General features: G+C 38.1%; 1 protein-coding gene across 1 annotated transcript; it reads right to left on the reverse strand.

Moving 5' to 3' along the window:
- Positions 1 to 39,014: 39,014 nt before the first annotated feature.
- On the reverse strand, positions 39,015 to 46,525 carry LOC125997575 (trichohyalin-like). The gene is made up of 3 exons (XM_049766002.1): positions 46,481 to 46,525; positions 46,174 to 46,338; positions 39,015 to 44,054 (listed from the first exon to the last, which is right to left on the reverse strand). The coding sequence occupies exons 1-3, from the start codon at positions 46,523 to 46,525 to the stop codon at positions 39,015 to 39,017; spliced, it is 5,250 nt and encodes a 1,749-aa protein (XP_049621959.1).
- Between the last annotated feature and the right edge of the window lie 25,564 nt (positions 46,526 to 72,089).

A 72,089-nucleotide genomic window follows, 5' to 3' on the forward strand; every position in this document is an offset into this window, starting at 1 on the left:
TCCTTCCTTCCTTCCTTCCTTCCTTCCTTCCTTCTTTCTTTTCCCTCTTTTTTTTTTGGGGGGGGGGCGCACCCAACAGCACTCAGGGTTTATTCCTGGCTCTGCACACAATATGACAGACTGGGGACTGAACCCAGGTCAGTGTGTGCAAGGCAAAGGCCCTATCAGCTGTGTTCTTGCTCTGGCCCTTGCCAGGAGTAATTTCTGAGTGCAGAGACAGGAGTGATCCAGAGCATTGTCAGTTGTGATCCCACAAGACAAAACAACAACAACAACAAAAACAAAAAGAAAGAAATAAGTAAAACAAGGACCAAGAAACCCAAATTGACACAATAAACAATAACCACCCAGCCAAGGGCATTTACCTGCGTACAGTTTGCAGTGGGGATGGGATTTGTACTAATAACCAGAACCTTGGTGTTCTGATCCTGTGAGTGTTAATTCATTGTAGTTTTAGTGCCACCCTCCCCCCCAACTCTCCAGCACTTTCCTTTGCATGACTGGTTTTTTTTTGGGGGGGAGGGGGGCACACCCGGTGGCCTCAGGGGTTACTTCTGGCTCTGTGCTCAAAAATTGCTCCTGACAGGTTCACGGAACCACAGGGGATGCTGGGAATTGAACCCAGGTTCATCTTGGGTTGGCCATGTGCAAGACAAATGCTCTACCACTGTGCTATCTCTCCTGCTCATTGTTTGATTGACTGTTAAAGTGAATACTGTTGCTTTTTTATTTTTATTTCAAAAGATTGCAATGACTCTCAAAACAACTGCTTGGAGAGTCGACTCACTCCTCCAACTAGACTGAGCGACAAGATTTTGGACTCCATGTACCTTTCCCCTCTGCTCTTGCAGCTTCAGTGAGTCTTCCAAGAAGCAAATCTTCATCCAACTACTGCAGGCCTACAGTTCAGTTGTTTGTTCTCAAATTTCCTGGAAAGGGCCACTTGCGCCTCAGACTTAATTCAATAAGTAAATTCTTCTTCTTTTTTTGTTTTGTTTGATTTATTGGGCCTCACCCGGTAATACTCATGGATTGTTCCTGGTTCTGCACTCAGAAATCGCTTCTGGCTCAGGGGACCATATAGGATGCTGGGGGATCGAACCGAGGTCCATCCTAGGTCAGCTGCATGCAAGGCAAACACCCTACTGCTGTGCCATTGCTCAGGCCCCAAATTCTTCTTTATTAATCTGTTCCTCAATTGGATTATTTCCTGCTCTGCCTTCATGGTACTGCTGTTCTTTCTTGATAACATTATACTAGGTCTGAACTAAATTCCTTTCTCATCAAATGTCCCCATGCCCAAACAAGTGTGAGTACCATCAGGGTTGGGTTTTTTGTTTGTTTGTTTTCAGAGGGTTGGGTCACACCCAGTTTCACTCAGGGGTTACTCCTAGCTTTATGCTCAGAAATCGCTCCTGTCAGGCTCAGGGGACCAAATAGGATGCTGGGATTTGAACTACCATCCTTCTGCATGCAAGGCAAATGCCTTACCTCCATGCTATCTCTCTGGCCCCATCAGTTTTATTTTTATACCATTTCCTGGACCTATATCTTGCATTTCTGTTTTCATTTCTAGTGTCCTAGTGAAGGTTTTTCTTTTATTTTCCTTCGAATTTGCTAACTGGTTCCTTGTCCACCAATTTGGTATATTGACAAAAATACATTTACCTCCAGTAAATGTGATCTTATCACTCACCTACTTTCAACAACAACAACAACAACAACAGCAGTAAGAACAAAACATGGCCTAGACATAGCTCAGGGATCAAGGTTTCATCTTGGCATCACCTGGCCCATTGAACATCATTATAAGTAACCCAGAAACACCAATGAACATTGCTGGGCATAGTCCTGGAGGACCAATGAGTGCTGCAGAGATGGCCCTGGTGGTTCCTAGCATCACAGATCCCTGATATGACCACATCTTGGGGACCCAGCAGTCTGCCATCAAGCCCAATTGATTGAGAATCTCTGGATTCCAAAATACTACTTGTTTTTTTGGGGGGTAGAGGAGGGGTCACACCAAGTGGCACTCAGGGGTCGCTCCTTGGCTCTGTGCTCAGAAATCGCACTTGACTCTTGGGACCATATGGGATACTGGAGATTGAACTTGCATCTGTCCTGCATTAGCCACATGCAAGGCAAATGCCCTATCACTGTGCTACCACTCTGGCCCCTCAAACACTTGGGAGGTCTCCCCTCGCAAAATACAAAACACCACAGCCATACAACAAAAGAACCCATTAAAATGACTCCCCAATGACTTTGATATCAAATCCTCTGTTTGTAGCCTCTACCTAGCTTTGAAAAAGCGTTTCATTCATTTCTTTCAGGGAGGGGCTTTGGGTCTACAGCTGGATATGCTCAGGGTTTACTCTTGGCTCTGCACTCAGGAATCACTTTTGGTAGTGCTTGGAAGACAATATGGGATGCTGAGGACTGAACTCAGGTAGTATGTGTGCAAAGCAAGCATCCTACCCTCTGTACTATCTTTGGCCTCATAAACTTTTTTTTTTGTCCCCCAATTCACAATACAGACCAGGCAAAGGGCCTGTGTTGAGGTGTATATGGGGTGCCTCAGAAACTTTTAATCTTTAAAAATAATATTTTAAACGGTAACACAATGATTAACAAAGTTGTTCATAACACAGTCATGCCAGGCATTAATTGTTCAAATACCATCCTGTAACCAGTGTGACCTTCATTTCAGCAGTGTCTCCAATCTTCTACCACCACCATAGTCTGAGTCCATGCAGGTTAAAAACAAATTCAGGACCAAACAGGTGCAAGACTACTACGTATTAGGCTAGATACAGAGGGAACAACATATTCTGGCAGCCCTAGGGGTGAGGGAAGAGCATATGGGAGGTAGGACAAAAACGGAGGTGTAGGGAGGACAAATTGGTGATGGAAACCCCCCATGATTTTATGTAAATGTGTACCTAAAATATTATTGTCAACAATATGTAAACCACTATGATCAAAATAAAAATTAAATAAAAAAACAAGTTTAGCTCATATTGCTTATGACAACACAAAGGTATATGGAATTATCGACACTTAGATCAACAGAGGCCAATTTAAAATGATTGTTTTATATCTCCATGGTGTTACTAAAGTCATTGTAAAAGGATTTACTGGACTGTGGTTGGTGCCTTCTGTGTCACTTTAGTCTCACTGAGCTTGGCAGATTTCTTTGTAATTTTTCCATCCTATTTCCTGTAATATGACAGGGCTGATACTACTATAAAATATGGAGGTATTTCATGGCTGTATAAAAACTTAAGCAGGGTGGGGGATAGGGAAAGCCTGGGGTCCCCTTTAAACTCTCTGCTGGCACCCACCTTACTGGCCCTCTGGGTTTGTGGCCCATGGATAGCCCTGGAGTTCAGAAGGAAGGAGAAGGAAGAGTGCTGGGGTGACCTAAGTCCCGCACCCCCCTAGGCTTGGTGGAAAGGCCTTTGGCATGGAGGCCTGCCATTTCCCATGCTGGCATGCTGGACAGTCCAGAATTTATAGATCTAAAACAAAATTGGTGATGTGAAAGTTTGATAAGTTTAAGATATGGAGGTGGGCTGCTGTAGTTCATGTAGAAAGGAGAATATTCTTCCCTCCCTGCAAATGCCACAGAGGTGTCAGCTGGGACTGGACTACATGGGAAGTTCTACTGGTCATTATTTTTTCCAACCTTTTTATTCTTAATGAAGAATAAAATAAAGAAAAATTCACTTTATACATTTTGTAAATATCAGACACCTACTATGTGTCAAAAATAGTGGCAGGTACTAGATATACAAACTTGAACCTGACTTTGAGGTTTTGGACAATGGAGGTTTTGGGGGGTAGTTTCAAGATGGTTGCCCAGGTTCACAAATAGCCTAAAATTAAATGTTGAAAGTTCTATATAAGAAAGAAGAGAGTTCTGGATAGTACAAGAGTAACAGAGTTTGCCTAGTATCCTGCAGACCCCAGGGTCAAATACAAGACATAATATCTGGTCCCTTAGTACTGCCTAAGGTCAGTCTTAAGCACAGAGTCATAAGTAAGGTCTGAGCACTACCAGGTATGACCTCAAAGCAAACAAACAAAAAATAAAGAAGGGAAAATATTCCATAGTTTTCATCTGTTTTCCTGAAAAACTGAAATATTTAGGGCCTCATATAAAGAATTCTGTAATGAGTTAAGGAACCATTAAAGAGTTCTTAGAGGCCAGATGATAGTATAGCGGGTGGAGTGCTTGCCTTGCACATGGCTGTTCTGGGTTTGATTCCTGGCATCCTATATGGTCCTCTGAGCACCAAGACTGCAGAGGCAGGAGTAAGCCTCAAACATAGCTTGGTGTGGCCCCCAAACCACCCAAAACAAGTAGATAAATTAATAAAATAAAAAGTAAAAAGGGGCCAGAGAGATAGCACAGCGGTAGGGTGTTTGCCTTGCAAGGAGCCAACCCAGAACCGATGTTGGTTCAAATCCCGGCATCCCATGTGGTCCCCCATGCATGCCAGGAGCGATTTGAGCACAGAGCCAGGAATAACACCTGAGTGCTGCTGGGTGTGACCCCCCCCAAAAAAAAACAAGTAAAAATCTTCAATATAAATGTATTCAAATCAGAACCATGGATCCTCCTAAAATCCTGATTAAAGAAAAACACCTCACTTAGAACCTCCCTCTGAGAGACCTCCCAGTTGCTTTGCATGATTTGACTCTGCCCATAGCTATAGCTGATTGGGCTGAGAATAATTCTAGATTTCAAGACTGCTTATCCACAGTATGACAATAGGGCATGTTGTAACAAGATGAACTAGGATTAGCCAACTCTTTTGTTTTTGGAACATTAAAACTAGAAACCCAAAGATTGCCTTATCTACAGAAGAGCTGCATGCTTAGAAAAAACTCATGATTATGACAAATCGAAAATACAAAGATGCAAAACCTAGAAATAAGTAGAAACTGAAATCTGAAATAGAAACGTTTTCTATTTGCTAGCTCATTTTTTAATCGCTGTTTAGGCAAGAAAAAGGCAGTTATTTGGATATAAGCTGAATGTGTAAATGGGAAACCTGCAGAGAAAAGAGCTTAAGGCCCAAATTTATTAATTCTTGTTTTTCCTAAACCTGGTCATTTTGTCTTCGGTAAGACCCTGTCATTTTTTCCTTTAACACAAGAGGTAGCTTGAGAAAATCAAAGAAAAGAGCAGAACCAAATAGCTATAAATTGTCCAGAACAAATTTGGGGATCAATCCCTCCCAGGTAGTGCTTCCCAGGGTTATATAAGATTGGGCTGGGTAGAAGATTTATAGGCAAAGAAGGGAGAGTTCAGGAAAGACATTATTTGATAAGTAAAGAAACTATTCGTCACAATAAAGCTAAAGCTGAATGGAGTTGAGGATGAAGAAGGGTTGGGAAATTCATTGTAAGTGACCAAATAAGATGAGAGAGCTATTGGGGAAAATGTGGGGACTTTTGCCAAGCAGAGGAATTCTTACATGCAGAATGACCTCTGTGCACAGTGGAGTAGAGTCAATAATGGACACAATAGAGTGGTGTTCTTCAAGTAGTTGATACCACCACTTGCCCCCAGGATCTTCCAAGATGTTCTATAGGGGTGGTAAACTCTAGTGTAGTTGGAGTTGTTTCAAGACTGTCAGATTGGGGCCCGAACAATAGCACAGTGGATAAGACACTTGCTTTGTCCTGGATCTATCCCTGATATCCTTTACAGTCTCCTATGCAGTCCCTGGCATCCTATATACCCTCTGAGCACCCGTAGGAGTGATTCCTGAGTGCAGAGGCAGAAATAATCCATGAATGCCACTGGGTGTGGTCCAAAAAAATGAAGCAAGAAACAAAAAAACAGAAGAATAATAATTTTGGGTTACCCTTCTTTAAGGTTAGGAGGGTTAGCTGAGTGTTTTGTTTTTCCTGAAAACGGGGTGGTGGTAGAGTATAAATACAACAGAGTATAACAAGCATATTATAGGTAACTAAGGACAGTGACAATATTGGGAAGGAAATGAGTAAAACTATATGTGGAAAGTAGGTGAAAGTATAATTGAGTTGAGTTGAAGAAGAACAAGAATCCACCAGGTTGGAGGAGAGGAACTAGCTTAATAAGCTGGAGCTCGGCTTTGTATGCAGAAGCGCAAGGTTTAGTACCCAGTATTTCATGTTCAACCAAGCAAGGCAAGACCTTCAGAGAACCAGCACTGCCTGACAATGAGTTCAGAATAGACTGTAACATCACAGTCTGTGATCAAAGCAAGCAAGCAAGCAAATACACAAAAAATAGAATTCCAACAGACAGAACAGCAACAAAAAAACCCTGCAATTAGATAGTATAATACCATGTCTAGGAACACCCATGCTAAAACTAAACTAGAACTCAAGTCCCATGAAACATGATTTTTTAAAAAAATATCTTTATTTAGGGGCCGGGCGGTGGCGCTGGAGGTAAGGTGCCTGCCTTACCTGCGCTAGCCTAGGAGACGGACCGCGGTTCGATCCCCCGGCGTCCCATATGGTCCCCCAAGCCAGGAGCGACTTCTGAGCGCATGGCCAGGAGTAACCCCTGAGCGTTACCGGGTGTGGCCCAAAAACAAAAAAAAAAAAAAATATATATATATCTTTATTTAAACACCATAATTACAAACATGTTTGTAGTTGGTTTCAGTCATAACAAGAACACCTCCCTTCAACAGTACAATCTTCCCACCACCAATCCCCCCATCTCCATCCTCCCTTACCTCCTACATGAATTCGAGACAGGCACTCTACTTTTCTTACTTATTAACATTGTCATGATAGTGTCAGTGTAGTTATTTCTCTAACTACACTCACTACTCTTTGTGGTGAACTTCAAATTGTGAGCCAGTCCTACCAACACTCATCTCTATTGTCTCCGGGTATGATTACAATGGTGTCTTTTATTTTGCTTAAATCTCACAGATGAGTGAGACTATTTGCTTATTTTTGCTTAAAAATAACGCTTAGTTTTCTCCCTCTCTCTTTTTTCACTCAGCATAATAGTTTCCATGTCCACCCATGTATAGGAAAATTTCATGACTTCATCTCTCCTGATGGCTGTATAATATTTCATTGTATATAAGAAAAACTTCATTTGAAAGAAAGAGCCCTAGGATATCATTTATCTGTTTTGACTTTCCTCTCCTAGAAGAAGGAGAACATGCCTACTTTTATTCCCTGTGGCCGTTACGCTGGTGAAGTTAAAGACATTATTTTTCTTGCAAAATGTTCAGGTTTAAAGGAATATTTTGACTTTATTTTATTTTATTTTTTATTTTTGTGTCACATCCAGCAGTACTAAAGATTAACTCATGGCCCTGCACTCAGAAATTAATTCTTTTTTTTTTTTTTTGTTTTTTGGGCCACACCCAGCGGTGCTCAGGGGTTACTCCTGGCTGTCTGCTCAGAAATAGCTCCCGGCAGGCACGGGGGACCATATGGGACACCAGGATTTGAACCAACCACCTTTGGTCCTGGATCGGCTGCTTGCAAGGCAAACGCCGCTGTGCTATATCTCCGGGCCCAGTAATTAATTCTAATGGGCACAGGGGACCATATCCCAGGTTAACTGCATGCAAGGCAAACACCCTACCTGCTAGACTATCTCTCCAGCCCCAAAAGCAATGTCTTGAGAGGCAATTTCCACAGTGATCTATGCCACGAGTAAGCAGAAATGAAGTGCCTGTGCTCTTAGCACATGCGGAGGCTGCTCATTACCCTGGGCTTTGGGGTTGAGGTAATGGAAAATGTGAGACTGAAGCCATGGGGTGAAACCAGATAAGTGATGGTTACGGCAAAGCTGCTCTGCTTGAATATTTGGATTGTATCTTGAGGGTGAGCTCTCAGGAACCATTGAATGTGTCTTTTAAAGCAGGAAGAATTAGATCTTTACATTTTTTTTCTTTCAGGGCTTACTCATGGCTCTACACTCAGGAATTATTGCTGGTGGACTGGTGGGATACTGGGGATTGAATCCAAGTGAATCATAGGCAAGGCAAACTCTGCTCACTGTTCTGTTGCTCTAACTCCTCCTTTTTACTTTTTATTTTTTGAAAGTATTATAGGGGAGTGACTAGAGGTAAGGATCATACTAAGATATATAAATATATATATATTTTTTGGGTCACACCCATTGCTGTTCAGGGGTTATTCCTGGGTTTGTGCTCAAAAATCACTCTTGGCAGATTTGGGGAACCATATGGGAGGCCAGGATTCTAACCACTTCCCTCCTGAATCAGCTGCATGCAAGGCAAATGCCCTACCGCTGTGCTATCTCTCCAGCCCCCATACTAGGATATTGCAAACAATCCGGTTAGATGGATGTGAACGCTTTAATCAACTGGATTTGACCTCTACTTGGGGATGTGGAGAACTTACAAGAGAGATAACTGACTCGAAGAGAATAGTATTGGGAATAGTCACATTTACTCTCTCTCTCTCTCTCTCTCTCTCTCTCTCTCTCTCTCACACACACACACATACACACACACACACACACACACACACACACACACACACACACACACACACACACACACACAGAACCTTACCTCAGAGCTCTGGCATATCCATCTCCTGCTAGTCTTCCTTATTCTTCTAAGAGTGGTCTTAGCCTGCTTGGCTGCCATAAAAAAAATTACACTACAAGTTTATATAATGGAAATTTATTCTCTGGGTTCTAGAGGAGGAGAGGTCAAAGAGCTATGCATGGACTGACTTGGTTCCTGACTCTTACTTAGGAATTATACCTGGTGGTGCTTGAGAGATCATGTGGGATGCTGGGGATTGAACCTGGGCCAGCTACATTTACAGTAAACTCCCTACTGGCTGTACTATTTTGCCAATCCACTTTGTTTTCTTATAGATCACAGTTCCATTTAATTATGATTCCATCTTAGCAGTTCATTTAACTACAATCATCTGCCACCTCTATGCTCTCTATATATGTTCACTTTAGTGGGTTGGCCTTCAACATATAAACTTGAGTGGGGAAGTTAGACAGTTCAGGATGTGACATCCTCCGTCACACAGCTTAAAACTCATCTTGCACAAGCATTTATTACCCTCCAAGAATAGCCCAGGAATCAATATAAAAACAGAAATCACATAGCAGGCCTGACACTGCTGACCCCAAAATAGCCTTTGCCTAGGTATCTGGTCTCAGATTCCAGGAAGTTACCACCATAACCCTCATTGTGTCTACACAATGAATTTATGTCATGGATTTACGATGGAATTGATGTCAAATTGCTGCTTTCCTTATAGGAACTAACAATTTGGGTACATGGTAGGTAGAATGTGCCCAAGTTTTCTATGCAAAAACTTTCTGTATTGAGTCTAATATGGTTTTCTTATAGTCAGAAGTTCAGTAGGAAACTGGTGGAAATAAGTGTTCTGCAGTGCCTGGTGTTCCCTACTATCATTTTCTGTTTGATTTTTTGTCATCTTTACTAAATTTGCATGCTTCTTGAGGGAAGGACTGTGTACGGATTGCTGCTGTATTTCTGCATTTAGTGCCTGTATCTGGCAGTTACATAGAAGGCTCTTCCCCTTAGTGGAACTGTCTGGGTTACCGCTTGGTTACTTGGTTACTTGGTTAACTTGGGTTACCGCTGACTAAAAAGATAGGTAAAGTTCTATTTTGATGTGACCAATCTTGCATTTTTGAATGTCATAAGGAAGATAGTTTAATGGAGGAGAAAGAAGGGAAATTAGTAAGAAAGAAGAAGGATATCCAGAGATTTGTCTGGTGTCATGAAACTCACGGAAGAGATGTTTCCAAAATGGAGGAAGTGAGCCAGATTCATAGTACAATGGTTAGGGTGTTTGACTTGTATGCGGCTGACTTGGGTTTACCCCCATTTCTCATTCTTGAGCAGAGAACCGAAGTAAGTCCAGAAAATTGCCAGATACAGCAAAAGAAAACAAAACAACCCAGAAAAAAAATGAGGGAGTGGTCCAAAATGAGTTTCTTCAAAGACACAGTCTGATGAATGTGGATTCATCATAGATATGACCATTGGTCTTGGCCAATGATAGCCTTTTCAGAGAAGTTTTAGTATTGTGTTTGAAAGAAAAGCAAGTGGTTGTGGATTGAAGAGTAGAGGAGAGAAGAGTTCGGCAGAGAATATGGATTATTCAGTTGAGGGAACTATCTCTGAAGGAAAGAGAAATAGAGTGGCAGCCAGAAGAACAGAGGAAGGATTTGAAAGCTTACAGGGTGGCCTATTGTAGGTTCACAGGCTGTGGAGAATAAATGTGTAAGGTTGAAAGGTAAGTGAGAATAGAGCTACAGGTGGAGCTGTGGGTGGAGGGAAAGACACCACAAAAGTTGAAAAGGGAAAAAAATCCAAAGAATTATTGATAATCTAGAGTTTGAAGAGTTTTGGCAGAACATCTTCCTTGATAGCCTGTTCACTTATTACAGGAAGCAAAAGGAAAAAAATGTGTATGACATAAGTTGAAACTTAGGAAACTTGAGAAGATAATGTAACAAGGCAGAAGGATTTGCTATGATGTAGAAGTTTAGGGTGTGAGTGAAAGGAAACACACTGTATTGCGCTTTGAACTCAGGACAAAGAGAGGAAGAAGGCCAGGGCATAACGTCTCTATGCAATCCGAAAATAAGTAATGTGGAAAAGAGGGAGTTGAGGATGTTAGGAGCTTGGGAGTTTTAGTATGTTGTTATTAGAGTCCAAATAAAGGATGGAAAAAAATCCAAGATGACTGTGGAGTTAAACTGATTCTGGTTTCTGTGGAGGGGGTCAAGAAACTAGGTGGGTTGGGGATTGGGTGGGCCAGCCCTGGGAGGGGGAGTCTTAGGGGGTTATAGTTTCAGCAGTGAAATTAGTCTGTGATGGGATTAGAGCAATGGCACAATGGTAGGGCATTTGTCTTGCACGCAGCTGATCCAGGATGGACTGTGGTTCTATCCCCGGTGTCCTATATGGTCCCCCAAGCCAGGAGCAATTTCTGATTATGGCCCAAAATCATGCTAATGGATTATTCCTGGCTTTGTGCTCAGGAATCTTCTATTGGTATTTGGGGGATCATATGGGATTCTAGGAATAGAACTTGGGTCAACCGTGTACAAGGTAAGCTGCCTACCCACTTTGCATTCTCAGGGCCCCTGTACCTTATGTTTTTACCAAATGATTTGAATTGTTGAATGCCATACATGCAGAACTCTTTTATATTTTTTTCCTCGCTCTGCCATTGCTATTGTTTCAGTTCTCTCTGTTGAAGTTCTTTGTTTTTGGTATATATTTTAGAGATTATTCCTAGCAGGCTCAGGGGACCATAGTGGGCTTCAGATATCAATCCTGAGTCAAACATGTACAAGGCAAGCACCCTACCTGCTGTACTATATCTCCAACCCTGATAAAGTTCTTTGGCTTCTTCAAAGAATTACTTCCTAATTTAGAATTGGGGGGGGGGGTCACACCCATCGGTGCTCAGTGTTTACTTCTGACTCTGTGCTCAGAAATTGCTTCTGGCAGGCTCCAGTGACCATACGGGAAACTGGGAATCAAAACAGGCTACTGTTCTGGATTGGCCACAAATAAGGCAAATGCCCTACTGCTGTGCTATCTCTCTGGCCTCTAATTTAGGATTTTTTGATTCTTTCTGTTTCCCGCATAATATTTTGATATTTTCTTTTTGGGATTAGTGTGATTTTAATATTTTAATTTTATTTGTCTTTTACTTTTGCTTTTGGGCCACACCTGGTGGTGTTCAGGGGTTACTTTTGGCTATGTGCTCAGAAATCACTCCTGACAGATTCGGGGGGGCAGGTATGAAATGCTGGGAATAGAACTAGGGTCTCTTCAGAGTCAGCCATGTGCAAGGCAAATACCTTACTACTGTGCTATCTCTCCGGCTTCTGTGCTATGTTTGAAAGATATTTATGGTATATAGAGTTTAAGTCTTTTTTTAGCTAGCAAGTAAGTTTCCTGGAATTATGTTTTATCTTGCTCATCTTTGCATTGCTGATTCATCTTTGTATCATCCATATGAGCTTGTACTTAGTAAGAGTATACAAGTGTCCTTAGAAGCAAATCATGTATGATTTTTGTTTGTTTGTTTGCTTTTGGTTTTTGGGCCACACCCGGTGACGCTCAGGGGGTTACTACTGGCTATGAGCTCAGAAATCGCTCCTGGCTTGGGGGACCAAATGGGACACCAGGGGATCAAACTACAGTTTATCCTAGGCTTGCGTGCACAAGGCAGGTGCCTTACGGCTTGAGCCACCATTCCGGTCCCATCATGTCTAATTTTTATACTCACAATTGTATTTTTATACTCAAAAATTGTATTACTCCATTTTTTGTTTTTAATTTTTGTGGGATAGAATTTCCAGATATTTTTTTTAGTAGTTTTACATTGATATTCTTAAACAAGTATTTAATGAGCACCAGATTCTGTGTTCGAGTTTGTAGATACAAAGATTAAAATGTTATACTTGAGCTAGCAATGGGTAGAGGGAGACATTTGTGGAGGCTGTGGTGTTGGCACACTGTATGCATAAAATCTTATAATTAATAGTATTGTTGGAACAATAATTCAACAGGTAAGTCACTGCCTTGCATGAGGTAAATCTGGGTTTGATCCCCAGCACCATATGATACCTGAGCCCAACACAGTTAATCCTTGAACACAGAGCCAGGAGTAAGCCCTAAGCACAGCTAATTCTGGCCCCCAAATAAAACTAAGCTAGTATTGGAAATCAGAGTGCCTAAAAAAAAAGTTATGGTTTTTAATTTTGAATAAGAATCTAATTTGATTAGATCAATTAAAGAACTGAGTTTCTTCCTGAAACAAAACACACTGCACCAGAAGGCAGTCACCCAATCTGTGTGTGTGTGTGTGTGTGTGTGTGTGTGTGTGTGTGTGTGTGTGTGTGTGTGTGTGTGTAGAGGGATGCCTTTTCTTTTCATTTGTGCTCTATCTTGTCTCTTGAAAATAACTGTAAGAAGGAGATCCTTAGTTTTCTCACGTAATCTACAGTTCTTGTCCAGGTCCTCACAATTTAAATGAAGAAATGAAATGAAAGTGTCCTTTGAAATGAAAGTGTCCTTTGAAAATTATGCTTTGAAGAATTTGGTTGTCATTATTTTTAGCTTTCCATATTTTTCTCTCTCACTTCCCTTTACCTTCGCCCTATTCTTGAGCCACCCTCCCCACCTTAGCTCTCTCACCTGTAGCATTATTTTCTGACAGACCAACTCCCTGTGCAAGCTGATTTAAGTCAACTCTTCATTTTCTGTCAGTCTGCACATCAACATTTTTCTTAATTTTATAAATAGCTTTTACACTAATGGTTGAAACATTACTCAAGTCTTCCACATATTTATTTTTAGGGAGAGTTAAGAAATTTTCTCTTTCAAAATGCTCCCTAGCAATTTGTCATTTGGACATGGAACACAATCTGGGTAGGGTCAGGGACCATGTGATAGTGGTGGAGGAATCTTGAAAGACCGGTGGAGGGATGGTTGTAGCGACATGTACTACACTATTTTTGTTTTTTAAATTTGAATCACCATGAGATACAGAGTTAAAAAGTTGTTGATGGTTGAGTTTCATAGAATATTCCAACATCCATGGGTCCAGAGACATGGCATAGTGGTAGGTGTTTGCCTTGCTATGACTGACCCAGGAGGGACCAGGTTCTATTCCCTGCATTCAATATGGTTCCCCAGCCTGCCAGGGGAAATTTCTGAGCACAGAGCTAGGAGTAACCCCTCAATACAACTGGGTGTGGCCCAGAAACCAACCAATAAATCAATAAAGTTTTTTTTTTTAAAAAGAATATTCCAACACCCATTCTTTCACCCACCACCAATGTCCATTCTGTTCTCCTCCACTTTGCCCCAGCCTGCCTCTATGGCAGATACTTTTCTTCTCTCCTCACCCCCTTTTCCTTTTAGGCATTATGGCTTGCAATTCTGTTACAGAGAAGGTATCATGCACAGCACTTTACCTCTTAGTAGTACCTAGTTTAGGTCCAGAGCGATCATTTTTAATTATCATTGTCATACTGGTCCCTTCTCCATCCTAATTGAATTCTCTCATCGTCCCTTTGTGGCAAGCTTCCTACCATAGACTAGTCCTCCTGACCTTTATTTCTAATGTCTTTGGGTATTATTCTCATATTAATTTTTAATATATCCTGCAAATGCATGAGATCATTCTGTCTCTCTCCTTCTGACTCATTCACTCCGCATGATATACTTTATGCCTATCCATATTACACCAGTCCTTTATATACACTTTTTTTTTATTTCTACTTAAAAGCCATACTATCCTAGGAGATCACATCCTATCAGATTTGTTTCTAAATGAATCTATCTATCTATCTATCTATCTATCTATCTATCTATCTATCTATCTATCTATCTATCTATCTATCTATCTAATCTGAAGAGTAATCAAGATCTATTTAAAAGAACTAAGTGTGAATTTTGGAACCCCAAATATAATACCTAAAGTGAAAAAGTTGCCATATTATCTTCTTTCTTGTGTAGTTTTTGTTTGTTTGTTTTTGAGCCAAACTCGATTGTGATTTGGGCTTACTCCTGCCTCTGCACTATGGGATTATTTGTGGAAGGCTCAGGAGACCATACGTGATGTTGGGGATTGAAACCAATTTCTGCCCTGTGCAAGGCAAAAGCCCTACCTATTGTGCTGTCATTCCAGCTCCTAATATTTTATGTTTTTAAAGTATCTTACTACTTCCAAGTGGGGTTTTTTGCTTTTTATAGAAGTCCTTTAATATTTCTCAGGAGCTGCTCTAGTGGCCATGAATACCTTCAACTATTGTATGTCTAAAAATATCTTTACTCACCCTTCAAATATAGGCTATAATATAGCTGGGCAGAATATTCTTAGTGTTTCTTTGATTGATTGATTAATTGACTGGTCTAGCACTCTGTAAATATCTTACCATTCCCTTTGAATCCAAAGCGTTTATGTTGAAAAATGTAATAATTTGATGGGTATCCCTTTCCCTTTTTAGTGATTTTTTTTCTTTTAGGATTCTTTTTATCTTTTTTTTTCCATTTTAATTATCACATGTTTTGGCTCATGTCTATTTATGTTTGTTTTGCTTGGAAATTTGAGCTTCCTCAATCTAGGATCTCTCTTAGTCCTTAGTTTGGGGATATTCTTGGCTATTTAAGTAAGAACTACTTTTTCCTCTGAATATTGTTCTTCTAGATGCTGTTTTTATGTCATGGTTATCATTTTTTAAGTCTTTGTTTTGGCTGGTATTTTTGGCTGGCTTCCAGTACTTTATCTTTAAAATTACTGATTAACTTTTTTTGTCTCCTCCATTTTGCTGTTGAGATTCACTAAAGTATTAGTTTAGTTTAGTTATAGTTTTTAGCTCCAGGAATTGTTTGGATTTTTTTAAACGTTCATACCTTTATGCTGCAGGTCAGTTATTGAACATCAATAGGACTGTTGCTAGAGGTCATCTTTAGTAGCTTGCATAGCTTTAAGTGTTAGGAGTTCTTTCTGGGCTGATCTCTTGAGCTATTAGTCTAAGTCCTATTTTCCCCCTTTATACAGTTCAGAGAAATCTGGGTGGGGGCCAACAGACACTGAGCAGACTTGGATCATAATTAGGGATTTGAGATAGTGAGTATTAGGGCCCTTGTGAAACAAGAGTGAAGGGGCAGCAAACAAGAGTTCTATATTGTTAGCAGTCAGCAATTATCATAGGTTACTATGATCGTGTAGATCTTGGTGGTGAGTTTCAAGGACATGAGGCCTCAGGCCCAGTGGTTGACAAGATCATACAACCTGAGACTGGCAAGGACACAGGGCAGGCATAAGAGTCCTTTGGTATCTGGCTCTGCTTTGGTTGTCTACAAGTACCGTAGTGGTGTGTTCAAATCTGTAATGGTGTGGCTTGCATGCTCACATTCAGAGGAAGAGCAGGGTCCTAGGAGAAAACACTTGCTTATTGTCTCTCAGCCTCCGTCCTACCACTCAAACCCCAGTCTGAGGTCATTTGCTAGTTATGGGTGGAGTTTTCTCAGGAATTTCCTTTCAGCATCTGTTTCGGAGAGAACTCATCAAGATCTCTGTATTATTCTAATTTTAGCATATATGCTCCTGAAGTGAACACTGCCGGCAACTGCAACCCAGATTTATGCCCTAAAAGGTCCTAGTCTTCCATTCCAGAGAGAGGATTATAGGATTGGGGTGCCAGATATTCAAGGAAAAAAATCCTTCCCTATATTCCCTTCCCTCTCAAATGTCCTTCATCTTAGAATTGCAGCTTTTTGCCCACTTCCTTTCTGGGTCAGGGAATCTCTCTGTACTGTTTTTTTTTTTTGTTTGTTTGTTTTTTGTTTTTTGTCCCTCAAGATATAAGTTGACTCATGAAGGCTTCAGGCCAGTTTCTGGACAGATTATCCAATTTTGGGTCTAGTTTTGGCATCTTCAACACTAAAAATGAAATGTTTTCCTTAGACATTATATATATATATATATATATATGTCTACCTATGTGCACTAAAATTTTATTCTCCTTAAATTTGTTATTATAAAAAATATAAATTTGTTAAAAATAATCACACTCTGCAGACAGTGGTAAAGTGGAAGGCAAAAGTTTTTCCTTATTTGTAGACTCACTAACCTCTGTAACCAGCTTCTTGAAAGGTTTCTAGCTCTTTTTTTTTGCTTCTTATTGACTAAAATTATTTATTGAACGTTTCATCATGTCATCATGTGACGTGTGTATCATTATGTGTATCAACTTATCTATGTAACGCATGAAGTTCATTACTGAAGGTGCATTTCTCTTTCACTCGCTTGGTCAGTGGTGTTTTCTCCTTAAGATGCCTTTAGCTTCAATGTCCTGGAGTGTTCTGCCTATGTTTACATTAGGGTTTCAGGTCTGATATTAAGGACTTTATTACATTTTGATTTGACCTTTGTGCATGGTGTCAGAAAGAGGTCTGAGTTCAGTTTTCTACATACAATTAACCAACAGTTGTTTTTGTTTTGACACTTACGGAATCATATTGTATATATTCATTTACTACTTTGTTTTAATCTGTTTTTATTATAGATCATATCCTGCCTTATAGAGGGCTATCCAGATTAGTGCTCTGGAGGTGTTTCAGGTGGTTTTTTTTTTTTTTTGTTTGTTTGTTTGGAAATCAAATACTGCTTTGGATCAAACCTAGTTCTCTATAATCAAATTATTTACTCATCCTATCAAGCTATTTCTTTAGTCCTAACCTGATTAATTTTGAATATTGTTCGTATCAGTCTATGTACTCCCACTTTATTCTTTTTAGTGGCTTTTTATTTTTATTTTATTTTTTTATTTTTGGGCCACAAGCCGTGATGCTCAGGTGTCACTCCTGGCTATGAGCTCAGAAATCGCTCCTGGCTTGGGGCACCATATGGGACGTTGGGGGACCAAACTGCAGTCCATCCTAGATCAGCCACATGCAAGGCAAACACCCTACCACTGCGCCATCAATCCGGCCCCACTTTTTAGTGGCTTTTATGAAATAGACACAATATAAAATGTCTAGTCTTGCATTTATTGAAGGACACTACATGGCTTAACTTTTTTTCCTTCTAAGAAACGCTCCAGAAATCTTGTACATTTGCAAGCATATTTTAGGAGAAATTCTTCCAACTTGAAGCAAGCCATAGTTTCCAGGATTACAACATTTAAATTTTCACAGTTGTTGCAAAATTCCCACCACAGGAATTGGCCATTTTTGGATAGAGAAAGGACATATTTTTAGGCCTGTAATCAGTTAAATCTGCTAAAATACAAAACAGCAAATGGATTAATACGTCCTTGTGTAACCACCAAAATGGGAGACAATTTTGAGCCAGTGACCTCTGGAATGCAGCTTTGATAATGGTTGACTTTCTACTTGCTTCCTCGCCTAACCCAGGCAGTTCCCTTTACTCCACTTTACTCTCTCAGCAACCATGAGTCATACAAATCAACAAGGCTTAGTCTTACCTTGATCTGGAGCCAACACACACACACACACACACACACACACACACACACACACACACACACACACACACACACACACAAAAAACCAAAACCAAAAAACCCAGCAACAAAAAAAGAACCCCAAACCCCTCAAAAATCCATCCAGCTCACACACACACACACACACACACACACACACACACACACACACACACACACACACACACACACACTAAAAACCAAAACCAAAAAACCCAGTAACAAAAAAAGAACCCCAAACCCCTCAAAAATCCATCCAGCTCTGTTGAACAGGACTGACCAGTTTTTTAGTCAGTCCCTGTTGGCCAGGAAGTTCTTCAATCTTCTGCAGTTTCTACCCAGATTCCGATCAATCTCTCTTTGTGGTTTGACAATGCTGTTAAGAGGAAGAAAGAAAACCAAAAGCCTTTCAAAGCAGTTTGAATTTTACAAACAACACAAAAGCTAATTCAAAAGACCCACAGTGCAGATATGGACAGATTATTTAGTCAGTAAATATTTATTGAGCACCAGCCCTGTTCCAAATTATCACAAGGTACAAAATAGTACATGTTGATGAAAAGGTGTTGGCCACTAATAGTCTGGCCCTATTGGCAATAGGAGAGAGAGAGAGAGAGAGAGAGAGAGAGAGAGAGAGAGAGAGAGAGAGAGAGAGAGAGAGAGAGAGAGAGAGAGAGAGAGAGAGAGAGAGAGAGATATCAAAGAGGGTGTGAGAGCTCAGAGCTAGAGAGAGCTTAAAGAGAGGAAAAGAGAGGAGAGAGTTCAGAGATAGAGAGAGCTTAAAGAGAAGAGAGAAAGAGAGAAGAGAGAGAGGAAGAGAGAGGGAGAGAGAGATCAGAGAGTGTTTGAGAGCTCAGAGATAGAGAGAGCTTAAAAAGAGGAAAGAGTTCAGAGAGAGTTCAGAGAGAGATCAGAGAGGGTGGGAGAGCTCAGAGACAGAGAGAGCTTAAAGAGAGGAGAGTGGAGAGAGTTCAGAGAGAGAGAGCTTAAAGAGAAGAGAGAGAGAGGGAGAGAGGAGAAAGTTCAGAGAGAGAGATCAGAAAGGGTATGAGAGCTCAGAGATAGAGAGCTTAAAGAGAAGAGAGAGAGAGGGAGAGAGAAGAGAAAGGGAGAGAGAGAGAGAGAGAGAGAGAGACTGAGGCCTGTCTGTGGTGGGCTCCATTTTAAAATTCTCTGTGGAGGGAGACCCACAATCTGTGAGCCTCTCTGAGAGGAAACAATGACAGTTATTTCCTTTGAATTTGGAGCCTACGGCAGGGGGAAAGTGCCGAGGTACTACCCAGGAAGTGACTCAGGCAAATAGCATGTTTGAGTTCTGAGTGTTGGTTTATCTCACTGGGGAGTTGTGGGCAGCCTCCAAGTGGAGCTGCTGAGAACCCCAGAAATGGGTGATGGGATTGCCTGACCTGCTCATCTCAGCTGCCTGCAGAACTCAGACAAAGACAGGAGGTTTTTCAGGGAGATAGGAAAGCTATAAAAATGACAGAAAGTTTTGACCAAGAAGCTGCCAGAAAGAAGTGCTGGCCTGGTAGAGGTTGTTTCCTTGCGGCCTTCCCCCTCAGAGTTCACCAGCTCCCTGACTCATGACTAGCACAGCATTGAGTTTAGTGCCACTATACACCTCATTCATTTCAGTTTATTAGCTAAGGAAGAACTCCTTGCCTTACAGGAAGCTTACGAAGGTCTGACACTTCAGTATATCAGGAAAGAGAATCATTGTCACTGATGATCTGGGTCTAAACCATTATTTGCTCTCATAATTTAAAAAGGATTTATTGAAGAATTAAGAAATAATTATTGGTATAATAAGAATGTAGAGACCATAAATTTAAATTTTTATTCATTATTTTTCTAGATTTGAAGACGCACATATGTAGGGTTATTTGTGTGTGTGTGTGTGTGTGTGTATGCTATATCATATATATCTTGTTTGTTTGTTTGTTTGTTTGTTTTTTGCAGGGGAGCCACACCCAGCAGAGATCAGGGGGTAACTCCTGGCTCAGAAATCGCTTCTGGCAGGCATGGGGGACCATATGGGATGCTGGAATTCGAACCATCTTTGGTCCTGGATTGGCTGCTTGCAAGGCAAACGCCCTACAGCTGTGCTATCTCTCAGGCCCCTATATCTTGTAAACACTATTTCTAGACTTCAAATACATTTTTTATCTTTTTTGTTCAACGTCTTCCAAACAAATAAAACCAGCCAATTACACTTCAAATAGAGTAAGAAATGATGTTTCTTTATGCTATCTCACTATTTTATTTTTTGTTTGTTTTTTGGGCCACACCCGGTGACGCTCAGATGTTACTCCTGGCTATGTGCTCAGAAATCACTTCTGGCTTGGGGAACAATATGGGACCCTGAGGATCAAACTGAGGTCCATCCTGGGTCAGCCACTGCAAGGCAAATGCCCTACGGTTGCGTTATCATTATGGCTCCATCACTATTTTATTTACAAAACAATTTTTTTTTAATTTCAACACGATGGTTACAAGGTTGTTATATGCAGTTTGTTTTTCCCCCATAGATAAAGTGGCTCATAATGAGTTATAGTCAAACAATGTAAAATAACCTTCACCAGTGAGCATTTCCCACCACCAATGTCCCCATTTTCCTTCTTACCCTCCCGGATGCCCTCTTTCCTCCCACCAACCCTCTCGTCACCTGCTTCTGAGACAGGCATTTTACTTCACTCCTTTCTGTTCTTTCTTTCTTTCTTTCTTTTTCTTTCTGTTCTTTCTTTCTTTCTTCTTTCTTTCTTTCTTTCTTTCTTTCTTTCTTTCTTTCTTTCTTTCTTTCTTTCTTTCTTTCTTTCTTTCTTTCTTTCTTTCTTTCTTTCTTTCTTTCTTTCTTTCTTCTTTCTTTCTTTCTTTCTTTCTTTTCTTTCTTTCTTTCTTTCTTTCTTTCTTTCTTTCTTTCTTTCTTTCTTTCTTTCTTTCTTTCTTTCTTTCTTTCTTTCTTTCTTTCTTTCTTTCTTTCTTTCTTTCTTTCTTTCTTTCTTTCTTTCTTTCTTTCTTTCTTTCTTTCTTTCTTTCCTTCTTTATTTCTTTCTTCTTTCTCTTTCTTTCTTTCTTTCTCTCTTTGTTTCTCTTTCTTCTTTCTTTCTTTCTTTCTTTCCTTCTTTCTTCTTTCTTTCTTTCTTTCTTTCTTTCTTCTTCTTTCTTTCTTTCTTTCTTTCTTTCTTTCTTTCTTTCTTTCTTTCTTTCTTTCTTTCTTTCTTTCTTTCTTTCTTTCTTTCTTTCTTTCTTTCTTTCTTTCTTTCTTCTCTCTGTGATTTATACTACTGTTAATGAAGGGGTGCCATGCATGTCACTTTATTTCCTTTTAGTACCCAGTTCTTATCCAGAATAATCAGTTCCAACTATCATTTTCATAGTAGACCCTTCTCTACTCTAACTGCACTTTCTACTCTTTGTGGAAAGCGTCCTACCATGAACTGGTCCTCCTAATCCTCATTTCTATTATCTCTGGATATCATCACCATACTGTTTTTTTTTATTTTCCTTGTATCCCTCAGATGAGTGAGATATTCTATGTTTATTCCTCTCCCTCTGACTCATTTCACTCAACACAATAAGCTCCATGTCCAATTCATGTATGAACACCTTTCATAACTTTATTTTTTTCCTACAGCTGCATAGTATTTCATTGTATAGATGTACCACAGTTTCTTTAGCTGTTCATCTGTTGTTGGGCATCCGGGTTGCTTCCAGATTCTGACACTACGAATAGTGCTGCAATGAATATAGGAGCGCAAAGGGCATTTTTGCATTGTGTTTTTGTGTTCCTAGGGTATAACCCTAGTAATGGTATTGCTGGATCATAAGGAAGCTCAATTTCTAGTTTTTTGAGGAATATCCATATTGTTTTCTAGAAAAGCTGGGCCAGACAGCATCTTCACCAGAAATGAATGAGAGTCCCTTTCTCCCCACATCCACACCAGCACTGGTTGTTCTTGTTCTTTGTATCATGTGCCATTCTCTGTAGCGTGAGATGGTACTTTATTGTTTTGATTTGCATCTCCCTGATTATTAGTGATGTGGAGCATTTTTTCATGTGCTTTTCAGCTATCTGTATTTCTTCTTTGATGAAATTTATGTTCATTTCTTCTCCCCATTGTTTTGATGGGATTATTTTTTTCTTGTTAAGTTCTGCCAGTATCTTATATATCTTTATTGGGTGAATAGTTTTGTATCCTAGTCACTGTTTCCTTTGAAGCTCAGAAGCTTTTCAGTTTATTGAAGTTCCATTTGTTTACCTCTGCTTCCACTTGCTTGGACAGTGGTGTTTCCTTCTTGAAGATGCCTTGATAAAAAAAAAAGATGCCTTGAGTCTCAGTGTCATGGAATATTTTGCCCATGTTTTATCTATGTATTTTATGGTTTCAGGTCTTATATCCAGGTTTTAATCCATTTTTATTTGACCTTTTTGTAAAGTGTGAGATCAGCAAGGGCAGCTGTAGGTGATGGCCAAAGTTTGGACTTAAAAATGCCATTTTTAGGGCCTGTTATACTGGCAGGCTGAGGGGCAAAGGGGGGGGTTTGGGATGCATTTGGGGAACATTGATGGGTGGAGGTCAACACTAGTGGTGAGATTGGCTCTGGTTTATTGTATGTCTAAAATCCAACAATGAAGGAATTTGTAAATAACAATGGTTTCAAGAAAATTAAAAATTAAAACAAAAACCTTAGCTTGAATCCAGCTAAGGTATGTGGATGAAGTTATAGCTGCTTGTTGGTTGTGGAAGGAGTTTGGGGGGAAAAGCTCCAGTTTGAATCAAAGTGATGTATATGAGACCAGTAAGGAGTGGCACCACAATACATAATGACAGTCACAATGGGAAAACTACACAAAACCTCACCACACCTACTTGCTAAAGATGCTATTTCTGGAGAACCTACCAACAACAGCCATCTACATAATCTCTCTGATCAGAACTTTAGAGAGGAAGCGTTAAGAATGTTCAAAGAACTTGAAGAATCCATGAAATGCACATTCCATAAGACTCAAGTAGATGTGAGACTAGAAATAAGAAAACTTCTAGCAGAAATATCAGGACTTAAAAACATGGTAAGTTAAATGAAAACCTCAGTAGGGCGTCTACCTTATACGGGGCTGATCTAGGCTGGACCTCGGTTTGATCCCCTGCATCCCATATGGTCCCCCCAAGCCAGAGCAATTTCTGAGTGCATAGCCAGGAATAACCCCTGAGCATCACTGGGTGTGCCCCCCCCAAACAAAACAAAACAAAATAAAAATGATGACGCTTATTCCCATAACAATAATCTTTATCAATATCAATGGACTAAATATACAAGTTAAGAGACACAGAGTGGCAAAATGGATCAAAATGTTGAATGTAACATTTTTTTCTGCCTGCAAGGAACACATCTGAAGAGTCAGAGTAAACTCAAAGTCAAAGTCAATCATTCAAGAAAACAACAAGACTGGAGTGGCCATACTAATATCAGACAACACAGACTGCAAGCTTAAAAAAGGTTATAAGAGACAGAGATGGACATTTCTTAATAATCAAAGGATATGTAACATAGGAAGGAATCACATTCCAAAGTAGATATGCACCAAATAAGGGGCCAGGAAATATTAAAAAAATTGCTTATAGATTTGAAGAAAGTCATCAATAACAACAAAACAATAGTAGGAGACTTCAACATCACCTTGTCACCCCTTGATAGATCAATCAGGCTATAACCCAACAAGGATATACTGGCTCTGAAGGAAGAACTGGACTAGAGTGGCTAATATATGTATATTATATATAAATAATAAATATATATGGCTTTCCATCTCCCAAAATCTGAACACACATTCATTTCCAATGCACATGAGATATTCTCCAAGATAGACCACATTCTGGGCCACAAAACATATCTCCATAAAATCAAAAGGCTATAAATTGCATAAAATATCTTCTTAGATCCCCCATGAACTAATTAGAAGTAAATTACAAATAGACATAGGAAAACATCTTTTAATTAAAAAGTTCACTACTGAATATCCAGTGGGTTAGAGTCAAAATCAAAGAGGAAATCAAAAGATTCCTAAAAACAAATGGAATGAAGATATAAATTATTAGAATTTTTGAGACACAGAAAAAGTGGTATTATGAGAAAAACTTATAGCTTTTCAAGCATTTATCAGGAAGGAAGAGTCTGCATAAATAAATGAATGGTACAGCTAAAAAATTTGGAAAATAATCAACAAAATAAAGCCAAAGTAGGCAGATGGAAAGAATATCAAATTTCAGAGCAAAAATTAATGAAGTGGAAATCCAAAGAACAATCCAAAAGATTAATGAAAGCAGGAGTTGGTTATTTAAAAAAAAATAACCAAGATGGATAAACTCTAGCAGACTCACAAAGAAAGAGACACTTAATAAATAAATTAGAAATGAAATGGGAGGAACAGAGAGGCCACAAAAAGAGAACTGCAGGCCAATATCCTTGATGAACACAGATGTAAAGATCCTAATAAAATCCTAGGAAATAAGATACAAGGCTCATCAAGAACTGCATATACCATGACCAAGTAGGATTCATACCGAAGATGCAAGAATGATTTAACATATAAAGTCAATCAGAGTAATGCACCACATCAACAAAAGAAAAATAAGCATATCAATAGATGCAGAGAAAACATTTGAAAAGTTCCAATACCATTCATGATAAAAAAAAATCTCAACAAGATGGAAATGGAAGGAACTTTTCTCAGTCTAGTCAAGGTCATATGTTACAAGCCCATGGCAAATATACTGAATGGGGGAAAAATTAAAAGCCTTTCCTCTAAGTTTGGCACAAGAGAAGGTTGCCCTTTCTTGCTACTTCTACCTAAATAATACTGGAAGTTCTTGCCATTGCAATTAGGCAAGAAAAAGAAATCAAGGGCATTCAGAAAGAAAAGGAAGAACTCAAGCTCTCACTATTTTAGATGACTTGATACTATATTTAGAAAATTCTAGACTCCACCCAAAAGCTTCTAGAGACAATAGATTTGTATAGAAGTGGCATGCTACAAAATTAACATTCTAAAATCCAGGTTTTTTATATACAAATAATGAAAGAGAAGAGACATTAAAAAACAATCCCACTCACAATTATACCTCAGAAAATCAATGACCTTGGAGCCAACTTAATTAAAGATAAAAGACCTATACAAAGAAAACTACAAAATACTGCTTTAAGAAATAAAAGAGGACAAAAGGAAATGGAAACATATACCTTGCTCCTGGATTGAGAAGATTAACATAGTTAAAAGGGCAATGCTTCCTAAAACATTGTATAGATTTAATGCAATTCCTCTAAGGACACCCACAACATTTTTCAAAGAAGTAGATCAAGCACTCCTGAAATTTATTTGGAACAATAAATGCCCATAAATAGCTAAAGCAATCCTTAGAAAAAAGAAGATGGAAGGCAACACTTTTCCCAACTTTAAATTGTACTACAAAGTTATAGACATTAAAGCAGTATGGTATTGAAATAAAGATAGATCCTCAGATTAATAGAATAGACTTAAATATTGTGAGATTAACTGCCAACTATACAATTAATTAATCTTTTAGAAAGGGGCAAATAATACAAAATGAAGCAAGGAAAGCCTCTTCAATAAGTGGTGCTGGGGAAACTGATCAAATACATGCAAAAAAGTGAACTCAGATTTTCTTTAACACCATGCTCAAATACATTTTTTTTGGGGGGCCATACCCAGTGACGCTCAGGGGTTATGCCTGGGTATGCACTCAAAAATTGCTCCTGGCTTGGGGGACTATATGGGACATTGGGGGATAGAACTGCAGTCCATCCTAGGCTAGCCCCGGCAAGGCAGATGCCTTACTGCTCCGCGCCACTACTCTGGCCCTCAAATACATTTCTAGTAAGTTTAGATTTATATTATTTTCTATTGTTAAGATGTAATAGAGACATATTTCTGTTAATAAATATATATAAGAAATATATAAATATATAAAAAAAACTCACATAGTTCTACCAAAATAAAATAACCTCAATACAAATGAGTGAAAGAGATTCAGCCAGGTCCATAGACTCACTCTGTTCTTGAAAGGTATGTACACCAAACCGTGAAAAATTACAGCTCCATTGACCACACAGCTGAAAGCTGGCACTCGCAGGAGAGGGTGGGGCAAGTCTCTGTCCCGTTGAAGTCATTACTGCTGCTCCCATTACCCAGAATTCCTGCTTTGCTATTGGCTCTGCCTCACCACTTATCTACAACTCTCTGCAGAGACACAAATCTGGCCAAAACTCTTGGTATGTTGGTATGTAGGTTAACATCAGGACTTTTGTGGAGTGAGTATGGGCAGCCTCCTTTCTCCCCACCCCTGCTTTCTCATTCTTTTAGAGGCACTGGCAGCCAAAAAATATGCCCCACTGATAGCTGCAGTATCAGAAGTAGTGTTTGGAATTCCTGGACCACGTAACTGCACTTGCAGCTGTGTGCCAACTACATTTTTGTTTAATATTGTCATCTCTGCAGGAGAATGAGCAATTTAGACTCTAATGTATAGTGGAAGCCACCTAATGTTCAGGAACAAAAGAAGTAACAGAATGATCAGCTAACAACAAGAGCTTACTAAACCTCCTTACAATGACTTAATTATCTCATTGCAAGATACAACAATTTTCACAAATTTTCTTGTTGCTATACTTTTATTTTAAAAAGTATTTTTATTCCAACTTACCTGAAAACTAATGTATTATGACTAACTATATTTTCTATATGACACCTGGCTTTAAATAAAGGAAATTAGCAGCTGGAGAGAGAGCATAGTGGGTAGTAAGTTTGCCTTGCTTAGGGCCTACTCGGGCTTAATCTCTGACATCCCATATGGTTCCCTGAGCATGCCAGGAGTGATTTTTGAGTGCAGAGCCAGAAGTAAGTAGTTCCCTGAAGAAGTAGTAATTCCCCGAGCACCACTAGGTATGACCCCAAAACAACAGCAACAAAAAAGTCAATTACATTTTAAAAATGGGTGAAGGACCAAGTAAATATGTTTCCAAAGAAGATGTTTAAATAACCAACATACCCATATAAAGGTCTTTAACATCACAAACCATTGGGGAAATGAAAAGTTAACCCAAAGGGAGATATCAACTTCCACTTGTTAAAATGTTGTTGTCAAAAAGACAAGAAAGGTAAATAAATACTAAAAAAAGAGTGAAGAGAAAACTTTTATGCATTATTGGTAGTATTCAAATTGCTGTAGATGCTATAAAAAGTAGTGTGGAAGTTCCTCAAAAAAATTGAAACTAGATCTATAGTATGATATATAGATATGTATGACATACTATATAGATATAGTATGATCCAGTATTCAACTCACTCAAAATGGCAGTTGAACTATTCTGCTCATTGCAGCAGTATTTACAGTAGATAAGACATAGAAAAAAATCTATAAAGTCATGATACTATATAAAGATAAACACACAAAAACTAACTTACTCATAAAAAAAGAAGGAAATCCTGTTCTTGGCAGCAACAAGAACAATGAGAGCATTGTACTAAATGGAATAAGTCAGACAGAGGAAGATTTGCATGGTCTCGTTGACAAATGGGGTTCAGGGAGCAAAATCAACTAGCAGACACAGACACAGAGAATAGACTGATTGTTGTCTGGGAAGGGAAAAGGTAGATGATGGGTTGAGAATGGGAAAACTGTGTGAAGGTGGTCAAATGAACAAACTTCCAGTGTAAGGAAAAGGTTCCAGTGGTATAAAGTTAGCAGTGTGAGTCTAGCTTATAATATTGTAGTACATTTGGAAATTTTAAAGAGTTCTCATCAGTGGAAACCAACACCAGGATAAATTTGTTCTTTATTTTCTTTTTTTTGGGGGGGACACAATAAAAATATTGCTCAGGGATTACTACTGGGTCAATTCCTATCAGGCTTGGGGGACTATATAGGATAATGAGGATTCATCCAAGGTTGGCTGCATGCAAGGCAAGAGCCTTATACACTATGCTATTGCACAGGTCCCAAGGATGAATTTAGTACTATAAATCTCAGTATCACACTTCTTTCAAGTTTCCATCTCCAAATATAGTCATATTTGGAGGCATGAGTCAAGTTTAAAATGACTTCTGACCCTTCCTGTTCCTCTCTGAATCACACTGGTTAGCTAATTCTCTTATTACTCCCCTATCCTGGCCAAGTGTAGGCTTGAATTGTTACTCGAATGAATGACTATTTCTTTTGCCAACAGAAAAACCTCATTAATAAATGAGAGCAGCTGACTAAACTCTGGGTATCATTGAGGTGAAGACATTTCAATGAAACTGCTTCTCATTGTCTCACACAAAGGTTAAATATAAGCATCTAGACTAGTGCCATTTGAAAACTCAGAATATGAAGTTTCACTTACAAAATGATCAGTGCCACAATTTTTAGAAAGCTGGCCATGAATCTCTTTGCATTAATCTTTTGATTAATATAGTAATGATAAAATATATTTTTGTTATTTTTTTCCTTTTCTTTGTCATCTCTTTTTCTTTTTTAATAATTATCTTTATTTAAACACCGTGATTACAAATATGATTATAGTTGTATGATTACAGTCATGTAAAGAACACCCCCTTCACCAGTGCAGCATTCCCACCACCAAGTTCCCAGATCTCCCTCCTCCCCACCCCCCACACCTGTACTCGAGACAGGCTTTCTACTTCCCTCATTCATTCACATTGTTATGATAGTTTTCAGTGTAGTTATCTCTCCAACTACACTCATCACTCTATGTGATGAGCTTCATGTCATGAACTGCACCTACCAGCCCTCATCTCTCTTGTCTCTGAGATACTGTTAAAAATGTCTCTCATTTTTCTTAAAGCCCATAGATGAGTGAAACCATTCTGTGTCTTTCTCTCTCCCTCTGACTTACTTCACTCAGCATAATAGATTCCATGTACATCCATGTATAGGAAAATTTCATGACTTCATTTCTCCTGATGGCTGCATAGTATTCCATTGTACCACAGTTTCTTTAGCCATTCATCTGTTGAAGGGCATCTTGGTTGTTTCCAGAGTCTGGCTATTGTAAATAGCACTGCAATGAATATAGGAGTAAGGAAGGGATTTTTGTATTGTATTTTTGTGTTCCTCGGGTATATTCCTAGGAGTGGTATAGCTGGATCGTATGGAAGCTCAATTTCCAGTTTGTGAGGGAATCTCCATATTGCTTTCCATAAAGATTGTACTAGACGGCATTCCCACCAGCAGTGAAAAAGAGTTCCTTTCTCTCCTGTCATCTCTTTTTCTTCTGTTTTTTTCTGATATTCAAGGAAAGATAAAATAAACAAAACTTTACATCAGACATAAAATTGGAGTTTCCAAACTTTAAAATATCTTTGGAAAATTGATATATTATTCCAAGTATTGCTACAGAAAAACTGAAGTACAGCATAGTGAGGCTATGAGATGTTTCACTTCTCTCTTGCAGCATTCACCAGGCATTTCAAGAATTCTATTTTCTTGGAAATATTTCAAATAGCCAATCACTTAGACCTCAAAATAGAGTTGAGTCATCTCCTAATTTATTTATTTATTTTTAACTTTTGAGTCATAACTGGTCATTCTCAGAGACTACTCCTGGCTCTGTGGTTGGAATCACATGTAAAAGTAGTTAAGAGACCATATTGACCAAAATTGAAACTGAGCCTTCTAAATACAAAGCATGAGCTCTGCCATGCTATACTTTACCTATTGATTCATGATTGCATTATCAGCAATGCCAGTCTAATATATATTATCTTTAGTGATATTTATAATATATATTCCTATAAATCACTACATTTTCTTAAAATTTTTCGATTTTTATGGCATTCAAATCTTAAAATTGCCAAATGATTAAAGTATCCCTGAAGAGAAATTGTACTATTTTTTTTTTTTATCATTTCTGTCTTGCACTTTCCATCCCTACAAGAACTTTCTTTAATTTTCTGCAGAATGACTGGCAAGACAGTTTTTCTGAGTAAGTGATCTTTTTGTTTTGTTTTTGATTTTGGGCTACACACAGTATTACTCAGGGCTCACTCTTAGCTCTACACCCAGGGATCACTCCTGGTTTGAGGACCATATGGGCTTCTGGAGATCAAAACCAGGTCAGCCATGTGCAAGGCAAGCACCCTACCTGCTATAATATCATCTGGTCTCCCGAGTAATGATTTTTAAAATACTGGCTTCTAAAGTAGGCTGTGATATGAACAGAATCAGAGCTGCTGAAGTGATCTTGCATTTCTGCTGCAGAAATTCACGTAAATTTCCATCCCAGGAATATGGTGCAAATAAAAACTACATTCTATGACCTGTTTTTTCACATTATAACATTTCTAAAATTCAAGGTCTTCAGTATTCTTCATCTTATACTCTAATATACGGATGAACCTCAAGAGGGGAGTATGTCTTGTCTATTTTAAATGTATAGAAGAGTCAAAAAATAATCACTGTTAGAATGAGGTCTTTCCCTCAAGACTTTGGAGTTGGACAGCCTAGTATGCCTGGAGCCTGGAGATGGTCTTATGCCAGAATACTTCATGGGTGAGGGCTCCCTGTTTTTAGGCCAAAGGTTTTTCCTTTCTATTTCTTCCATATTTTTCTGTGTCTCTGCAAACAGCAGCAATTGCTACACACACACCTTTTCTATTTGTATTTTTTTATCTCTTACATAAAAAAAGTTTACTAAATCTTCTGCTATTGTATTAATGACTTTATTGGAGATGCAATAATTATCCAAATATACTTGTTAATGAACTATTTCTTTTCTTTCTTTTACTTTCATTTTTTTTAGTTTTTCTTTCTATTTTCTTTATATTTTTTAGAGGCCGGAGATATAGCACAGCAGCAGAATGTTTGCTTTGCACACAGCCGAGCCAGGAGGGTCCCGGTTCAGTTCCCGGCATCCCATATGGTCCCCAGCCTGCCAGGGGCAATTTCTGAGTGCAGAGCCAAGAGTAACCCCTGAGCATCTTTGTGTGTGGCTCAACAACCAATCAATCAATGAACCAATCAATCAATAAAGTTTTTAAAAATATATTTTTAAATAACTTTGCTCTCTGTCATCTTAAAACAAACGTGTTCTGATCAGTTATGTCAACCATGTGATGCCTTTTCTTTATTTTTTTAACTTTATTACCTTGATTACAGACATGATTGTAGTTGGGTTTCAGACATACAAAGAACACTCACCTTCACCAGTGTGGGAATGGTGCATTTTCTTTAAATAAAAATAAAAGAATGAGGTCTTTCCCTCATTTTTCATTATCTTAAGAGGTCAGCTGAAGAAAATCAAGAGCTTTTATGCCTGAGTGCAAGTTTCGAGCCACAAGATGGCGCTCAAGCTCCAGACATGATGCTCTTAAAATCCTTAGGCCTGGTTGTGATGCTATGAGGACAAGTGCTTATGGGGCACTTGTTTTCTAGATTCTTGTACTCTAGAGAGCAGAAAGTCTCTGAAGAAAAAGCTAGAAGAGGGTTAAGGAAGCACCAATGGAAGTGAAGAACTCTTCATGAACTTAAGAACTTTAGAACCCTTCACTGAATGGAGGTCTACAATGGACTGGATAGAAGAGTTGAGAAGTCAAGTTGCCTTTAAGATTAAGTGGGACAGATAGGTCAGGAGTCCTGGTGGATTTGGTTCCCATATTGAAACTACTCAAAATACCTCCAAATCTGAGTATATTTGGAGAAGGAGTGTTTAAAGCTGGGTGGTCCTTAGATTTGTTTGCTCTCCCCCATCTCCCTCATTTTTCCCCTCACGGAGCACCTAAATAAGACACTTGGAATTCTTTATCGAATGAAAGTCATAAAGATGCTTTATGAATTTAATGAGGTAACTTTTAGATGAAATCAAAGGTTGTGCCAGGTAGCCAGGAAAACTAAGTAGGTGATTAGAGGGAGATGGTTGAATGGTCAGCGACTTATGACTCATGGCTATATAACAAAGCCTATACACCCTATCCTGCTCCAAGAAGGAGACTTGGGGTGTTTTCTTGTTGGTGAATATGTGAGAATGGTGGGAAAGAGGTACATGGGGGAGAACATGGAATGCCACATTCCCACTCAGGAGAAGAACACACCAAATAGTGTAGTGTCCTCCTGAAAAGGAATTAATTGCCAAAAAGGCCCGCTTAGAGTAGTCAAAATCACTTGACCCTTTGCGTGGAGGGTTTGGCAATAATTCTAAATATGTGGCTGTAACTATCTCTCTCTTTATTTTAAATCTTTATTAAAAATCAGGCCTTGGGCCGGGAAGGTGGCGCTAGAGGTAAGGTGTCTGCCTTGCAAGCGCTAGCACAGGACGGACAGCGGTTCGATCCCCCGGCGTCCCATATGGTCCCCCCAAGCCAGGGGCGATTTCTGAGCACATAGCCAGGAGTAACCCCTGAGCGTTACCGGGTGTGGCCCAAAAACCAAAAAAAAAAAAAAAAAAAATCAGGCCTTAGTAATTTCTTCCTACAACAAAGGACAGTGCTAATCCCGCCAAAAAATCTCCCACTTATAGCTCCCTGTAATTTTTCCTACCTTGGCGCTTAAATTCAGGTTTTTCCATTACTTAGCTCAAAATAAAGTAATTTTCACTTTTCCCCCCCAAAACTCTGATACATTCCTCACATTCCACCCGATAATTACTTTTTCCTTCTGTTTTACCCAAAGCAAAGCGAACCCAAAACTAGCTGCTTTTTTCACCTTCAGTTTCAGCTCTTTTATATGCTAGAGTCTAAGCTAGAGTCCTTCATTCTTTTCCCAGCCTCTTTGATGTCTAGAATTTGCACCCGCTCTTCCCTGCCTCTAACCTTTAAAAGTCTACCAGCTCAAAAAATAAATTTGTCTCTCGTTCCTTAAAACGCGAGTCTCCACGCATTCTGTGTGGTTTCATTTATTTCTACAATATATTTCCGTCATTAGCCATTCCGCGTGCCCACCTTTTCCCGTGGAATTTTCCCCGAACTCCACGAAGGATTGCTCACAGCAATGGAGTTTTCACATCATTTCTCATATTTTTTGTTTGCTTGCACCCCATCTTGGTTCTTTCTGAATTATATCCCTTCATAGTAAAATCTGTGAGTAAAACACATTTAGTGTTTCTTGAGTTCTGTGAACAGCTTCCTCAAATTAATTCAACCAAAGGTGATGCTTGGTTATAACCAAACATAACAAACACAATCAAATAACCAAATCTCTCTTGGTTATTCACAGGCATAGGTTATAGACAATCTGTCTCTGGGGGTGAAGGGTTGGGTAGAGAGGAGTTTAGGGGTAGCATTTTGTATATAGACTTGGTTATAATTACTAAATCAGGGGCTGGAACTATAGTAGAGTGGATTGGGTGCTTGACTTGCACATGGTCAACCCAGATTTGATCTCTGGCATCCAAAAGGGCCCCCTAAGCTCCACCAGAAGTGATCTCTGAGTGCAGAAACAGGCCCTAAGCGTAGTCCTCAAACAAAAACCCCTTAATCAGGGGGGAGTTTTGATTTGATGCTACATTCAAGTAAGAATTTTTTATTGTAGACACCTTGAAGGTGCATATGGAACACTGCGTGTCCTTGAGCAAAACCTTTCCCTTATATTTGGTGAGTAGAAGGGTCAGAAATCAAGTGCTGCTTAAAAGTATAGCTATGAAACTCAGGTAGAGGAAAGATTGACTGTTTTTTTTTCTCATACAAGAGGTAAGTAATCCAAATAGGGTGATTAGGATGGGTCTGAATCCAATATGACTGTGGTCCTGACATGAAGAGGATATCAATGGTTAAGGAGAGAATTCATGTGTCTGACATGTGTGATGCTCCACATGCCAACAGAGGAATAGTCATGTGAGGTCAGATGAGAAGATAGCCAGTTGTTCCCATGGAAGGAGGCCTCAGAAAACACATGTGCCAACACCTTGATCTTGCTTTATGGCTCTTGAAATGTAAGAACATAAATTTCGCTTTAAGCTCCTCCACCTGGGCAGTATATGGTATTTTGGTATGGCAGCCCTATCAAAAGAGTACAGAAACCAATAGATTGGATTCAAATTCTTAATTATGTTAAAGGTGAGTCTGGTTGGATTTTTGATTTTTCATCTGTCAGGGAAATCTGATTACTACTTCAGATCATTGAGTCAATTAAAATTCCAGCTGTTGACTTTTTTATTTCTTTGCATTACTTGCATTTCATTTGCATTATTTAGTTTTGTAATTAAATCATCATGAGATGCAGGAGCAAAGTTGTTTATGGTTGAGTTTCAGTCTTACAACACCCAAATTCATGTTTCCCACCACAATTGTGCCTAGTTTTCCTCTTGCCCTTTCTCCTGTGTGCCTCTACAGTTTTCTTCTCTCTCTCCTTTCAGTCTTCCTTTTTCACTCCTTGCTTTTAGACACTGTTGATTTGCAATATTTTTTTTGAAGAGATTTTATGCATATCACTTTCCTTTCTGTGCTCAGTTCTTGTCCAGAGTGATCATTTCCAATTATCATTATAATAGTCCCTTTTCTGCCCTAACTGTACTCTCCTGCTATGGTGGCAAGCTTCCTATCATGGGCTGGTCCTCTTGGCCCTCATCTCTATTGTCACCTGATATTATTGCCATACTATCTTTTTTTTAATATTCCACAAATGAGTGAGATTATTTGCTGTGAGTCAGCAGCGCAGGGAATTTCTAGGGAGATGAGTGCAGAAGTCAGAGATGGGGAAGTAGAGACCATCCACTCAGGTGGAGGATTCTGAACCTACTTTTTCTTTTTTCTTTTTTTAGTTTTTGGGTCACACCTGGCAGTGCTCAGGGTCACTCCTGGCTCCAGGCTCAGAAATCACTCCTGGCAGGCTCTGGGGACCATATGGGATGCCGGGATTCGAACCACTGACCTTCTGCACGCAAGGCAAACACCTTACCTCCATCCTATCTCTCCGATCCTTGAACCTATTTATTGAAGGCTACAGTAGATTATTTAAGCACAAAAATCTTCTGCAAGTCATGATGATTTTGTGGCAAATTTTACTTTCTTAATCCTTTCTAGAATATTGAAAACAATTGCTGGGGAGGGGGAGCTTTCCCTTCTGTAGGTAGAAAACCACCTGCTTTCAACATTTTAACTAGATTCCTAAGTGTTTTCAATAAATTGACTACGGTCCTATGCCTGACTGTGTCCTATTGTGTTTTGATAAAAAAAATTGTCTATGTCTCAGAACAGCATGCTTTCCACCAGAAGGGTTAGGAACAATGTGTGAGGCATAAAAGTACAAGGTATTTGTCCTAAAAACTAACTCAAGAACCGATATTAACTTATTTGATTATCATATTGTTTTTAAAGAACCTAAAAACTTATTAAGCAGAATTTAAAACAACAGATCTATGTGCTGCCATGATGGGTCTTGCCACAGCTCTTCCCAGTTGAAAACTTCCTTGAAGCATATGTCTCCAATGGCAGACTTTGTCATGCCTTTAGGCTGGAGTACTGTGGCAATTATTCTGTCTATCCCTCTCCCTCTGACTTATTTTGCTCAGTACAATACTCTCCATATAAATTCATATATAAAAATTTTTATGTTTCTTAATAGCTATCATTGTGTAGATGCACCACAGTTTCTTTATCTACTCATCTGTTCTAGACAACAACTTGGGTTGTTTTCAGACACTAGCTATTGTGAATAGTGCTGTGATGAACATAGGTATGCAGAGGGCTATTCTGCATTGTGTTTTTGGACTCCTAGGGGTATATTCCCAGGAGTGGTATTACTGTATTATATGGGAGTTCAATTTGTAGGGTTTTCTTTGAGGAATATCAATATTTTTTTCTAAAAAGTCTGGACCAGTAGACATTCTCACAAACAGTGAATGAGAGTCCCTTTCTCTCTGCATCCATGCTAGCACTGGTTGTTCTTATTCTTTTCAGTGTCTGCCAGTCTCTGTCACCACAGAGATGATATCTCATTGTTTTATTTGCATTTTCCTGATGTTTAATGATGTGGAGCCTTTTCTTATGTGCCTTTTGGCATCTGTATTTCTTCTTCGAAGAAGTTTCTGTTCATTTCTTCTCCCCATTTTTTGATGGTGTTAGATGACTCTTTTCTTATTACGAGTGCTTTATATCTTAGATATTAATCTCTTATCAGAGTACCAATGATTTTTCATCTTTTGGTTTATATCTCTTTTAAGTAAAGGATAACTCTATGGAGCAGGCCTGGAGCAAGCATCTTTTTAAGATGCTTTTTAAGATGCTTTAAGATGATTTTTAAGAAATTTTAAAAATTCACTAGGGCCTGAGTATTTGTTTTGAAAAAAAAATTGGCTACCATTTTCAATTTCTTTTATAGTGGTAGGTCTGCTCAGTTATTTCATATCATCTTGGTTCAACCTTGGTAGGCTATAGGAGTTCAAGAATCTATCCATTTCTTTTAGATTCTCTTTTTGCAGAATATAAGTTCTCAAAGTATTCTTTGACTATTCTTTGAATTTCTGTACTGTCTGTTATGATATCCTTTTTTATTTTTTATTATATTTATTAGGGTTCTCTGTTTTATTTTTTATTATTTTATTTATTATTTTGGGATTTACTAATAATTTATAGGTTCATTTTATTTATTTTCTTTTTGTGTCACACCCAGTGACGCTCAGTGTATCACCTGGCTATGTGCTCAGAAATCACTTCTGACTTGGAGAACCATATGGGATTACAGGGGATCAAAGTGTGGTTTGTCCTAGGTCAGCTGCATGCAAGGCAAATGTCCTACCAGTTGCATCACCGCTTAGGCTCCTATACTTTCCTCTTAATACCACTTTTATTGTGTTCCACAAATTCTGATACTTCGTGTCCTCATTTGTTTCAGGATTATTTTTATTTCCTTTCTGAACCATTAATTATTGAGTAGTGAACTGTTTAATTTTCAGGTATTAAAGTTATTTCACCATTTCTGTTTGTAATTCACTTTTATTTTTAGTGCACCAGGTCTGAGAAAATAGTTGATACCCCAATATGCTTCTCACACTTTGGTTTTTCATTCACAGTTTTAAGTTTACAATTCCCCAAAGTCTTGGAATTTTCTAGGTGTTGAGGGTGTTAAAGGAGTCTCTTGTTATGTTAGTGAAGGTAACTTTTGGAAAACTGAGGAAAAGGGCATGGGAACTGGTTGCTAGGGATACCAATTTGCATAGAGGTATTGAGAAGAGAAGTTAGAGAAGGTGTCCCAAATTAGCACCTGATGGTGACTTAATTGTGTGTAAATTATGAATCCTTCATAAAACTCCAAAAGGAGGAGTTTGAAAGAGCTTTTGTGTTGATGAATGTGTGGAGAGTTAGAAGATGTAAAAGTTGGAGAATGAATGCCACACATTTCCCCACACTTTTACTGCTTGCTTTTCAATCTGGCCATTCCTGTGTTGTATCCTTTGTAAATAAAAATTGGTGATACCAAGAGTAAGTGGGTTTCCTGAGTTTTGTGATCTGCTCTAGAGAGTTAATTGAATCCAAGTGGGGGGGGGGGGTTATGAGAGCCTATCATATGTGGCCAGTTGGCCAAAAGCAAAACAAACAAACCAACAAAAAACCCAACTTATTTGTACCAAGCACCTGAAGTATAGGTTGGTTTTAAGAAACTGAGACCTTAATTTATAAAATCTGATATTTTCTGGATTGCTTGTATTAGAATTGAGTTTAATTCTTGAATATTCTGGTGGCGTCTGAGAATTGCTTGGTGGTGTGGGGAATCCTCCATATGCTAAGGCTCATCTGTGTGTCTGATTTCTACACAGATGCTTTATCTTGTTTGTAGCTTATCCTCAACGCCAGGAGAGTGCTCAGCACAGATTAGCTTTTCAATATTTGGAAGATAGTAATATACATTTTTAGCTTTAAAAATAGATTCATTTGGGGCCAGAGAGATAGCATGGAGTTAAGGCATTTGTCTTGCATGCATAAAGATGGTGGTTCGAATCCCAGCATTTCATATGGTCCCCTGAGCCTGCCAGGAGCGATTTCTGAGCTCTGCTGGATGTGACCCAAAAACGAAAACAAAAAAAGATTCATTTATTGCATTCTTAACACAATGACATTTGCTTTCTTTGCTTGTATTTACACAATCTATTTGATTTTTTCTTTAATTAAAAATAAACTATTTGGGACTGGAACAAAATATAGCAGATAGGGCACTTGCCTTATACACAAATTTACCTGAGTTCAATTCCTAACATTCCATATAGTTCCCTAAGTCCTGAAAGGAGTGGTTCATGAGCAAAACATTGTGTGGCTCATAAAAATAAAAAAATTAATTAAATGAATAATTTTATTTTACAGGGCTCTCATCAGCATATTGTAGGACTTTATGTTGTAGCTTTTTGTATTTTTATAGTTGAATATAAACATCCATTACTATGAACACTATTGAATGAATTGGTGAACGATTGTTTCTTGAGTGAAAAATAAATTTTGTTCTAGAGACTGTGGTTATATTTTATCTGTTCTTAATTTTTTTTTGGGTCAATCTGGCAGTGTTCAGGTGTGCCTCCTGGCTTTGTACTTAGAAATAAACTCCTGGCAGCCTCAGAGGACTATTTGGGATGCTTGGGGGATTGAACTCTGGTCAGCTGCATACAAGACAAATACCCTACTAACTTTGTTGTCACTCCAGCCCCTATCTGTTCTTAATTTGAGATCAGTAGATTTCAAAAGAATAGAATAAATCAGATAAATACTTGCTAATTTTTTATTGTTAATTTTTGTAGGGTTAATAGTTTGAAGATGTGGCCACTCTAGATATTCCTTAACAATTCAATATGTTAGAATAATAAAGTTGTTAGCATTGAAGTATTGTTCTTAAAACCCAGTCCATAAAAAGTATCCCATAAATCAAAAGGTGAAGAATTCTACCTATTTTAGATTAAAGGAGAAAGAAAGTTAGAATGCCTAAAAAATTTGTTCAACTACTGTGGGAGATGGAATATCTTTGAGTGTCTGGAAGGGACTTCAAAATTCATCATCAGAGGAACTGGTCTCCTCTAGGGTCCCACAGCTCTGCTTATTCTTGTTACCAGGTTTGTGAATATCATTGAATTTGTTCTGCTGATTGTCATCGTCAACACAGTCTTCACATCTTTCTTCCTTGCCATGGTACAAATATTCTTCTGCATCCAAAATTGGGTAGTAGTGGTAACTTCCTCCACTTCCATAATCTTCAGCTACCCCCAAATCTGGATAAGTAAGCCTATTTGCTTTATTTTCCATTTTAGGTGGGTTGTGTAGGCAATAGCATAACCAATTACCTTTCTGTTTAGGAATAAAGAATACCTCACACGTAATTGGACCAATTTTCTCAGAGAGTGCTGATCTCTGAGCATCTAGGCCTTGAGGTTCACTTAGTTTTTGCTTGGAAAACCATCTTTTATCCTGTACTTCTCTTAGTGGTTCTTTCGCTTCATAATCAGATCTTCTTCGAGATGAATCTCTTCTAGAGCTAATTTCTCTTTCATCATCATTACTAAGTTTTGGTCTCATGTTTCTTTCTTGGGGTTCTCCATACTTTTTAAGGTCTAGACCAAGGCCTGTCTCCTCGGTGCTTACATCAGTTCTTGATTGTAGGCTGAGGCCACTATGTTGGCATCTTGTATCATCATCTGGTTCTGGGCTTTGACTTCTAGATTGGAATCTTTCATATTGTCTTTGAGCTGATTTATACTCTCTAACCTCTCTTCTCTTATTATTCCTGAATTCTGGTATCTGTTCTCTAACATAATATCTATCATCATTCGTAGGTTCAGGGCTCAGGGCTCTTACCTGTCTTCTGTCATCATTCCTGGGTTCAGAAATTTTGTCTCTGTGTTGGAAAGTTTCATATTGTTTTGGAACTGGCCTCTGATCCTTTCTGCCATCATTCCTGGTTTGTGGGCCTAGTTCTCTCACTTGGTATTTTACATTTTCTCTTGGCGGTAGGGTTTGGTCTCTAGATTGCAATGCTTGCCATTCTTTTGGAGGCAGTCTCTGTCTCTGCTCTCTAAATTTGTCTCTGCTCTCATCAGGGTTGAGTTCACGACTTAGGTCTCTCACTTGATCTCTCTCATTCTCCATTAGTGCTGAGCTTTGTTCTCTTTCTTGGGATTGCTCATATTCTCTTGGAGTTAAAATCTGTTCTCTTACTTGTTGTCTCTCTTCATTCCTAAATTTTGGCTGAAATTCCTCATAACTCCCAAATTTAGGACTCCAATTTCTTACCAGATACCCTTCATTGTCCCTTGAGGAAGGGATCTGGCTTCTCTGCTGGACTCTTTCATACTGTTTTGGAGCTGATCTCTGATTCCTACCTTGTCCTCTCCAATCACTCCAGTTTTCTGAAACTAAGTCTCTCTCTAGGTATCTCCCATCATCCCCTGATACGAGGATATTATCTTGCTTTTGGAATCTTTCATATTCCCTGGAAACTGATCTTTGCTCTCTGATTTGAGTTGTCACATCATTCCTAAATTCTGGTCTACTGTCTCTATCTTGGTTTCTCCTAACATTCCTTAGTGCTGGAGTTTGGTTTCTGACTTGATGCCTCTCATCTTCTGATGAAGTTTGTCTCTGTTCCCTAAGTTTGAGTTTTTCATAATAACTGAGCTCTGGGCTTTGTTCTCTCACTTGGAATTTCTCATCATCTCTTGGTTCTGAGATTTGGTCTCTGAGTTGGAATCTTTCATACTGTCTCAGAACTGGTCCCAGCTTCCTAACTTGATTTCTCTCATCATGAAGAGATTCTGGGCTTGGGTCTCTCTCTTGGTATCTTCTTTCATAATCCCTTGATATGGGTACCTGGGGACTATGTTGGAATATGTCATATGTACTTGGTGTTGTTCCAATAACCTGGTTTTCAGTATCATAAAGTTTTTGTTTCATATCTCTCACTTGGTGTCTCTTATCACACCTTTGTGCTTGGTGTCTCACTTGGTATCTTTTATCTTCTGTTGGAATTAATATCTGCTCTGTAACATGGTATTTCTCATTATCTATTGGTCTTGAGAGTTTTTCTCTCATTTGATAATTTTCAGATTCTAGTAAAGTCAATCTATGCTCCTTAACTTGTCTTCCTTCATCACTCATGAATTCTGGTCTCTGCTCCTTAATATACTTATTATCATCTTTGGGTTCAGGACTTAGGGCTCTTACCTGTCTTTTAGAATCATCCCTGGGTTCAGAGATTTGGTCTCTGTGTTGGAAAGTTTCATACTGCCTTACAACTGGTTTCTGTTCTTTATCTTGACTTCTCCCATCATTCCTGGGTTGTGGGCTCACTTCTCTTACATGGTGTCTTTCACCTTTTCTTGATAGAGGAATATGATCCCTATATGGAAATATTTCATATTGTTCCAGAGCTTGTCTCTGATCCCTAACTCTTTGCCTCTCATTATTACTGGTTTCTGGTCTCTTCTCCCTAAATTGGTGCCTTCCAGCATTCCTAGACTCAAGACTTAGATTTATCATTTGACTTATATCATCATCCATGGGTACATAAATTTGGTCTCTGTGTTGAATTCTTTTATATTTTCTCAGAGCTGGTTCCTGCTCTGTAAGAGAATATTTTCTATCATGAGTTGGTACTAAGGTGTTTCCTCTTACTTGGTCCTTTGTATATTCTGGTAGAATTGATATCTGCTTCATATCTAGCTGTTTTCCATCATTAAAGAGTCCTGGTGTCACATTTCTCTCTTGATTCTCATTTTCTCTTGGACTTGATCTCTGCTCCCTAACTTGGTGTCTCTCTTCATTTCTCAGTTCTGCTTGTTGCTCCCTTTTTTGTTTTTCCCTGAAATTATTGGGTTCAGTGTTCAGGTCTCTTACTAGGTATACACCATTGCTGCTGGGGTCTGGATTTGGGTCTCTCAATTTACTGCTCTCATTTCCCCACTGATATCTATACTGGAATCTTTCATGTTTCTCTTGAGCTGGTCTCTGCTCCTCAACTTGACTTGTCCCAATATAACTTGATGCTGGAGCTTCATATCTCAATTGGCATTTCTCTTCCTCTGATGGAGTTAATGTTTGCTCCCTTACATGGTTAATCCAATTATTGATGTTATCTGGACCTAGATATCTGACTTGATTCCTATCATTTCTAGATTCTAAGTTATATTTTTCAACTTTGTATTTTTCATTATAATTCACTTCTGAGATTAGGTCTCTCATCTGGCACTTTTCATCTTCTGTTGCTGATGTATTCTCTTCCTTAGATTGATTTTTCCCATCATTCCTGAACTCTGGACTTGAGTCTCTCATTTGATATTTCTCCTCATTTTCTGTCTCTGACAGTTGAATCCTTAGCTTGTATTTCCCATTTTCACATATTACTGGAATCTTGTCACTAACTCTCAATAATTCATTCTCTCTTGGAGATGGTCTCTGTGTTTGAATGTTCTGTTTTCCACCATTTTGAATATCTAAGTTTATTCCTCTTACTGGATGCCTCTCTTCATCATTTAGTGAAGATTGAGCACTCATTTTCTTCCCCCTATCATCTCCCGACTCTTGCTTTTGTTCTCTAATATTTTGTTCTTCACTATATTTGGGTTGTGAATTTAGATCTCTTGCTTGGTATTGTCTCTCAAAGATTGTTGCTGCGATAGCTTGGTCTCCACTTTTTTGTATCTCATTCTTTCTTGGTGAAGGTATCTGTTCTCCAATCTTCATCTCACTGCTGATTTGTCCTGAGCTTTTGTTTCTTTCTTTGTGATATTCATCAGCTGTATACATTGCAATTTGCTCCCTGTTTTGTTGTCTTGCATTGAGTTGGAATTCTGGACTCTGGGCTCTAGCTTGAAAACTCTTATAATTACTTTGTGTTGGAATCTGGTCTCTCCCATAGAAACTTCCAGATTCGTGGGATGCTAGGCTTGGGTCTTTTATTTGTTGTTGCACATTATCATTTGTTGTTGTGATTTGGTTTCTCACTTCGTGTTGCTGAACATCCTGCAAAATTGGCTCCTGATTTCTTACTTGAAGACTGTCTTCATTTCTTGGTGTTGATATTTGGCTTCTTATTTGTTTTTGTAGAATTTCCCAGGTCACAGGGCTTAGGTCTTTGTTAGGTCTCTTGTGCTGCTCATGACTCTGAGATTTAGGCACATCTCTTAAGTGGTTTCTACCAATATCCTGGGGTTCTACAGTGTGATCTCTGACTTGGTGACTCATATCATGCCATATTTGGATCAAGTCTCCTCTTTGGTGTCTTTCATCATTTTGAAGTTCAAGGTTCAGGCATCTTGCTTCATCTTGGGGAACATTATGTGACTCTAGTCTATGATTTATAATTTGATGACTCTCATCATGTCTTAGTGCTGTGATCTCATCTCTTACCTGATGTGTCTCAACGTCCCAAGAGTCTGGGTTCTTATTTATCACTTGATGATTCTCATTATCTCTTGGTGTTGGGATATACTCTCTCATGTGGTCTTTCTGAACATCTTGGGAATTTGTGTTCCAGATTTTCATTTGGTGCTTTTCATTATGCTGTGGTGTTGGTATCTGATCTTTCATTGAATTTCTGTCAACACCCTGGTATCTTAGCTCCTCCTTTCTTACTTGGTACTTCTTATCATCCCCTGGAATGACTTGTTCTCTCACTTGATGACTTCCAGAATCTTGTGGCTCAGGACTTTTTAGGACTCTATCTTGGTGTCTTTTAATGTGTTGTGATTCTAGGCTCTGGTCTCTTATTCCATGACATTCATCACCACTGGGTGTTTGGATCTGTTCTCTCATTTCATCTCTCTGGACAGCTTGGAACTCTTGGCTCTGATCTCGCCCTTGGAATTTTTCTTTCTGCAAATGTTTGGCTTCTAGTACTATTGCTTGTTCTTGAATTTCAGGTTTTCTTTCTCTATCATTTAATTCTGGATATAGAAGGGTTTTCATGCATGTATAATAGGTTTTTGTCAGTCCAAACAAAAGCAAAATAAATTTTCTGAAATCAACTGTTTTGTCACCATCTTGATCCAGTTGTTGGAGGATATCATCTATTGTCTCAAAATTATTTGTGTCCTATGAGAAGAGAATCAAGAAAGAAAGTATTTTCCCTTTGTAATTTCTCTAGTACTTTTTTGATTTTTACTTAGGGCACTTCTTATGGAATTTTTAACAATGTTAATTGTACAATAATATTTCTATATAAATAATAAGTAAAATTTTATATTTTGAGATTGCAGTGAAGAATGCATTTATTTCCAAAAAGCATAATTAGAATATAACATATAACATTGTATTAAATATTTAAGTAATAACACATCCTCTTTCTCCCATTCTCATTGGTGATCTTCTATTTCAAAGCGAAAATATAAGTTACCAACATGGAATTCTCATATATTCAAACAGAGGAACAAATCTTTATTGTGTGCTCTATTCCCTAAGATAACTAGGAGATTTATAAGTTTTAATCAAAGGCCAATATATCTATTTGTGTTCTTGAGTTCATTTTTCTCTGCTTTTTGTCTGGTTGGTTGCTTTTGGTCCATACCGAGTGCCCCTCAGGACTTATTCCTATCTCTATTCTCAGGGATCACTCCTGATAGGCTCAGGGGACCATGTGTGGTGCTGAAGATTGAACTCAGGTTGGCTGTATGCAAAGCAAATGCACTACCTTGTACTATTTCTTGGGGTCCCTGTTTTTTTTCTAAATTTGAATTGTTTTACAAATACACTTTTGCTATTTTATACCATATACTTTAATAGTTTGCTTTATATATAGTATGCTTACTATATAAAAGTAGAAGCATTTAATAGTATGCTTACCTATCATAGTCTAAAATGTCTTACTGTGCAATCTAAATCTTTCTTTTTATACACCACCTATATTTCTTCTTCTTTTTTCTTTTTTTATTGATTTTTTTATTTTTAATTATGAGAACAAAGATGCAAAGAAAGAGGACAAGGTAAAGTTACAGTGGAAGGACAATGACCCATAAACAGAATTCTGAGTTGTCCTATTGCTGATATCTTAACTTTGAACTTTCAGCCAAAGAACATTAAGAAAAATAAAACAGAACCTATGTACAATTGCTTTGTCCCTCACGTCCCCAGATTGTGGTATTTCTTAGCAGCACACAAAGTAATATAAAGACATAACACTTATGTAACTCCTTAAACATTGAAGGCAAAATATTTTTTTTACATTTCCATGCACACATTTCTTCTAATTATTTACCTCCAATTTTCTAAAAAGAATTATCTGTACTTAACTAATAACAAATAAATATTAACAGAATGTTTGAATACATGAATATGCATCAAGAATAGTTCCAGAGGATAAAACCAGAAAGGAAAGCATTACATATATAGTCACTCTATTCACAAATAAAAGAGTAATTATTACATATTTTAATATCTTCTTGGATGAAATTAGAGTCTAAAAGATAAATACATTACTAACATTACTTCGGCTTTTGTGAGGTAATAGATTGTATGTGGTAGCAATTTGGAAGAACAGGAGTAAAGGTGAGGGCACCAATTATTAGAAGCATCTTGCAATATTCTAGAAAGAGATCTTAGTGGCTTATAATAACACAGAGAAGAGGAGAGAAATTGAGAGAAGTTGTCCAGATCTGGGCGCTTTTGGTTTAGAAGTTGGAATAGTGGAATTTGATGAGAATATTTGATATGCTGAATTAAAAAATAAGGATGTGCTATGGCTGATCACCAGGTCCTTGTATTAGATACATGAGTGGGTGATGCTATTGGGTTTGCTGAAATACAGAATGTAGAAGGTTTGAGAAGATTATTTTTCAAAGGAAGCCATTGAGATCCTTATGTACTATCCAAAGGCAACAGATGTTTTATGTCTCTAAAGTTCAAGAGAGAGAGAGAGAGAGAGAGAGAGAGAGAGAGAGAGAGAGAGAATGATGGAATGATGAGGTGACTCTGGGAGGTATAATACAGAAAGAAGTAGAAGCAAGAATGTGAGTGACATTGCATGGATAAATGTAGAATAGACCAGATTTCCAGTAAATATCAATTCTTAAGGGACGATCAGAGAAAGAGGACCTTGCAATAATGCCCACAAAAAATAGCTAGAGACCTCAGAGAAAAATCAAAGAGGGCAGGGCAACAAGAGTCAAGAAAATGGGCAGACCCCCTTATCAGTTAATGGAGAAGTATGACTTCTTACCTCCAGAGCCTTTTCCAGCTCTTGTTGGAGAAGTTTCTTAAGTTCTGTTATATTAAGTTTGTGAGGGTCTTCATCATTCTTTGCATGCTTGTGGAAAATATCAATAATATTGATAATGCTCTTCAGGAGACTTGGAAGCATCTCGATGTTCCAAAGACAGTGTATCTGAAATATGAAAAATATTCAATATGTTTGAATTTTCTTAACTGTTCCTTTCCTTTCCCCTCCCCCTCTAGTGTCTAGCTAGCTGGTTTTGGAAATCTGTGAAATTAGGCCTTTTGAGTTCAAACTTCATTTCTTCAGTTACCAGAGATCTATGAATCTCTGAAACGAACAGTTCCAATCCCACCATCCCAAATCCTCAGCCTTCATTTGTAAGCATATTGCTTTTACTGCAATATGCACACAGAAGTAAGCAGAAACTGGGTATTTTCTCTTGGCTCTGCGACCATGAATGTACCACATAAATGTTCCCTGGAATAAAAACTACATGGTCTCTATTTTTATAACCTAAGTGGTCCATACAGATAGTGCTGTTGGATAGATTCCATAGTATACATCGGATTATCTTTTTTCTTTATACTTATTCCTCTTATGTTACATGCTACATTGTGCACTAAACAGCACACTAAACAGCATGTATCTTACCTGACCCTTGAGAAATTCTTCTGAAAAGCTTAAGATTAAGTTTTAATTATTTTATATTTTAGTGCCTAGAATATAGTAGAATTTCATTATGCTTTTGCTGAATGGGGATATGATCAAATGAAAGTTTTCTAGTTTTAATAGAATACTTGATTAAGTATGTGGTTCCCAATTTTGCCTTTCTTTAGAATCACCAGGGACATTGAGATAAATAGACGCATGAACCCACCTCTAGACAAACTGATTCAGATTATTTGTGGTGAGACTTTGAATTTTGTATTTGAAATATTCTTGATCGCATGCTACTTTTACAACTATTAGCCATCTGTCTGTTAGGCCTTTGGACAGCTGGAAGAATAATTGATAATGGCCATAGTAATGAATTAAGTGGATTGATTAAGCATTTGTTTTAGTTATTTCCTTTGTGTCAGCATGGCTCTGTGGTTTTTGAATATGTTATAAAGAAGGAATAATTCATTTTTCCCACATACTCAAAGTTTTGCAGAGGAGATTCTGAGGTTTCTGAGTGCACTAAGGGACACAACAATGGTTGTAAAGATAGGAACTACGTTATTCAAAATAAGATAGTTACCTTCTTGAAGATATCAGAGTAGTATTTTAAAACTATTAGCCACTCTCCTTCTACTAGGCCAAGTCAAGGTGATAGCATGAATAATTTAGAAAGGCAAAGTTACAGCCTGCACAGTCTAGTTATCTATGTATAAGAACTAAGAAAGAGAAACATTTAAAATCAAAACAGGTATTTTTTCTCGAAGGACTTACCTATGTTGCCAAGAGAAACAGAGATGTCAAATGAGAGCTTGTGGCTACAGGGTTTGGGAAACCAGGGGTTTATAAAGGGCTTGTAATTGCACCTTTGGGCCAGATATTTTACAGGCAACGCCCTGATGCATAATAGACTGAATCATTCCCAACCCAGCCCTACCAAATCCAGTTTTTTCTTTAGTGATCTTTTAATCTTAAAATTTTCTTGAATTCCCACCTTAATGTGCATTCTCTCAGTCTTCAGCCTGACATCTGAGAACATAGCACCACCAGGGCAGGTAGATAGCCCAAGGAAGAACTCTCAAGAAAATCTCTGTGAACCAGGAATGATGCATGTCCTAAAAATAGTGTGTGTGTGTGTGTGTGTGTGTGTGTGTGTGTGTGTATGTGTGTGTGTATGTGATGTCAGACTTTGAACCCAGGCAATACATAGATGGCACTTGTTTACCTCAGTTTAGTACTATTTCTTCATCAAATAAGGTCTCTTACATTTTTGTAACAGCACATTTGACTTGTATCGTTTAGGGCAAAATGTTCAGTGATGTTGGTTGTATTTTGCTGTTATGAGATGATTAGCACAAATGTGGGAATCTTTTCATTTCCCTCTGACTACTCTTTATGCTGGAGGCTCTGTGTTTCCTGACCCCTGTTCCTGTCTTCAACAGCTCTATTCTAGGTCAGAATAAGTGCATTGTACTTTCCCCCCCGAGAAATGCCAAAAGTTTTTTCTTTATGAAAATGAAACAAATAAAAAAGCTTGAGATTAAGCGTCTATCATAACCACTCAGCAGAAAAGCTAGGCTTCAATCTGACTTCTTTTCTATCAGGTCCATACTTTTTTCTAAAATTGTGTTCACATTGCCTGTAGGATGAGGACATGTTTTGACCTAAGTATCTGTTCTCTGACCCGTGGTTACTTTGAATAACTTGTGGTAGTTTTCTGGTGATATACCCATTGCATCTTCCTTCCAGATGTGTCTGTGGGACTCCTTGAGAGTGTCCATAGTCATGGAGCAGAAGACAAGAAGAGTCATTTCAAGACATCGAGTCCTTGTGGAGAAGTCTGATAATTGGCATCACTGTTGGTGGTGGCTATCCCAATGCCCATTCCAACTGCTTGCTTTGGAAGTTTAGAAAATGGGTGGATTCTCTGAAAGCCTCAGCGACAAGCTCATCTGAATACCATGTGTTGGGTGTGTCTCTAGAGCACTGTAATACTCAAGGAAACACCTAAATTTAAGCTCATCTGAGGAAAAGCTCTGTACAAATCCCAATTATTATATATATTAAGGAGTTCAGCATGATTAAGCCTGAAACATTTGTTCTATTTGAATGAAACATTGAATTCAATAATATGGGCTGGACCTCCCAAACATGCTCTCCATTAGGAAGGGGTGTAGCGGAAGGAACTAGTGCATGAGGTGTACGCAAATCTCTGATTTGAAAGGTTTAGCTCAATATTTCCTTGATTAGAAAATGGAGGAACTCAGAAAAAATTGTGTCTTTTGTGTTCTTCTTAGATAAAGAGAGACTTTTTTTTTTTGGATTTTGGGCCACACCTGGCTGTGTTCAGGGGTTCCTCCTGGCTGTCTGCTCAGAAATAGCTCCTGGCAGGCACGGGGACCATATGGGACACTGGGATTCGAACCAACCACCTTTGGTCCTGGATCGGCTGCTTGCAAGGCAAACACTGCTGTGCTATCTCTCCGGGCCCAATACTTGTGACTTTTAACCAACTTTTCTTATCAAAAACCTATCAGCAAAACTACAACTGTAAGGATTTTAAAGAAGGTTCAAATCAGTAAGGGTCATAATTTTCTTTTTTGTGATTCAAACATATTGCTATTGTGGATCACAAAAACATTCCTATTGACTCACAAAATAATATATTAAGATTTGATTCTAAAAAAAATAAAAATATGGTTGATAAAATTGAAGACCTTTTTGGGCCAGATATATAGTACACAGGTAAGGTGCTTGCCTTGTATGTAACTGGTCCAGGTTCAATCTCTGAGCCCTTCAGGAGTGATCCCTGAGCTCAGAGCCAGAATGTGAGTCTCAAGTACAGATGAGTGTGGCCCCAAACAAAAAATTAGAATAAAAATTCATGATATTTTGAAACATGGCTCAAAAGAATTTGTATTAGGAATTCTAGGTTAAATCTCTGGCACTGAACCTCTCAGTATTGAGCACAAAATTAGAAATAGCCCTAAATCTTTACTATCTATGGGTTCAAAAATAATCAAGTAAGCTATCAAACAGAAATACATTAAAAAAGACTTGTACTTTTCCATATGGTTTCTTTTCTTTTATTTTTTATAAATTACTTTACTTACTAACCATGTATTACATAGCTGCTTATAATACATTTGTTTCATCACCAATCCTACAACCAAAGTAAAATTCCCCCTGTAATTGTCCCCAAATTCCCACCTAATCTCAAGCCTACCTCCTTGTCAGACAATCAATAATTTATTTTATATTGCCTTTTTTTACAAGTAAATGGATGAAATTATTTTTTAAGTAAAGTAATAAGTTTGTAAAATTACTGTATTTAACAATGAGGTCATTAAGTCATTGTCAGAAGTTTTGCTAAGCGATTAGTTGCTAGCTGATTTTCTGTTCTTTTGTTTCTAAGCATTAGGTGGTTTGAATCCATGTTAATCTCTACATTAGTGTGTTCCTACTGTGTTGACAGCATTGAAAAATATTTAAAGTTGTTGGCTTTGTGGTCCAGGAATTCCAAGCTCTGTGGCTGATGTTATGGCTTTTGTAGGGCCCAATTTTGGCTGCCAGGACTTTCAGAAGTAGGAGAATACCCACACTCATTCCCAAACAGTTTTGGTGATGCCAGCCCAAATACCAGCATACCCAGAGTTTTGGTCAGCTTGGCATCCCTGTAGAGTTCTGTGGTTTAATGGTGAAGCTGGGCCATTGCCAAGGCAGTGGTGTGGGTGTTGAGTGTTGGGTTTATCTGGTGTCACTTTAGCAGAGCTGGGACTTGGTTTGCTCTCTCCTCACAAGATTGCTGTTTTTAGCTGCATAGCTGGTATACCCTTGACTTTTAACTACCTGGTATATATGTCTTTTGATAATAGAGTGAATCCATGGAGCTGGTTAAATGCACATGGTGACTGCATTTGCAGCGCCTCCAGGTTTCTTTTCTCACAGAGACTTCTATTGCTGGTGGTCTGGTGGTTTGTTTTTGTTTTTTGTTCTTGAGGTTATTTTCTTTGCCTTTTAATTTCTAGAGGTAGGACAAACCAAGAAGAATGTCCATACTAGTCTCATATATTCCCTATGGTTTGACCTTGTCTCCTTAGCCAGCTTGTATGTTTCTTGGACCAGAGCTAATTTTACCTCATTGATATGACCCCATACTTTTAGCCCACTCCCAACATTGTTATGAATTGGGTGAGTATGTGTGTATGATGACTGTTTTATTCTTGTGAGAACTTGACATATTCTTATTATATTCAATATTTTCTTGACAATAAAATAGAAAAATAAACCAAAAAATATTCTGGAATCAAGATAATAGTAACCAAAGAAGGCCACAGACATTGGTCTGGGAGAGTGGAGATAAGTAGTTAATTAAAATTTTGTTCTTCAAGTGGAAGAATTATAGAATATTGATTTATTCAAGTAGAGTTAGTGACCAGGCAAAGGAGACCTCTAGGTTCTGTGTTCAAAACTATCAGGCCTCATGTTGTAGAAATCATATTTGCAGTGACAGTTCTCCCTTCCCTTCCTTTGCTATGATGACTATGTTAGGTAAGGTATAAATACTTAATTAGATTGTTCCCACACTTAGTTGTGGTGCTTTCCTGGGATCTCACACTTTTGTGGTGTTGCTTTGATAGTGGAGATTCTAATATGCCAAATGGTAGTGCCACTGAGATCACAATTTCAGCATGTGGGGTGGTGCTAGAGATGAAATTTGTGGTCTCATGTAGATGCTCTCCCACTGAGTTCTCTTGTAGAGCAGAGTGATGTTGGTGCATGTAGATCTTTTAAATATCCAAAACTCTTTTGGGGGCTCTTTCAAGCAATATTCAGGGTGTCTGAAGGTCATTGAGTCAACCTGACTTGAAGATTCAATGCTCAGGCCCTGAGATGCAAAGCCTTTTGGGTATAGTGATGCTTGGCATCTCCAAGGCTATATTCAGCAGTGCTGGGGAATGCTATATGGTACCAAGGGTCCAAACAATCAAGGCGTGTGCTCCTACTTTGTTCTTATTTCATAAAACTATCTGGAACTTAAAACAAACTCAAAGAGATTATCATTTGTTTAGAATTTTTTTTTTTTTAGAATCTTTTGTTGTTTGTTTTTGGGCCACACCCAGCACTCTGGGCTTATTCTTGGCTCTGTATTCAGAGACCACTACTAATTTGGCTAAGGATTATAAGTAATAGTAGGGTTCAAATCCGGTTTCAGCTGTGTACAGGGCAAGAACCCTGCCTGCAGTTGTATTGATCCAGTATGTTAGACTCTTTTAAAAAAAAATTAGAGCATTGCTGATGGAAGATTTTTTGTATTGCCTCCTTCCTCACTCTCCCTCCCCTTGGTGTTCCCCTTATACTCTGCCTTCTCAGGAGCAAACATAAAAGAAGATCTTCCTTCTTCATTTTAGTGTAAGTTAGATAAAGCCAGACAATCTCTGCCTTGGCTCTGAAAGATCCCTTACTTTCTTTTTCAATAATTTCTATCAACCAGGAGAAAAATGTTGAAAATATTTACTGTGTGTTTTTTTTTTTTAACAATTGCTTCTTCAAATAAATTGCATAGCCAAATATACATAGAAGAATTTTATTTTTTATTAAATAATTTTCTTTAAAATAATTTCCCTTCTTTTCTTCAAGTGGTATCTATGGTGGACTCATGCTAAGTTTTGGTAGAAAAGCCAATATTGGGATTGCTAGTGTTGCCTGGTATTTCAAGGAAAGTTCTTTCTCTCACAAATGACAATAATCTCACTTCCCTCTCATCCTACCCTTCCTTCACCACTTCTTTACATTTTTAACATCCATCTCTTTATATATAGAATGTGAGATCCACAGAGGCAGTAATTTGATCTGTTTTATTCATTACTCAATTACTGACACTGAGAAAAGTATACCCACCAAAAAGTAGGCATTCCTCTTCTTAGCCACATAATACAAGAAATGGTGTTGGGTTTCATTAGTAATTCCTTACTTGTTTGGAACTTGCACACAATCATTGTCCAGAAAAGGATTCAAGATCATTCACTGAGGAACAACACAGTGTGGTTAGGTCTTGGTTAACTGACTGGCTGATCAGTGATGGTAGCTTCTGGTGGGGTCAGATAGGCCGTAAGAATAGAGTAGTTTAGTCTTTTGGAGGCTCTGTTTTGTCTTTTTATGAAACACAGGACTCTGTTTGTAGGGGTGTGATATTGCTGACTAAGTCTCAAGCATCCTTGACTCTTTCTTCCTCCATCCTAATCTAGATGCTGATAAGCAAAGTCCTGTCATTAAGAGTGGTTGTGAAATTGAAAATATCTGTCATGCATTATCACTGTATCTAAGCCTAAGTACTCTTCATTCATTCTTTTACATACCCCAAGAGAAACTTTTATTTTTTCCATATTATATAGTTTTTCTTTTTAGCCTCTTCATAATAGATTCAAAGCTGCTCACAATAAAAAGATGCATAAGAAAGGACGGAAGCAATAGCACAGAGTGCAAGGCACTTGCCTTGCATGCATCCAAACTGGGCTCAATCTCTGGTACCCTATATGGTTGCCCGAGTACCACCAGGAGTAATTCCTAAGTATAGAGTCAGGAACATTACTGACTGCATATATCACACATACCCAGGTGATACAAAAATAAAAATACTCATGAGAAATAAAGTAGTCACATTGGGAGACAATGAGGAAAAGTTCTTCAAATATCCATACTATGTAGTTCAATTTGGGCAGGGGTCCTCAAACTTTTGAAACAGGGGTCCAGTTCACTGTCCCTCAAACCATTGGAGGGTCTGACTCTAGTAAAAACAAAACGTATGAACGAATTCTTATGCACACTGCATAGATCTTATTTTGCAATGAAGAAACAAAACAGATACAAATAGAATATGAGGCCCAAGGGCCATAGTTTGAGGACCACTGAATGGCTGTAATTATACTTCAAGCTTTCTGAGGCATTTCCCATAGTACCATCAGTTATGTAGGCCTCAAGATCAAAAAACCATTCTTTTGATGACAAAGGTAGCATATCTTGGAACTAAACTCTAAAAAGAATGTCACAAGGGCACTTTATGAACTGAGCCTTTATGATGAAAGCGCAAAATTCTCAATTGTGTTTGATAATCAACCCAGAATAGTACGAATACATTTATATATCATTATCCATTTCTATAGTGCTTATAAAATTGAGGATGTGAGTGAATGATTGTTATTTAATGAGTGGAAATTACCTCAATATGTCACTTGAAGATGTAGCTCAGTGGAGGTGATTTTTAAGTGTCTATAGATGTGGTCAAATGAAGCTTACTGAAGATTGGGGTCACATAATGGTCTAGCATACCTATTTCATTTTTGATATTTTTGGACTCCCATACTGCTATAGTTAGTCAAGGGTGGATCTTCACTGCACAGAACAGAGGATCAGGTGTCAATAGAGAGATATGATGAAAATCAAGACACTGAAACAGTTATCAGCTGAATAAAATACTGCATGTCTCTGTATGGACATGGGGGGATGGCTTTCTCTTAATTAGCAGAACACATGTTTTTACCAAGTTCTATATATAATCTGCATCAGGAGTAGCTGAAAGTGGCATAATTTTTTTTTGGTGGGGGGAGACTCTAGGTGACACTCAGGGGTTACTCCTGGCTATGTGCTCAGAAATTGCTCCTGGCTTGGGGAGCATATGGAATGCCGGGGGATTGAATCTCGATGTAGGTCAAGGCATGCACGGCAAACACCCTACCACTTGCACCACTGCTTCGGCCCCTAAGTGGCCTAAGTTTTTCTATGGGTCTTTGGACAAGTAGAATGGGTGTCAGATTTAATTATAAGGTGATTTTGACTTGGGAAAATTGGTCTCCACCTGCACTCTTTGAAGGCTTTGATCAAAGTCACTATTCAATGACATTCAATGAATCTGTCAAAATTGCTGGCAGTGCTCCGTGCCCTCACTGACTCAGCATGTGTTTTCTGAGAGTGAACTGAAGTAGAAAGAATAAAAGAAGTTTGTGTTGTCATTTTCTTGATATTCCCTTTTCTTTTGGTTTATGCCCCAACTAGATTTGTGGTTCCAGAACCCAAAAGCTCGTCTGTGGATTTAATGGTGAAATAGGCTGATAGAACCTGTGCCATGCATTCTAAATCAGAGTTCTGCAGGGAATGGAAATTGCTAACTTGGGAGGTCTATTGGTTCATTTTGCCTCTAAGCCTTGGAAGCTGTCAAACAAGTGGTGTCTGTTGCCTGTTTGAGTGGGTGTCCCAAAATTTCTGTCTACTGCATCTTGGCACTGGGGGTGACAAGAAAAGCATAAGGTGTTCAAATATGGATGGAGCAACTCATGTGGGGAAGTGGCAGGACTTTCAAACTGGGTTGGGCTTTCATGGCCAATGGGCCTCTTTTGGTAGCTGACATAAGGCTATTGACTTGAATTGCACATCTGTGCTCAGAAAGAAGAAACTTCTATTTTACTCCCCTTTCCTTCCCGTCCCTTCCCTCCCTTCCCTCCACTCCCTTCTATTCCCCTCTCCTCCCTTCTGTTCTGCTCTCCTCCCCTTCCCTTTCCTCCTTCACCTCTTCTTTCCTCACCTCTCCTCTCCTTCCCTCTTCCCCTCTCCTCTTTTATTCTATTCCCTCCTCTCTCCTCTCCTCTCCTATCCTTTCTTTTTTCTCTGGAAGATATAAGCAATTGACCTGGTATCACATGATATATATGATTAAGAAGAAATAAAGGGCATACTAAGCTTGGAACAGGGACAAATATTCTCATGTAAGTTAATAAGAGCAGCAGTTGAACTATGTGAATTTTATCTCTTAGAAAGGGAATATTCTAGTCCCATATCCTTTCCTATGTGGGCAAGTGTCATTGGAAAGAATGCCTGAAGGAAATTACTATGGGATAAGAGATCCTGGACAAGACATTATTTTTCCTTTGGATCTCACTTAAAGAGTTCTACAGACTTTGAATCGACCTTCTTTTGGAAGTTAAGGAATTTTTAGAAAAGAGATTCTCACCTAAGTCCAAGACTAGTTAGTAAACTTCTGAGATTGTATGCGATGCTTTAAATAGAAGCATAAACAGAAACATAGAAGCCCAAAGATACACTCTATATGATGGAACTAGGATTTGCTGTAACAAGAGCATAGTCGGTCTCCTGGGTCCATGTTTTGTTTTTTATTTTAATATTTTTATATATAATTACTTTATTTAAGCATCATGCTTACAAAATTGTTCATGGTTGATTTTCAGTCATAAAATGCACATCCATCATCAGTGCACATTTCCTGCCATCAATGTCCCCAGTTTCTCTCCCACTCACCCTCCCCAACCTGCTTCTGGGTCAGACATTTTACCTCTCTCTCTCTCTCTCTCTCTCTCTCTCTCTCTCTCTCTCTCTTTCCTTTTTTTGATACGGTTGTTTGCACTATTGCCAAAGAAGGGCATCATGCATATCACTCTACCCTCTTTCATCACCCAGTTCTTACCTAGAGTGATCATTTCCAGTTATCATTGTCACAGTGTTGAGTCCACATTCTTGAGAGCTTGTTTGGAGGTACAGGCAAGGGAAAACAACTACTTTAGACCTTCAAATGAAGACAGTCTACCTCTATTGGGTAAGGTTGTCATCTCTGACAGTGTGAAGTTTCAGGGGGAACACACATGAAATGGCGAGGGAGGAAGGGGACACCAGCTCAGTCAGTCAAATCAACTGAAACATCACTGGGGCAACCCATATAGCAGTCAGATCACCTTCATATCCTGATTTTACATTTGTTTGTCCTTTACTACTTTTGTGTATTATTTTTTAACTGATTTGAAACTCTGTAATTTACAATACTGTTAATCAGCTCACATTCTTTTTATGGGGGGCCACATCTGGCAGTGTTTAGGGCTTACTCCTGGCTCTGTGCTGTTCAGGGATCACTTCCGGTGATACTCAGAAAATCAAACCAGCAATGCAAGCACTCTACACACTATATTAATAATCTGGCCCAAAGCTAACCTTTTTTTTTTTTTTTTTTTTTTTTTTTTTTTTTTTGGTTTTTGGGTCCCACTTGGCAGCGCTCAGGGGTCACTCCTGACTCTACGCTCAGAAGCTCTTGGCAGGCTCGGGGGACCATACGGGATGCCGAGATTCGAACCACCATCCTTCTGCATGCAAGACAAACTCCTTATCTCCATGCTATCTCTCCGGCCCCAAAGCTAACTCCTTTATTTTTTTAAATAATATCTTTATTTGAGCACCATGATTGTAGTTGGATTTCAGTCATTAAAAGAGCATTCCCCTTCATCAGTTGCAACATTCCCAGCACCAATGCACTCAATCTCCCTTTCCACCTGACTGTATTCAAGATAGGCATTCTACTTCTTACTTCTACTTTTATCTCTCATTTCCTTAGTTCTTATTCACCAAATAGGATTCAATAAATAACCATGAAGAAATCCTACCTTCTCCAAGAGGTCTTAGACCTCTCAATTTAAAATAGGTTCCTTCATGTTTTCCTTATATAACATTCAAATTTCAATTAATACGCTACTCTGATCATTTAAAATTAAGAAATTGTATGCACCCGTATTTTAATAGGTCAGGGATTCATTTTAGGACCTCCCACATGCATGTGTGACTCTACTCCTGAGTCACAACCTAAGTGTACTATTTTCTTTTAATGACTGTTCCTTCATCAGATTGTACTTTCTATGAAGTCAAGAATTATGTGTCACTAGTGCATATACCTTTTAACAAAGTTTGATGGGTGATAAATGATTAAAAGATGAACAAAGTGGGGGCTGGAGAGATAGCACAGCAAGTAGGGCGTTTCTCTTGCGTGCAGTCAACCTGGGTTCAATCCGCAGCATCCCATTGGTCCCCCAAGCCTGCTAGGCGTGAGTTCTGAGCTCAGAGCTATGAGTTAACCCTTGAGTGCCACTGGTATGGCTCAGAATAACCCCTTCCCCAAGAAATTAAAGAAAGAAAATGAAAAACAAAGATGACATAGTATATTTATTAATAGGATATCAGAGCTAGAGGGTCACGTTTGAGGTCCTAACTACTGCCACTTGTTTTTATGACATTTTACACATATAATTTCACTTAGTACATTTTTGGGGAAATGAATACTTAGATGTGCTCAGGATTTATTTTTTGCTCTACATTCAGGACTTTGGAGATGATCAAATCTGGTTTGGTGGCATGGCTATTTTCCTGGTATATACGTAATTTTTTTGTTTTTTGTTTTTTTGGGCCACACCCTGTGATGCTCAGGGGTTACTCCTGGCTGTGCCCTCAGAAATCGCTCCTGGCTTGGGGGATCATATGGGATGCTGGGGGATCGAAGTGTGGTTCATCCTAGGCTAGTACGGACAAGGCAAATGCCTTACTGCTTGCTCCACCACTCCAGCCCCTATACTTAATTATTTTTCATTTTTTTAAAATTAATTCTTTTCGGGGAAACACCTGGTCATGCTGAGGGATTACTCCTGGCTCTATACTCTTGGAGTTACTATTGGTTAAGATTGGGGGGGCATATGGTATGCTGGGGATCAAATCCAGTTGGCAGCATGCAAGGCAAGCATTCTACTTCTGTACTATTGCTTTGGTCCCCAGACTTACTACATTTAATCAAATTTACTTATTAAATTATAATATCCCAATTATAAGTATACATATTTATAAATGAGCATAAAGTAGCCATTCTGAATGTCTAATGTCTAATGAAGAAATAGAATATTATCTAGAACTGCAGAAGCACCTATCTTGCCTACACTCTATCTATTACTGCTACCTAGTGATATCAATATTCTGACTTACAAGATAATACATTTTTATCTGCTTAAACTTTATTTAAATTAAATAATTTATTTTTATTTTTAAGTAGATAGCTTTTACTTATTGCGCCTCAGAAATTTTGTGTTGGATATGACTATAGGTAGTCTTTAAGTCTCATTTCTTGATAGCCCTAATATTTCATATTAGCATATGCAATATTTTTTTTCAGTTTATTCTCAGTAGATTGACATTTTGGTTTCTTGTTTGTGTTAGATTGTTCTAAAAATGCCGCTAAGAATAATTTTGAATATGTTTTGTGATATTTTTGTTTGCTTACATACAAGAGATGCAGTTATTTGTTAAGAGTTTTTCACATCTTAAACTTTAGTGAATATATCTTTATAGTTCTCCAAAAAGATTGTTTTCTTAATGAATGTCACTTTTATTTTATTTTATATTTTTAAATTTTATCGTGAACGAAGGGAGTCTTTCACAATAATATTTAAGGTACATAGTGACAATGAATTAGGGGCATTCCCACCATTAGTGTTGTCCTCTCTCCACCCCTGTTCCCAGCATGCATCCCATATCTCCCTCCTTTGCCCCCTGGACTGCTAGTGTAACTGCTCCCCTCTGTGTCTAGCTTGTTGTAGATTGGGTTTTGATTCTGTTGTCATTGACTTTGGGTTTGGTGTTTAAGTCTGATTATTTTTATTTTTACTCAATGATCATACGACTGTTTGGTCCTGGTACCATCCATTTATTTCTCCTAAGTTTGTTTTATAAATATGTGCTCCCACTACCAGTGAGAAAAATCTGGTTGTTCTCTCTCTTTGCACATAATTGATGTTATTACATTTTAATTCCAGGCATTTAGAAGGTATGAGTGGTTCTCACTGTGATTTAATTTGCATTTACCTAATATCTAATATTAGACAAATATTTCATTGACTTTTAGAATATGCTCCACTCTAAAGTGATTATTCATATCTCTAATAAAAGAAATTGGACTTTTTTTTTAAACTGGTTAATCAATAGATATTCTTTGTATAGTCTAAGGACCAAGTTATCCCTCCTTTATATTTGTCACAATGTCCCAGTGAGTCATTACAATGATGTTTAACCCAGGCAAATACTAAGGTCAGGAAGGCTATGTAACTTGATTAAAGGCATATAGAGAATTACAACATACATTTTTCCTTCTTTCTAGTGACAAAAAAATAAGAGAACTCATAGGACAATTAGTGACAATTTTAAGTATTAGAATGATATGGGTGTCTTAGGCTATGAAGAACACGGTAGTTAAAGGATCAATGTGAACTTCCTGGCAGAGGTAGGAGTCAGTCAAGGAGTTAAGGATTGAAATAATTGAGGAAGTAGGGAGAAAATGGAAAGATTTTTCAGAGTAGTTGAAACACAAGAGCAGAAGGATAGAGTTGGAAGTAATAGTATAACTAGTTGGAATACTTGCCTTTGAAATTTTTTTTCGTGAGTTTTTATGGCTTAAGTCTGTTTCCTTCTACAAGGCATGGGCTATATTTATTTTCTTTCATCAAGATATATTCAATGCTCAACACAGTGCATGGCACAGAGCAAATACTCAGTAAACATGTTTAAAGAAATTAACATGCTTAAATAAAATTGTTTTTTGACATTTAACATTTTTTTATTGAATGTGTGGGGCAGAAAAATCATTTCAACCTTATTTGACTGACATGAAGGCTAAGGTTCAACAATATTACAAAATAATACAGTACAGAAGTAAAAGTGAGCCCCCAGTTTCATCATAAATGGTAATGCTTTAAATGGATAATATGAATTTATTTATTTATTTTTTGGTTTTTGGGTCACACCCGGCAGCACTCAGGGGTTACTCCTGGCTCTATGCTCAGAAATCACCCCTGGCAGGCACAGGGAACCATATGGGATGCCGGGATTCAAACCACCGTCCTTCTGCATGCAAGGCAAAAGCTCTACCTCCATGGTATCTCTTCGGCCATAGGATAATATGAATTTAAATGGTAATGCTGGGTACATGGTTTCAAGTTTTCTCAAAATATGCTAACAGTACATTTTCTGAAGCTTGTTTTTTAAGAAAAGCACTACTTACAAGATCTACCATTCCCTGGTACCCATATACACACATATATACATGGACAATGTTCTATATTGAAGGAAGAAAATAGTTTATCAAAGAGCACAGACACCACTTCACACTAATCTCTGAAGCTTAACATAGAAATTTCACCCAAGGAAATAGAACTCAAAGCCATAAAAGTATTACTTTGCTTGATCATATATGAAATGAATGAAGTTATGATCTCTGCTTGAAGTTCAACTCTACCATCATGTGAGAATTGGAGAAAAAATATGCTCCATATCTAACTATTAGGCAAACAGTATGATAACCCCATACAAAACATTATACAAATGTTTAAATAAAATTTTGGCACAAATTTAATGCTAATGAAGGTCTTGTAAACATAGTAAATAATCTAGGTGAAGGTTAAAAAGATGACCAACCAGGTGCCCTCAGAAAGATATCTATAGAAACTAGCTGTAAATAATAATTATAAGGATGGATAGAGCATGATTAATGCAGATATGATGTGGTACCTAGAAAAATTTTGGATGTTACTGAGAGGTTTTGAATGATACGAGGAAATGTGGAGTAAACTGGAAACTAAGAGGCTGTTGCTATTATTCATATACTTACATAACACAATATTTATTGAATGATTGTATACTTCTGTTGTATACATTAGTCTGAGGCTTAGGATAGGAAACTGGATAAATTGTGGAGGCTATGAGCCTGTAAGAGTTTTTAAGTCTGGGAAGAGAGCTAAAACAAGCACACACACAGTTAATTTAAGGAGGAATGTTCAAAAATTAGGTGTTTCAGATTACTGAAGAAAATGGCCCCAACTTTACTAGAGGCATCATGAAAAATTCAACATTTAATTAAAAATTAAAAATTCTACAACAGCAGCTCTGCCTGCCTCTGTCTTCTAGCTCTCTGCCTTCATGGTCACATCACCTGTTTTATTACCCTGAATTACCTTGTTTATGGATTATTGTAGTTTGTAGTTTGTCTCTCCCCACCCTCATTAGAATACAATCTCTAAGATGCAGACTACTTATTTGTTTTATCATTTCCGCATACCACTGCCTCACCCAGTATTTGGAATAAACATAAATTGAGGGGACGCTTTGTATTTATTTTATATTTTTCTTTGGACCACTATTTTTTTAATTACTTTATTTAAACATAGTGGTTATAAGTTTGCTCATTTTAGACTTTTCTTTTTAGCATAGATACAAAGTTGTTAATGATGAAGTTTATGTATTTTTCAACTAATATTTTATAAAGAATAAGGGAAGTGATATTTTAGTTATATTTCCTAAGATTTAAAGATTTGGATATTAAGTAAATTAAAAGAAGCCAAGTGAGAGACATGGAGGGTACCTAAAACCCAACAGGGAAACGATAGTGTAAGATGAATTTGAGAAATGAGCTTAAGGGAGATTATGTTGAGATACTATATGGATTTGATATGGAAAATAAAAATAATAAAGTAAATTATGTTTTCAAAGTTTGCACTTTGAAGTCTGATAGAATGGGAGTGGAGAAAATGATGTAGGAAGGGAAACTGAGAAGATATGTTAGTTGGTTAGCAGACTTGTTGATATCCTGTGAGCATTTGGATGGACTGGACAAACTGCACAATGTAATATGAACAAGATGAAATATAAACAAGATTCATCAGTGTAGGGACTGTAATTGATAGGATAGCACTTGCTTTGTGTATAGACAACCCAGGTTTGATCCTCAGCATCCCAGATGGTTTCCCAAGCCCACCAGGAATGATGCTTGAAGGTAGAGGCAAGAGTAAGCCCTGACTACTGAAGGTGTGACCTCCAAACAAATAAAAAGTGGGAAGAAAGACTCATAGAGTATGAACCTTCGAGTATTCTACAGTCTGAACCCTGAGGCCAAGTGGTCTCAGGTGCATTGATGGAGATAAAAGAGGACAGAACTAAATATCCAAGCCAAAGTCAACAACAATGGAATCAAGAGGCCCAAAGGCTAACAATGTAAATGGGTCCCGTTATACTGGCAGGTAAGGGAGCAAAGAGTGGTGGCGTTGGATACACTCTAGGAACATTGATGGAGGGAGGTAGATATTGGTGGTGAGATTGGAACTGATTCATTGTATATCAGGAATCCGACTGTGAAGGACTTTGTAAATCACAATAGTTTTAATAAGATGAAAGAAATGAAATGGAATAAAGTATTTAGATGAGAAAACAAATAATGCTTTTATTTAAATAGAGGCATGTGGTAAAAAGGAAACCTTGAGAATCCATGAACCTTGAGATAAGAGTTTTGTTATTTATCTTTATTGTAGCTGAGATAGCATGATGAAAAAAGATATTGGGACCCATTGAAACACCAAAGCCCACCCATCAGAGTCTTCATGGTTTTCTAGTAAACCCCTTTCTTCCAATCCTTTGTATCTCTCTTTCTATCTATCTCAACCAAAGTCCACGGGCTTGACCTCATTTGAAATTGTCCATTCCCTTTGTTTATCTATATACAACATATAACAAATCATCCAATATTTGTTATTCTTCTGACTTATTTCTTTATGTTATTTAAGTCATTTTAATTTAGGTACAAGGATTACAATACATTTCAGATTACGTTTTATGGATACCTCATTCCAATACCATCCTCAGCACCAGAGAACCTGCTTAGCTCCATCAGTGTCCCAAATGGCCCCTCTCCTTCCCCATGTCAGCTGTAGACAAAAATCTTCAGTTCAGATGACTTTGATCATTTGTTACTCTCTTACTTTGTTTCTTGTTTATCTTATACTTGTGATAGATCACACTATTTCTGTTGGTATTGTGGAGATGGTGACACTTACACATATGTCGGTGAATAAAATGAATCTCTGGAGGCCAGAGTGATAGCACAGCGGTAGGGAGTTTGGCTTGCACATGGCTGACACGGGACGTGCCCAGGTTTGATCCCCATCATTCCATATGGTCCCCAGAGCTTGCCAAGAGTGATTTATGAGCTCAGAACCAGGAATAACCCCTGAGCACCTCCAGTGTGACCCTCCCGAAAAAGTATATAAATCTAGAAAGAAGAAAAAGTCCTTGAAATTCTATACCAAGAGATAAAGATGCTTAGCTGTATTTTTGCTCTCACTGTGTATAAAAATATATACAATTTTATGAGTATTTTTATACATCATGATATAAAATTCTTTTAATTGAAGGTTCATTATTACTTCACATTTAAAAAATATAATAACTATGAAGGGTTGGTTTATTTTGTGATTTTACATAAACTACTCTTATTATTGGCGATCTGATTTTATCTATATTTAATTTACTTTTCAAAAACAATATATTGCACTTTTTTAGTTTATTTTCTGATGTCAGAAGTAAAGGTTATTCATTAGTTATTAAAGTAGAATTTATTTTTGATTATGAATATTTTATATTTTTCATTATAGAAGATATGGAAATGTTCCAAAGAGGAAAGGTATTACTTATAGCTCCCATCTGGGAGAAAACCTGGGAGGGAACCTGCCAATATCTACCTATAGATATTTCAGTGCAATAGATAACCAAGGTATGGTGTGTTCTTTGTATATAGTAAATCCTTGTTCAATCTTCAACACTACATTTCGTGCCACTGTAGCACCACCAGCTTTTATCCCTGAAATTAAAGCATGAGCAAATCCAGAACACTACTGGAGATGGCCCATAAAACTAATAAAGAAGTAGGATATTTTCTTTTATAATCATCCAAATCTTGAGGTCAATTATTACTTATTAAATGACTATTTCATTTATCCTACTTCATAATATTTTTTCTCTTTTTTTTTTTCTTTTTTGGCTTTTGGGTCACACCTGGCATCGCTCAGTGGTTACTCCTGGTTCTGTGCTCAGAATTCGCTCCTGGCAGGCTCAGGGGACCATATGGGATGCCGGGAATCAAACCACTGTCAGTCCTGTTCAGCAGCTTGCAGGGCAAATGCCCTACTGCTGTGCTATCTCTTCCGCCCCCTATTTCATAATTTCTAAGTGTTTTTTGTCATTCCATAGTGTGTGAAAACCAAAATATAACCATTCTTGTAATGATAACTATTTAGAAAATTTTTTGGTTTTGTTGTTGATATTTGATTAATACTATCTTTATAGTTAGTATTTGTGCAAATTTATGATTGTTTCATTATAATGTCATCTAAGAAACATATTAAATATTTTTATTCCAAATTACCAGACAGATACTTCCAAAATGATTGTGTTCATTTATATGGCTGTAAGTTAACTGCAGAATGTAGTATTCTCACACTTTCAATCACACTCTATGGTAATTAAAGCAAACACACAAACAAAACCTTAACGACTGATTACAGGGGAAATTTTGTAGTTTTTATTTTTCTTGTAATTTAGTTGATTCCACCTGTAAGACTTCTTTTGTGAATTTATTATTCTTGACTTCTAATTCTTTTGGTTTTATATGTTACTAAGCTGCTTTCCAAAAGGATTGAATAGTTCATGTTCAGAGGATTATATTTTTCTTTTTCTGTGTGAAGTGTCTCATGACTTTAATTAAGAAAATATACATCTTTGCTCTGCCTGTCTGTATTTCATGAATACCTGAAGCTCTCCTCAGAGGCCTACGAAGCGCACCCCCAAAAAACTGCATTCTGAAACTGTCCAGTGACTGAGTGAGTAAAGTCTGGCTGGGGGGTGCCAGGCAAAAGCTGAGCCCTCTGGCCTGTGGAGGCTACGCCCTGCTGTGCCTTTGAGGACTCTGAGGACCTCAAAGGAAACCTTTGCTCTGCCTGTCTGTCTTTCATGAATACCTGAAGCTCTCCTCAGAGACCTAGGGAGTACACCCCCCAAAAAACTGTCACCTAGAGGCCGCAGAAAAGCACGGCTGCAGAAAAGCACGGCTGCTCCACTTTGCTTCGTGGCCATGCACTCTTTCTAACCAATGAACCGCACCACAACATGCAGAAAAACTTACACTACAAGCGTGACTATGGGGAAACCTCATAGGCAAACACAATGCGCAGAGAATGAATACGATAGCTCAGATGAACTAAAAAATACCAACTATCTGATTAACCTCATGGATAAAGAATTTAGAATAGAAATATGAACTCAAAGAAAGCATAGATCGATCTGAACAGAACACAAAGACAGAAATCAGAAAACTCCAAACTGAAATAACAGATCTGAAAAACACGGTAGCTAAACTGAAAACCTCAGTGGATGGCCTCTCTAGCAGGGTATCAGCAGCTGAGGACAGAATCGGAGTGCTGGAAGATAAGATGCAAAAAAAGGGCCCGGAGAGATAGCACAGTGGTGTTTGCCTTGCAAGCAGCCGATCCAGGACCTAAGGTGGTTGGTTCGAATCCCGGTGTCCCATATGGTCCCCTGTGCCTGCCAGGAGCTATTTCTGAGCAGATAGCCAGGAGTAACCCTGAGCACTGCCGGGTGTGGCCCAAAAACCAAAAAAAAAAAAAAAAAAAAAAAAAAAGATGCAAAATAACTCAACACAGCAGAAGAAATCGGAAAAGAACCTTAAGACAAACGATCAGGCAATGGAAAAGTACTCAAGGAATGTGAACTGATGAAAATAGAAATCTTTGATAAACTCAACAGAAACAACATAAGAATCATTGGAGTTCCAGAGGCCCAGGTAGAAGATACCCAGGAAGAATCAACTGTCAAAGACATCATCAAAGAGATACTCCCAGACATAAAGACTACATGCAATCAAATCCTGCATGCCCGAAGAATACCAGCTAAAAGAGACCCAAATAAAAACACCCCAAGGCACATCCTCGTTACAATGACAAATCCCAAAGATAGAGATAGAATACTGAAAGCAGCAATTTAAAAAAGGGAAATTACATTCAAAGGAGCATTCATAAGACTTACTGCAGACACATCACAAGAAACTCTCAAGGCTGGAAGACAGTGGTGGGATATTTTGACAAGACTGAATGAAATGAATGCCTCACCAAGAATACTGCACCCTGCCTGACTCACGTTCAGGTTTGAAGGAAGGATATGTAGCTTCATGAATAAACAACAGCTCAGAAACTTCACAGATGAAAAACCAGCCTTAAAGGAAAAACTGAAAGGTCTACTTTAAGACAAGAGAGACCAACAAACACAGCAAACTTATCTACAAAGATGACATTAAATCCTATGACAATCATCTCCCTTAATGTCAATGGACTAAATTCACCAAATAAAAAACACAAAGTGGCAAAATGAGTCAAAACAATGAATCCAACCTTCTGCTGCCTACAAGAAACACACCTGAATAACCAGAACAAACATAGACTCAAAATCAAAGGCTGAAGGAAAATCATCCAAGCATACAGCATGCTTAAAAAAGCTGGGGTGGCCATATTAATATCTGATGACACCAACTTTATACTTAGAAAAGTTGTAAGGGACAAAGATGGAAACTATCTACTAATCAAAGGATATGTGCAACAGGAAGAAATCAGACTATTAAACATGTATGCACCCAATGAGAGACTAGCAAATTATCTAATACAAGTACTGACAAATCTGAAAGAAGACATCAATAATAACACAATAATTGTGGGAGACCTCAACACAGCCCTGTCAACACTTAATAGGTCAACCAGACTGAAACCCAACAAAAACATACTAGCCCTGAAAAGAGTAATGGAAGAAAGAGGACTAGTAGATATATATAGGACACTCCTCCCCCAAAAACCTGGATACACATTATTCTTCAATATACATGGGTCATTCTCCAGAATAGACTACATGCTGACACATAAAACATTCCTTCATAAAATCAAGAGGATAGAAATCTTGCAGGCTACCTTTGCTGACCACAAGGCTCTAAAATTAGATGTGAACTACAAAGGCACACAGAAGAAAAACTTTAACAATTAGAAATTAAACAGCCTGCTACTGAACAACCAGTGGGTCCGAGATGAAATCAAAAAGGAAATCAAAACTTTCCTGCAGATAATGAAGACACAAACTGCCAGAATCTATGGGACACAGCAAAAGCGGTCCTGAGAGGAAAATTTATAGCTTAACAAGCACACATCAGATAGGAAGAAGGGGCATACTGAATAACTTAATGACTCATTAAATTAGAAAATGACCAACAAAAGGAACCAAAAATAGGGAAGGAAATAACAAAGCTGAAAGCAGAACTCAATGAAGGGGAAAACCAAAAAACAATCCGAAAGATCAACGAAAGCAGAAGTTGGTTCTTTGAAAAAATAAACAAGATTAATAGACCATTGGCAAAACTCACAAAGAAAGAGAGAGAAACCTGATAACCTGTATTAGAAATTAAAAGGGGGAGATCACAACAGATATCACAGAGATCCAAAGGATAATCAGAGACTACTTTGAGAAACTTTATGCTACTAAACATGAGAACCTAGAAGAAATGGAAAAATTCTTGGACACTTATAACCTTCCACAGTTAAGTAGGGGTGATGTAGCATATCTAAACACCCCCATCACTATTGAGGAAATTGAAACTGTAATCAAACATCTGCCCCCCCAAAAAAAGCCCAGGCCAGATGGATTTACTAATGAATATTTTCAAACCTTTCAAGAGGAGCTACTACCAATCCTAGCCAGACTCTTCCATGAAATTGAAAAAAATGAGAACACTCCCAAACAGATTTTATGAAGCTAACATCACCTTGATACCAAAACCAGACAGAGATGCTGCCAAAAAAGAAAATTAAAGACCAATATGCCTGATGAATGCAGATGCAAAGATCTTCAACAAAATCCTAGCAAATAGGATCCAATGTATCATCAAGAAGATCATACACCACGACCAAGTAGGTTTCATCCCAGGAATGCAAGGATGGTTTAACATCCGTAAATCTATCAACATCATACACAACATCAACAAGAAGAAAAATAAAAATCACATAATCATATCAATAGACTCAGAGAAAGCATTTGATAAGGTCCAACACCCATTCTTGATCAAAACTCTCAGCAAGATGGGAATGGAAGGAACCTTTCTCAATCTAGTTAAAGCCATCTACCACAAGCCAATGGCAAATATTATCCTCAATGGAGAAAAACTAAAAGCCTTTCCTCTAAATTCTGGTACAAGACAAGGCTTTCCACTCTCACCACTCCTCTTCAACATAGTACTAGAAGTGCTTGCTATAGTTATCAGGCAAGAAAAAGATATCAAGGGAATCCAGATAGGAAAGGAAGAAGTCAAGCTCTCACTGTTTGCAGATGACATGGTACTCTACTTAGAAAACCCTAAAGACTCTACCAAAAAGCTTCTAGAGACAATAGACTCATATAGCAAGGTGGCAGGCTACAAAATTAACACACAGAAATCAATGACTTTTTTATACACCAATGATGATAGGGAAGAGATGGACATCAAGAAGGCAATCCCATTCACATTAGTGCCACACAAACTCAAATATCTTGGAGTCAACTTGACCAAAGACGTGAAGGACCTATACAAAGAAAACTATAAAGCCCTACTCCAAGAAATAAGAGAGGACACACGGAAATGGAAACACATACCCTGCTCATGGATTGGCAGGATTAACATCTTTAAAATGGCAATACTCCCCAAAGCATTATACAGATTTAATGCGATCCCTCTAAAGATACCCATGACATTCTTCAAAGAAGTGGATCAAACACTTATTAAGTTCATCTAAAACAATAAACACCCTCAAATAGCTAAAGCAATCCTAAGGAAAAAGAAAATGGGAGGAATTACTTTTCCCAACTTTAAACTGTACTACAAAGCAATAGTTATCAAAACAGCACGATATTGGAATAAAGACAGACCCTCAGATCAGTGGAATAGGCTTGAGTTCTCAGACAATGTCCCCAGACATACAATCACCTAATTTTTGACAAGGGAGCAATAAATCCTAAGTGGAGCAGAGAAAACCTCTTCAACAAGTGGTGCTGGCAGAACTGGTTAGCCACTTGCAAAAAAGTGAACATAGACCCTCAGTTAACACCATGTATGAAGGTAAAATCCAAATGAATTAAAGACCTTAATATCAGACCTGATAACATAAGGTATATAGAACAACACATGGGTAAAACACTCCATGACATTGAGATTAAAGGCATCTTTAAGGAGGAAACTGCACTTTCCAAACAAGTGAAAGCAAAGATCAACAGATGGTAATATATTAAGCTGAGAAGCTTCTGCACCTCAAAAGAAATAGTGCCCAGGATACAAGAGCCACCCACTGAGTGGAAGAAACTATTCACCCAATACCCATTAGATAAGGGGCTAATATACAAAATATACAGGGCACTGACAGAACTTTACAAGAAAAAAAATCTAATCCCATCAAAAATGGGGAGAAGAAATGAACAGACACTTTGATAAAAATGAAATACAAATGGCCAAAAGGCACAAGAAAAAATGCTCCTCATCACTAATCATCAGGGAGATGCAAATCAAAACAATGATGAGATACCATCTCACACCACAGAGATTGGCACACATCACAAAGAATGAGAACAATCAGTGCTGGCGGGGATGTGGAGAGAAAGGAACTCTTATCCATTGCTGGTGGGAATGCCGTTTAGTCCAACCTCTATGGAAAACGATATGGAGATTCCTCCAAAATCTGGAAATTGATCTCCCATTCGACCCAGCTATTCCACTCTTAGGGATATAGCCTAAGAACACAAGAATACAATACAAAACCCCCTTCCTCACACCTATATTTATTGCAGCACTATTACCAATAGCCAGGCTCTGGAAACAACCAAGATGCCCTTCAACAGACGAATGGCTAAAGAAACAGTGGTACATATACACAATGAATATTATGCAGCTGTCAGGAGAGATGAAGTCATGAAATTTTCCTATACATGGATGTATATGGAATATATCATGCTGAGTGAAATAAATCAGATGGAGAGAAAGAGAGAGAGAGATGCAGAATAGTCTCACTCATCTATGGGTTTTAAGAAAAATAAAAGTCATTTTTGCAACAATCCTCAGAGACAATGAGAGGAGGGCTGGAACTTCCAGCTCACTTCATGAAGCTCACCACAAAGAGTGGTGAGTGCAGTTATAGAAATAACTACACTGAGAACTACCATAATCATGTGAATGAATGAGAGAACTGGAAAGCCTGTCTAGAGTACAGGTAGGGGTGGGTTGGATGGAGGGAGATTTGGGACATTGGTGGTGGGAATGTTGCTCTGGTGAAGGGGAGGTGTTCTCTACATGACTGAAACTTAATCACAATCATATTTGTAATCAAGATGTTTAAATAAAGAAAAAAAAGAAAATATACATGTGGGGCTGGAGAGATAGCATAGCTTTTGCCTTACATGTGGCTGAACCAGGAGGGACCCGGTTCAATTTCCGGCATTCCATAAAGGCATCCCCCAGTCTTCCAGGGGAGATTTCTGAGTGCAGAGCCAGGAGTAATTGCTGAGCACTGCTGTGTGGGGCCTAAAAACCAATCAATTAATCAATCAATAAATAAAGTTATAAAAAGAAAATATACATATATGTGTGCACTTGTATTTGATGAGAGAATGAAAAGAGCTGAAATATCTTTGGACTTTGGAGTTGAAGTAGAAGTAAACAGAGGTTTAAAGACAATGTGCTATTTTTATTTCAGAAAACATTGCATGATATCTATTTTAATCTTTTCTTGGGTTATTACTATGCTAAGAGAACACAATCCTTTAGTTATGTTTTTGCTGTTGTTTTTTAAGTTTTGGGCCACACCTGGTGGTGCTTCGGGGTTACTACCCCTGACTCTGCGCTCAGGAATCACTCTTCATGGGCTCAGGAGACCTTATTGGATGCTGTGGATCAAACCCAGGTCTACCCTGTGCAAGAGAAGCACCTTACTTGGATTGGCTGCATTCAAGACAAGCAACTTATCTGTTGTGCTATCACTTTGGTCCCATGATTATGATCTTTTGAAAAGTATACAAATCACTAAGTTTACTTTTATTTGTTAGCTATTCTCTTTAGAGCTGCATGACGAATGAAGGTAACAAAACAAAAAACAACAAAATTGATCATTAGCTTCTTTAATTATCAATTTTTAATAATTACTATTACCCAGAAAATCATGAGTAAACATTTTGTAGTAAGAGGATGATTGGTTGCAAGAATTTCTTTGAATTAAGCTTACTTTAGATTTAAATTCTTTCTCTCCTTCATAATTAATCTGATGGCTTCACACACAAATCCTGCAAGCAGATGTGAGAAGTAGAATTTAGTAAATTTTTTGCATGAATGAGGAGATCTATGGGATAAATTAGCTTGCACTTATATATGAGCAAAGAGCCATGATGCAATTAGATGACATACAATCAGTTATGTTTAGTTATAGTAATGACTGAAATTATTTTAAAAAGTAAAGTTTTAAGATAATCTTGAAATAGGAAATGCTATAAAGCATAAAATTTGTATT

The sequence above is a fragment of the Suncus etruscus genome, chromosome 19 (genome assembly GCF_024139225.1).
Source record: "Suncus etruscus isolate mSunEtr1 chromosome 19, mSunEtr1.pri.cur, whole genome shotgun sequence".
Classification (NCBI taxonomy): Eukaryota; Metazoa; Chordata; class Mammalia; order Eulipotyphla; family Soricidae; genus Suncus; species Suncus etruscus.

Coding starts and splice junctions, on each gene's coding strand:
- LOC125997575 (XM_049766002.1), bottom strand. CDS start 46,525: ATGGTGGGATTGGAACTGTTCGTTTCAGAGATTCATAGATCTCTG. Junction 46,339..46,480: donor CAGAGATTCATAGATCTCTG/GTAACTGAAGAA, acceptor TTCATATTTCAG/ATACACTGTCTTTGGAACAT. Junction 44,055..46,173: donor AGCTGGAAAAGGCTCTGGAG/GTAAGAAGTCAT, acceptor CTCTTCTCATAG/GACACAAATAATTTTGAGAC.